The sequence below is a fragment of the Carica papaya genome, chromosome 2 (assembly GCF_054855325.1).
Source record: "Carica papaya isolate Zhongbai chromosome 2, ASM5485532v1, whole genome shotgun sequence".
Taxonomy (NCBI): domain Eukaryota; kingdom Viridiplantae; phylum Streptophyta; class Magnoliopsida; order Brassicales; family Caricaceae; genus Carica; species Carica papaya.
Genome location: NC_142310.1, coordinates 12,054,548 through 12,126,636, shown reverse-complemented (window position 1 = coordinate 12,126,636; position 72,089 = coordinate 12,054,548). Strand labels below are relative to the sequence as shown.

The 72,089-nt window shown below is 36.3% G+C and overlaps 3 protein-coding genes across 5 annotated transcripts in view; 2 read left to right on the top strand and 1 right to left on the bottom strand.

Moving 5' to 3' along the window:
- LOC110815596 (phosphoglycerate/bisphosphoglycerate mutase family protein) overlaps nt 1–8,184 on the bottom strand; it is a 10,276-nt gene extending 2,092 nt beyond the window's left edge. Inside the window, exons 1-5 of one of the 2 annotated variants that reach the window (XM_088213346.1) lie at nt 7,696–8,184; nt 7,233–7,338; nt 6,871–7,087; nt 6,655–6,773; nt 1,323–1,421 (exon numbers count right to left, since the gene is read on the bottom strand). In XM_088213346.1, the coding sequence (XP_088069472.1) occupies nt 1,323–1,421; nt 6,655–6,773; nt 6,871–7,087; nt 7,233–7,338; nt 7,696–8,063 (909 nt within the window). In that variant the 5' untranslated portion in view covers nt 8,064–8,184. The remainder of the gene's footprint in view (nt 1–1,322; nt 1,422–6,654; nt 6,774–6,870; nt 7,088–7,232; nt 7,339–7,695) is intronic. The other variant, XM_088213345.1, reaches the window with a different exon arrangement.
- A 6,965-nt stretch (nt 8,185–15,149) lies between these two features.
- NAT12 (nucleobase-ascorbate transporter 12) lies at nt 15,150–32,639 on the top strand. Of its 2 annotated transcripts, XM_088213344.1 has the most exons (11): nt 15,150–15,987; nt 16,435–16,532; nt 16,651–16,821; nt 18,643–18,743; nt 23,202–23,337; nt 23,538–23,588; nt 23,710–23,997; nt 24,911–25,145; nt 31,136–31,422; nt 31,590–31,849; nt 32,335–32,639. In XM_088213344.1, exons 1-10 carry the CDS (start codon nt 15,489–15,491, stop codon nt 31,809–31,811), a joined length of 2,088 nt encoding a protein of 695 aa, XP_088069470.1. In that variant the 5' UTR covers nt 15,150–15,488; the 3' UTR covers nt 31,812–31,849; nt 32,335–32,639. The 2 variants fall into 2 exon arrangements, with proteins under 2 accessions (XP_088069470.1, XP_088069469.1); XM_088213343.1 differs by lacking the exon at nt 32,335–32,639 and having other exon boundaries at nt 31,590–32,333.
- Nucleotides 32,640–47,598: 14,959 nt separating this feature from the next.
- On the top strand, nt 47,599–49,389 carry LOC110815588 (arogenate dehydratase 3-like). The gene has a single exon (XM_022043426.2). The coding sequence runs from the start codon at nt 47,811–47,813 to the stop codon at nt 49,095–49,097; it is 1,287 nt and encodes a 428-aa protein (XP_021899118.1). The 5' UTR covers nt 47,599–47,810; the 3' UTR covers nt 49,098–49,389.
- Nucleotides 49,390–72,089: the final 22,700 nt, after the last annotated feature.

Genomic DNA, 72,089 nt, shown 5'->3' with positions numbered 1-72,089 from the left:
TCAGATTACATTCAAGTATTTACAAAACTTGATAATTGTCGTTTCCCAAAGTTGTCAGAAGACTTAAGAGTGGAATGTTAAAGCGACCAACATGTCTAGAAAAGGTGTGCAAATTGGTTGGCAACGCAAACTAGTTGCTATAATCAATGTATTTGCGATCGTCCAGTGGTATCTGGCAGCTCCTGGACAATTATAGTCTGGATATCTAGGACATAATGAGTTTGGGATGGTACAGTGTTTTTCCCTATTCTTCTTAACCATATTTGTTCATTGGAACAAATAGTTTCTTCCATCTGATATCAATATTTTTCCTTTTAATGAGAAAATTTACGAGGGGGAGCAACCAATGGTGAAAGGACATATAACCAGAAGAACTGTCTGAAAAGAAAAGAACCAAAAAAACATAGGACAAATTACAGTTTTCACCCTTTCTGGTTAGACCATTTTGAAAATAAAGCTTTATAGTTTGTTTTGTACTAGTTAACTACCATTAAGTTCCACCGTTGGACAAAAATGTTAACTATGTTACTTTAATGGGTAACTTGAATCTCACTGCTTCTACTGAAAGCTTCTATTACAATTAATTATATTACGTACATAAACATGGGCATTTTAGTAACTTTCCTTATTTATCAACAGGGTATAAATTATATGTTAATAATATATATTGTATTCATAGATATTATCTAGCAATAGGATAATTTGAATAGAGTTTAAAATTACCTTGTTCACTATCAAATAAGAGTTTAACTTACATTACAGTTTATCTTCGTTTGTCTATCCTTACTGTGCCTACTTATATAACAACACAACTGCAGAAAATCTATTCAATTTTGTTACTGAAATCAGTCTCTTTAGGATACTGTCATAGTCTCAAAGATTTAAAAACAAGTATATGGTAGAAGACTCTAGTAGCCTTTCATAAAACAAACAAGATTTTTTTACTCAAAAGGATTAAATTATCGGGTAGAAGATCTTTGGCAATTGGATAACAAATCAGATAAGATCCAATAACTTCATTCATTTTAATCCATTACAAAGATTTCCTACAACATTCTTCGACAAAGTAAATGCAATTTTGGTATAACTTGTGGAGTTGTAACATCTGACTAATCAGTATTGTATATGTGATTTTTGTTAGAAAAAATAAGAAATTTTTGTACTTTCTTTTGCAATGGATGTCTAGAAGCCATTGTGAAGTATCAAGATAGTTAACTGCACTAAAGTAAATCACATGGTTTTGGTTTTGAAATTTGCCAAAACACAAGAAACGAAGCTGTATACCCAGAACAATTGCATAGGCAAAGTCAGTGCTTCTATACCTCTATATCTCCCTGTGTGGATCCATGGCAAACAAGTATGATGCGCTTGCTGGTTTTTCGCCCACCAGAACTTCCAGTAGCAACAGGAGAATTTGGTGTCTGCAAGAAGACTGCAATAGAATCACTAAAATTGTAGGAAAGACTAGCCCATTAGAGAGTCTATATATTTGTGAAAAGTCAGGAAACAACATGCACAAAATGCATTCAAATGTGAACTGATATTGGAGAAAGTAAGCTACTTTCTAGAAATTTAATCTTTTAACTTCTAGTTAACCTGGATGTTAATCACTCAGAATAAGATTAACAAAAAGAGTTCGGAATTAGTCATTCTGCATGCACCAAATTACCTATTGAGTAGTTTATTTGAGGTGCAACAGCATTTTATTTTCCTTTTTGTTTTTTAGACAACTGCTAAAGTAGATTCATTGATTTGGTATAACATTAATTACTCTAGTCCTGAAAAATATGTTCCATTCAGGCATTGATATATTAAACTATACTTAAAAGAGAATAAAAGATTTTATGCATCTGAAACATGGCAATGCCATGCAGATATCCACGCAGATATATTCTTGCACGCAAAGAACAATAAATTTTATTTATTCACATATCAATTTTATATATAACCCTGGATATCTTACAAGTATTAATCATATAATTTACTATCCTATAAATGCTATAACTTAAAAGATAGTTTCACAACATATGGTAATTTATTATTATTAATTCATTATCTTATACTAATTGTAATTAGGTAGCTTTGTGATAGACAGCTAGGTCTGATACATTATTATTTTTGTGTGGATAATTTATTAGTATGAATAATCTAATATTTTTGTTAAAAATTAAGAATAAAAAATAAAATAATAATTTTTGTGTGAAATAATTTGCTAATATTAGTATTTTAACATTTTTGTTAGGAATTCATTATCAACATTTAAATAATATTAATTTCTTAAAAAAGCAATCTAAATCTAATAAATTGATGTAATTATGAATAATATTTTTCTATTCATGAAAAATTAAAAATTAAACATAAAACAGTATAAATGGCATTTTAGTAATCGTAGTCGTGTCCAGTATTATTTATTGATTATCAAACATTTAACATAAAGATTTGTTCAATCCAACCCTATATCTACCAAACATACCATTATTTCTTTTTTTTTTTTTAAATAAAAGAAAAATATTATTATGCACAAAGGTACTAATGGGATATTGTCTCAATAATGCAAAATTAACAATCGATCAGATGGTCCATAACAACCTCTATATCATTCCAATCAACTATGTCATGACCAATCAAAAAAGATCCAAAAATATGAAACCATCTATCCCTAATATTTACAATATCTGTTTCAAAACCCTCAAAAGCCCTAACATTCATCTCCCTCCAAACCATCCACATAATGGAAAATGAGATAAGAAATAAATCTTTTTTCATTTTACATAATCCAACCCACGCCCACAACTCCTTGCTAACACTACCCGCCAAGGCCCACTTTAAACCCAAAATTCCATACACATGCTCCCAAATTCTGTAGACCATAGGACAATGAAGTAACAGGTGATTGCAAGATTCTTCATCAGATTTGCACATATAGCACCTATTGGTTATTATCATTCCTCTTCTTCTCAATGCATCATTGGTCAAGATTTTTTCTTTGACAACTTCCCAAATGAAAAAAGCCAGTCTGGGCGGAGCTTTTGACCTCCAAATATGCTTAAACGGAGCTGTTCTCACATTCTCCTCATCATTTTTGGCAATGAGGTTATACTAGGACTTCACAGAAAAACCATTTTTCATGTCTGGTTTCCAGATTCTTTTGTCATTCTCATTATTCACCTTATAATTAACAAGCCACCGCAGCAGATTACAGAATTCAACCTCCTCACCCTCCTTTAAACTTCTTCTAACTTGAATATCCCACCCCCTTCTCCCTTCTCAAACACCTCCTCGACAAGAATATCCCTCTCCTTAGCAATCGCATCCTTGGGAATTTACCTTTCAGTTTGAAGTCACCAACCCACTCATCCTTCCAGAATTTTATTTCAGCACCATTACCAAGCTGCCAACGTAAGCAATCATAAAAATTCATGCATTCGGAGCTGATTTTCTTCCATAAGCTAGACCCATGGCATTTATATTTCCCTCTCCTACCCCCATTCCTCTCCCAATCACCCCATCTTGTCTCCACCACCCTCCTCCACAATTTCCTTTTCTCATTCACAAATCTCCAGAGCCACTTACCATGTAGAGCAGAATTTAATATTGAAATAGACCTCAATGCCAACCCACCTTTATTGATCGGCATCTTCACCTCCTCCCATTTGACTAAGTGAAATTTCCTATGCCCCTCTTCATCGCCCCAAAGAAATCTGCACTGAATCCTTTCAAGTTTGGTGGCAATACTCACCGGAATAGTTAAAATGGATAGGTAATAGATTGGTAGATTTGTTAAGGTACTTTTGATCAATGTGAGTCTCCCCCCTTTAGAGAGAAAATTTCGTTTCCACTCCACAAGTCTCTTTTCAAACATATTCACAATGGGATCTTTAGTTTTAGTATCTTTAAATTTCGCCCTTAGAGGAAGACCAAGATATTTAATGGGATCCCAAGTTTTAGTATCTTTAAATTTCGCCCTTAGAGGAAGACCAAGATATATAATGGGCAGCTTGACAATCTTGCAGCCCAAAACACTAGCCAATTCTCTTTCATCCTGCCTATCTCCAATTCTAACCATCTCCATTTTGCTCAAATTAATTCTCAAGCCCAACACCATTTGGAAACAAGCAAGCAAGCGTCTTACACGAAGTAAAGAATAGAGGTCCGGATTGCAAAATATTAAGGCATCATCGGCGAAGAATAAATGGGACACTTTTACAGTGGAATCACCCATCCCAACTGACAAACTCTTAATCATATTCAAATCACAAGCCCTCTCCATGAGTCTACTAAATGCTTCCATCACCGTAAGGAAAAGTAATGGAGACAAGGGGTCCCTTTGCCTAAGACCTCTAGAAGCTTTAAAAAATGAAGAGGGACCTCCATTGACCATTACGGCAAAAGAAGTGGTAGAAATACATGTCTTCATCCATCTCCTCCATCTATTCCCGAAACCCATCCGCTCCAACATGTAGAGAACAAAATCCCAACACACTCTATCATATGCCTTTTCTATATCAATTTTGCAAATAATACCCTCCTTTTCTGCCCCACCAAATCATCAACAACCTCATTAGCAACCATAGCCGCAGCAAGAATTTGCCTCCCCTCGACCAAAGCATTCTGATTCTCACCTATAACCTCCCCCATAACCTTAGACATTCTTTTAGCCAAAACCTTAGAAATCAGTTTGTACAAGCTGCCCATAAGGCTTATAGGCCTAAACCCTTTAATATTCTTGGGCCCAACAACTTTAGGTATGATAACAAAGAAAGTAAAATTTATGGAATTCAAAAAAGCACCGGTTCGGTGAAATTCCCTAAAAACAGCCATGATATCATCCTTAATAATATTCCAAAAATCTTGGTAAAACTTCATGTTGAAACCATTGGGACCCGGTGCCTTGTCTCCATTGCACTCACCCAAACAGTCCCACACCTCCTCTTCCGAAAAGGGATCCTCGAGAGATGCCCTACTGACAACCATTATTTCTTATATTATCCTGTACTATCCTATCTACTTCTATCCTGTTCAATTCCATCAATATCAGAAATGCTATCCAATACTATCGAGAAGGATTTGCAAATAGTCCCTCTTCTTTGTCTCTACATAAACCAAAAGACCGTTATGGAAATGAGAGGGGCACGCCTTTTCTGCAGTCTACTCACCCAAAGTCCACAACTGATCAAAAATTGAACCACCAAGCAACCAATTGATGCCAAGAAGATCGGACCTTCTAGCTTCCAAATACCAAAGGAGAAAATTGCTAGAGTAAAATGATAAATATACTCTAAAGATTTTTTATAATCTTCCCAGATGATTTATTCTCCTTCACACAAAGGATAAGCCTATTTGACAAAATCCCACCTCTTCTCATCAAGGTGAATAGTAAAGATCCTTCTCCAAGAGGCTTCCCCCTTGAAAAAGCCATGTTGGAAGATGCTTTCCTCTTCCAAATCTGCATGCACATAAAACTGTACACAATGTGATTTTGATCCAAGATATTGAGGTAGAAGGATTTCACTGATAAGATACCATCCTTAGCAAACTTCTGGACAAATCTCACAAATGGCTGGAGGAGCCACCAAGGAAGCACAATCCACCAACCTCCCAATTTTTGAGATTCTAAATCAGTGGAATGTTGCAAGTAAACCTCTCCGTTGCAGTCAGAGAAGCTACTACGCACCAGAGCTTCCTTGTCCCTAGTGGTTCTAATGACCCTAGGATTGGACCTTCAAGGGACCATTCCAACACTGATACTCCTCATGGAAGCTGATAAACTGGAGTCAAGAAACTATAGATCCAGCCTATTAAATATAGCTGTCTAATATTTACTAATCCATTTATCAAGTTTACAGCATTACAACCCACTTCAACGACAGTCCTCCAACCCCTACCATAAAGGCCAAAATGGACCCAAATGACACTCTAGGGTCTACCTATGACTTCCCCTGTAATCTGAATCTCCATTACCATTGGGCTAGAAGGGACATATTGAATGAAACAAAGGATCAAATCTCTAAGCTTCAACAAAAATTGCCTTGTAAAAAATTCCTAAGTCACCAAATTATCTTCTTCACTCCACTAAATCACCTGCAAAAATCTTAGATGAATAGGTTCTATTTTAGAGTTTTACTTGTTCAAAATAGGACCAAATAGTTAATTATTAATCTGTGCCAACCTCAAGGTTTTAATATATTTTTCCATTTGTTACACGAAATCTGAAAAAGAAACAGATATCAATCTGGCAAACAAGAATTCAAGAATTAAGAGTTAAAATAGCGTGGAACAGAGGATTTGAGCGTCTCCGGAAGGCCTTGCTCTCTAAAAAAACTGATTAATGAGTAGCAAAATGTCATGTCAGCAAGTTACCGTGATAAAAAGAATTGCATGTGGCGACCTCATGCAGAGTTCCCTGGACATCAGTATACTACTATGGGACAGAAAACTTATAATTAAGTCAAACTGAGATAAATTGATACACATCATCCAGATTTCATGAAAAGGAACAAAAGAAAAGAACAAATAACCTATAGGTGCTTAAGGGAAGAGACTGTAATGAGAAGTAGCAACAAGAATTAAACCAAAGAAAATGATAAATCTTCCTACCTCTTGTTAACTTTAGAAAGTAATGTCTAAGAAGATTCAACATACGTGTTTATTTACCTGATTCAGACGATTAAGACAAATGTATGGAGACCCACCCTCAGCTCGTGGGTTGAAATCTAGGACGCTTACGCCACAATTGCTCTGAAGTAAAATCCTGAAATATTCTGTTCCTAATCCTGATTGTCGGGGAGGAAAAAAATAAATATAGAAATAACCTTTAAAGAAAAACCTCTATGTTCATAAAATTAGATGGAAAAGAGAAAGGAATAGTACCAATAGCTGTTGCTACAAGTGCCTGATTCACAGCATTGTGCGCGACCACAAGAACAGACCTGCCTTCATGAGCAAGTATTCTAGACCAGCAGTTTCTAGCACGTTCCCACAATTCTCTCACCGGATAATGACCATCAATGTTGAAATTCACAGCATCTACCTGCCATTGACGGTAGGTTGCACCAAACTTTGCTTTTCCCTCATGCTTTAGGAGGCCCTAAAATCCCCCCAAGTAAATTCCAATTAACCTCACAATAAATACAAACAGCATAAATTTTTCATCACGCTGTAGAAAAGTACATATGTAGACTCCAGCACAATTTGAACATTCAATAAAGAATTGTAAAATCAAACTTACTAACTTGAAATGAGTAAAGGTCAATTTCTCGCAGATCAGAATCTGTGATCATCTCATTCTCGCGATTACTCCATATGATTTCAGCTGTTCTTCTTGATCGAATCAAGGGGCTAACATAAGCAGGAAACTCAATTTAACATCAGAGAAGCGATACTCAAAATTAAAAAAAAAAAAAAAAAAAAAAAAGGTACTCCATGAGCAACAAAACAGACTAGAGTTATCTTATAATTTACAATAAAAGACTCAGCCAAAGTGGAGATCTAAACTACTTTTTACCTAAAAGCCTTTAAAGGACAACCAGGTAATGCAAAATTACTCATCATTTCTTCCTTAACAAAATTCTAATCAAAAGCTACTTCCAGGAAACTAACCAAACACATGCATTGAACCTTCTTGGATAATTTACTACCAGAGAAATTCGTTTTCTACAAGCAACAAAATCACTTCTAAAGAAAGTCAGACTACACCTCGTGAAGCAGACATCGAAGGAGTCATCGATGAGCATCTGTCGCGAAGTCTCAGCCTGAGCCTCACCTTTCTTAGTCAATACCGAGAAATTGGAGCTCCCTTGAATCCTTCCCTCCGCGTTCCAAGTGCTCTGTCCATGCCTGACCAGAACCACTCTCTTCGACGCTCTAATTGGAGGAAACGGAGCCGAAGCGTAAAGTTCCGAGCTCAAATCATTCCCCTCTGGTGATTCCACCGACTTCGCGGTCTCTTGCTGTAAGCTCGATGGTAATCGATTCGTGACGCGAGGACAAGGATTCCAATTCCAACTGGCTGCGTGGAGGAGAAAACGGTTGTGGAAAACCAGGGGCTGCGTGAGTGAAACCATTTAGAAGTGCTTTCTGGTTTCCTTTTCGCGCTAAATCTCTAGAATTCCTCTGATTTTATTCATCTTCTCTCTCCTTTTTTTTTGCTTCCTGAAATTATTATTATTTTTTTATGGTGACCGTTGTTTGGTTTCTTCCATATCTGTTTATCATATCATTGGTGATTTCATAATTAGCCATTTTTAAATTGCATATTATAATGTAATTTTTTTACAGATTATATTAATCTATGATGTAAATGACTTTTTTATTAAAAACAATTTATTATTAAATTAGAATTTATCTCTTAATTATACAATTTATTCATAAATAAATAATTTAATCTGTAATAATAATAATAATAAGATTAAGATATTACAGGTTAAATAATAATTTAACATATTTATAAAATCATTATAATATGCCTAGATGGTAAATTTCACAAACTTTGTAAATTTCTTTAAAATTTGGGGGATTAATCATTTTACTACTTCTCACACCCATGAACAAAATAAAACAGTTGAGTATAATATTTCAGGAGCAACAATAAATCCTCGAAAAAAAATTGAATTCAATTCCAATTCTTTAAATTTCTTTCTTATCAATATTAACATAGTATTTCTTGATCGAATAATTCAATCACGATGAATCTAATTATTGAGACATCCCTTTTACACCCAACAATAGTCAGTATGGAAAAGTTTGTGTGCATGAAAATCAATTATAGGCGTAATTAACCACTTTTTTATTGTTCGAAATGCCACAAATCATGCACCATGCATCCTCCGTTTTGACATCTACCACCTAAACATGTAGAATTCTCGGTATGTAAACATTATCCTAATAATTCACATGACCAACAATCCTAGTCCCCGACTCACTTTAATCAATATGTCTCTTATTCTTATAAATTCAAGCACAATCTTCCCTCTAATGCATTAAAATGTTTCTTAGTTGTTTTAAATGCCACAATTTCTACTTATAACAATCTTGTACCTCTAACTTTTAAAAATCATGACCTTTTTATATTTCTCAACACATTTAACTGATGGAAAATTTGACATTCCCTTTCAACCTGCTATAAAAAATGTAACACTTATTGGGACTACTATAAATCACCTATTTAATAGTAGACCAAAGCAATAAATTTTTTTCTTTTTCTTGTTATTGCATGAAATTATAATTATAAATATTCTAAGTCAATTTCTTATTCTTTATCACTTCCCACGAGAAAGCCTTCCTCTCTTTTAACTCCTAAAATCCACCATTTTACCCTCAAAGTCTTATCTCATTTTTCAACTAATATTAATGAACTTATTCCACTTATCATCCATATATATCTCTATATACCTAAAATCTTTTTTTAAACGTTAATTCATATATGAACTTACTCTTATACCAATCACCACGACATTTATCTTAACTTCTATCCACCACTAATTTTTCCCTCAACCTAAGCTTATCCCAGAGTATATTTTATAGATTTATTGGGTATAAAAAATTTCTTACCAGCAAAATTAGGGCTTTACATTTTTAAGCTGGGTTGCCTATTTGTTTTTGGGGTAAATGTGTTCTAACAACTGTATATCTTATCAATTACACACCTACATCACTCTTATACGATAAAAGGCCTTATGAACTGTTGTTTTCCACCAAACCATATTATTCTTATCTTTGCATGTTTAAATGTTTATGTTATGCATTTGTCTTACCTAAATCACCTAATAAATTCGATGAACATGATGTACTTTGTATCTTATTGGGCTATCATTATGGTCAAAAATGGTGCAAACTATATAATCTTAAAACTCAGTCACTCTTTGTATCATGTGATGTCACCTTTTATGAATCAATTTTTTCCTTCAAAATCCAACCCCTTCCTCCGTCGCCACAATTTATTACACTCATTCCCCTACCTATTAGTGAAATTGATTCCTCAGAACCCCACTTAATAGATTTAACACCCACCTCCACTACATAACCTATTGTTCATTGACCAACTCGTATCAAGAATTTACCTCACCATTTTCGAGATTATCATGTTGATTTTCCAGGTTGTAATAAAGTTTCTCCTAATGCTACTACTAACACAACTTCATCAGGTACTCTTTATCCTCTCTTTTACTTTGTTACTTATGATAAATTCTCTCCTTCACACATTTATTTTTTTGCAACCATCACATCCCATGATGAGCCTAAGACTTATAAACAGGCTGCTATTAACCCAAAATGAAAAGATGTTATGAAATTTAAATTAGAAGTCGTTGAAAAGAATTAAGCATGGACTCTTAAACAATTACCGCTAGAAAAGAAAGTCATCGATTATAACTGAGTATATAGAATTATATACAACTCTGATGGTTCCATTGGCATATTTAAAACAAGGCTCGTCGCAAAAGGGTATACTCAAATTGAGGGATTGGATTATAATGAGACTTTTACCGTGGTTACAAAAATCACCATTGTTCGCACTCTTTTAGCTGTTGTTGCTACCAAATAGTGGGTTGTTCATCAACTTAACGTTCAAAATGCTTTTATTCATGGTGATCTTTATGAAGAAATTTATATGTAACGCCCACAAAGTTATTTGCCATCTATTGATAAATGGGTTTGTCGACTTTAATGCTCCTTCTATGATTTTAAAAAGGCTTTATGATAATGGTTTTCTAAATTCTTTAACGTTCTTCTCAAATTTGGCTTCACTCAATTTAAAGCTGATACATCACTATTCTCATACAAAAAAGATAATATTTTTGCAGCTATTCTTGTTTATATGGATGATGTATTTTTTACATCCAATTATCTATCTATTCTTTCATGTATTAAATAATTTTTGGCAACATGATTTCTTATCAAAGATCTTTGCACACTTAAATACTTCTTAGGCTTGGAGGTTTCTCGCAATTCATAAGGTATTGTCTTATCTCAATGCAAGCGTACCTTATACATCTTGGCTGAAACTGGTATGTCTGGTTCGAAACTATCTTCTTTTCCTACTGAGTAAAATTATCGTTTGGCCTTAGATGATAGCTCATTTCTTGAAGACCCTACTTTATTAAGAGAATTGATAGGTAGACTTTTTTCCCTAACCATTACTCATCTTGATATTTGTTATTCAGTGTACATTCTCTCTCAATTTATGCACAAGCCACGCCAAAATCATTGACACGCTTCAATTTGTATGCTTCACTATCTCAAACAGTCTCATGGCCAAGGAATTTTACTACCCTCACATACGAATCTCCAATTAATTTTTTATTGTGACTTGGATTAGGCTAGTTGCTCGCTAACAAGGAGGTCCCTTACTAACTATCACATTTTTCTTGGTTCTTCCCCTATATCTTGGAAATACAAGAAATAAGTCATTGTTTCTCGCTCATTCGCCAAAGCTTTGTACAGGTCTATGGCCTCCGCTGCTTGTGAGATTACATGGTTAAAGCAACCGCTACTCTGTCATGGATCATACTCCGTCTTATAGTGTAATGACTGGAGCATACTTACTTAAATCATATAAACTCAACTCAAGTAAAATAATTTAACTTTATTAATTATAACAGAGTCGTAGAAATATTACATCCTTTAAATGTAAAACATAAACATATATACGAGACTTTAAATTTTCTTTTTACATTATAAAATAAAAGTATAAAATAATAACTTTAATATCAAAGTCTAGCTTAAAAATTTTTTCTCCATATCGTCACTCACTCTACAACGGTATCTTCAATATTTGGAGAGTAATTGAGGGTGAGATAAAATATCCCAATAAGTAATGTTATGAAATTACAGTATAGTATATACAATATATAGTTTTTTTTTACATACAACAAAAACATATATCATTTACTTTTTTAAAAAAATATAAATATAAATTAGAAGACGAATGTACAAATCAAAAAATAGATTTACAATTGTTTCGTTGTATATGAACATTATTATAGAGGATCAATTAATTATCATACATTATGTGTAAGCATACATATTTATCACTAGTTCTCCATATACCCGAACACATAACGACATACATGAGTACCTTAAAATACTACTACCCTCCGAACACGGAACAGTTAGGATACGCAGATCAGACTACTTTTTTATATACCCGAACATAGAATGATTATATATGAGTACATACTTATCACTTCGCCAATACATCTAAACTCGGAACAGTATGTATGGTCACATTGAAACCTAGTATAATGCAGGTGCTTTCGGAATAATTTCTTTCCATAATGAGTGATGCATATATATTAAAATCATATTTCGAAAACAAAAAATAAAATAACACTTATATCAAAGTAAAACTTTAACACATACTTACTTAGTAAATATGAAAGACAAATCGAACACTTATATATTTTTATACTAAAAATACGTAAAATACTTTAAAACTATATAAGTTATGAATTCATAATATATACTTACTTTAGATTCTTAGCAATCGTAATCTTAATTCCAGCAGAGTTTTAACTTTATTGATGACATTTTCTTCTCATAAATTTGACAGAGTTTCGAGATAATATTTGGTCACTTTCTTGATTAAAAAATATCCAATACAATACTCAAAATTAATCCTAAAAATTAAAGAGAAACAAAACTTTAAAATTTAAGAAAAGACTTCATTTTCTAACAGTTTATAACATTTTTTTGACCATGAACTTTCTTCCTTTTTTTTTTCATCTTTCTTTATTCTTACAAATTTAACAAAATTTTTTCAAAATTTTTATCTAAAACTTCACAATACTCTCAAAAATTATCTATTTCGTACTCATTATTCTTCTCTCACCTCTGTGCTTCTCACTATTTTTTTCTCATCTGGAATATTTCTTCATCTATTTTCTCATATGCTATTTATAGGAGTGGAGAACCACGAGAGAAAGGTTGTCATCATTCTGTCATGTCACTTTATCTAAAAGTTGTTAAATTTTTTCATGTCAATTTATCTAAAAAGTTACCATTTTTCACATGGAAGTTGAGTACAGATCTATGGCCTCCGTTACTTGTGAGATTACATAGTTAAAGCAACTGCTACTCAACTTGACCATTTTTATTATTGAACTTGTTGTTCTTTATTATGATAATTAGATGGCTAAACACATTGTTACAAACTTTGGTTTTCATAAACATATAAAATATATTGAAATCAACTGTTACTTTGTCTGTGATTGTATTTAATGCAAGTTGATCGATTGTTATTTCATTTTTTCTTACAATCAATTGGCTGATGTGTTTACCAAAGTAGTAGAAACATGACAATTTCAATTCTTAATCAATAAGTTGGACATTCGCAATTCCATGCTCCAATTTGAGGGAGCATATTGTGACATACCAATATTCATGAAGTTAATTTAAGAAATTGTTATAGTGACAAAATATTATCTTAACGTTATTATGATATACCGACATTCATGGAGCTAATTCAGGAAATTGTTATAGTAATAAAATATTGTCTTTACCTCTACATTATTTATTTCTATTTTTATTTTTTTTCCTATTGTACCCTTTATGTAAATCTGTATAAGAATATATCATCCATTTCAATAAAATCATTCATTTGTGAAATATTAACACTTTCCTTCCTTTATGGTTAATTATTTTCAACTAAGCCTACCACCTAAAAGTCAAGCCAATAAGGTTAAACTATAGAGGAAAGCCATGAATAAAAAGTTCTCATTAGCAACCATACTTAGTCTTTAGTGGTAAAACCTCTAAATTGCAACTCAGTCGGAAACAAATTGGTTTCTTTATTAAATGACAATACTAAAGGTTATAAAACTCATCTTATAATAGAACGATTTAATTAAAAAGATAAGCTAATTATAAGGAGGCTTATAGCTCATTTATTAAGTACATGACTATTCAACTAATTTCATATATTGTAGTATTTTCTCACTAGGATATTTAACAATTATATGTCTCAAATCTTTTCCTATGTGACCATATAAAAGAAGTATACAATGCACAACTTATTAGATTTATTAATACAATGTTTTTCAATCACATATTTCGTCTTCACAAAGCTTTTATAGTCTCAAACAAACCTAAGAGCTCGATTTACTCGCTTAAGTAAGTTTTTATAGAAACCTGATTTTATTACATCTAATATTGATTTTTTTTTTAATTTTAAAAAGGGTTTTTATTAAACTCTTTATTTTCATTAATGTTGATAATATTTTTATGGCAAGAAATTCGACATATACTATCAATACCTCTATCACCACTCTACGACATAAATTTTTTATCATCCATTTGGGCAAATTATACTATTTTCTTAAAATGAGGGTATTGTATGACAAATATGTGTTATATTCTCTTAGCACAAATATCTCTCTAAACTGAAAAAATAAAAACGACATATTCCCAAGATTATCTTACCTTCATGGTCATTATGCCCATTTTATTCAAAAAAGTTGGATATCAATCTTCAAATCCATAGTAATATGATAGGTGTTATGAGCTTTGCGATATGCCACTGTCACCAAATATGATATTGTATTTTTTGCCTATAAAATATGTCAATTCATTCATATTATAATAATAAATTGTAAAATGACTTATTCAATGTGTCAAACAAACATTATATTTTGGTATTCTGTTTGTACCCTTATTATTATCTCCACAATCATACTCTAACACGAGCTATGGTGGTTAATAATTGTTGCTATCTATTTATGGTTTAATCTTATTATTAATGTTTTTGTATTGAGATATTTGGTTACAATTCCTATTTCATGAAATTGGACTTTCTTTATCATCTCCTCATATAATATAGTGTGATAGTGTTAACATTATTTGTTTAAATTTTAATTCAATTTTTTATATAACAATACAATATTGAAACTAACTACTACTTTATTTATAAATAAGTTGCGCGTCACTATTGTAAGTTCATGTCATTTTTTCTGAAGTTCAGGTTGTTAACATTTTCATCACTCCATAAACTCACACTAAAAATAAGTGGAGATTTTATTTATTCCGCCATTAACTTGATAAGAATTTCAAAACCATTATTCATAATACAATTAAATATATATTTATAATATAAATATTCAATTATAACATATACCTGTAAATAATGGCACGAGAAGAAATAGAAAACACTTTGATAAGACCTTTAAATCCCAGCCTAAATTGAAGGAAGAACTGAAAAAACGCGGTTAGAGCTCCTCCACTAGGTGATCTCTTTTGTCATCTCTCTCGTTCACTGTCACTCACAGTATTCACCTCCCCACTCTCTCTCTTCACTCGTTTTCACGCTTCCCTTTCTCTCACTACCCATTTTGCTGCTTTCTCTCTCTGTAAAACCAGTAACCTCGGCTTGTTCGACAAACCCTAACACTCCAAATCCTTCATTTTTCGATTTACTCAAACGAAACCTCAATTTCAGAGCTCAGATCTACTCACCCATGCTCCGTTTCCAGCTATGAACCACTAAAACCCACACAACAATGTCAAGTTCAGATACTAAAAACCGGCCTAAACCGGGTCCATGGCCGCCGGCGCCAGAATCCGCAGCAATGCCGCCGTCTTCTTGGGCGAAGCGCACCGGCTTCCGACCTAAGTTCTCTGGGGAGACCAATGTCAGCAGTTCGGGTCAGATAAATACACCTGTCAGAACCAAAGAGCCCGATTCTCAACCGGATCTTGAGGTGGGTCAGGTCCGCCCAGCACCCGTGGCAAACGGCGAACCCGAAAGAGAGAAGGTTCAGCCACCGCCCGCTGATAAGGATCAGGCAGTGAAGCGGAGAAGAGACTCTGATGGAGGCCCGAAGGGCGCAAATCCGGCTGCTAATGGCCCTACTGGGCCTAATGGGTCGTCTGAACCAGTAAGAAGGACTGTGAGAAATGATGAAGTGGTGGATGTGTTGCCACAGAACGTGGAGGATGATGGGTTTGTGGGAAGACACTCTCATATGAAGTATGAGCTTAGAGATACCCCTGGTCTTGGTGGGTTTTTTCTTATCTTTTTTCCTCTGCTTGTTTATCAACGGTTGCTTAATTGTAGTGAGAATGAAAAGTTGAAAGTTTTCCCTTTTGGGTTGTTAACTCGAAATAAGCCTTCTGTCATATTTGTTCGCTATGAACTTGTTAGGTTCGCTGCTGTCAATAAGTGCTTTGATAGCGAAAGATGTTTATAGTATCAGTTTTTTAATTGATGAATCTCAGCTGGGTTAAGTTAGCTTCTTTTATGTGATTGTAGGATTTAGGAATGTTTAATTCTCGTGGTTTTTTGATTTTTTTTATGACACGTAGTCTTAGTTTAATAGAGCGAGTTTCTTTATTGGCTATGTGGATAACTTTCTAAAGCATGGTTTTTGGACATTTAGAAGGGATTTATGAAGCATGTTTACTTGTTGATATTCTAACTGGCTGTTTGTTTGTTTAACATTACAGTTCCTATTGGTCTCTACGGATTCCAGCATTATATTTCGATGTTGGGTTCCTTGGTTCTGATTCCCCTTGTCATTGTTCCGGCAATGGGAGGTTCTTATGTGAGTTATTTATTATTATTGTTATTATTATAATTTCTATTTCTTAACTGCTATTATTTATATTTTAATTAAAGATATTCAGTGGGTAGCTTGGTGTAATTGGATTTAGTGGATGTAGGAGGATGCTTCAAACGTGGTATCGACTGTGCTCTTTGTGTCGGGAATCACCACATTATTGCATACATCTTTTGGATCAAGGTTGCCTTTGATACAAGGTCCTTCATTTGTTTACCTGGCTCCAGCATTGGCAATAATTAACTCTCAAGAGTTTCAAGGACTGAATGGAAATGTATGTTCGTGCTCTTTAAATTCTTCAGTTATAGATAAAATTCATTCTTCGCACAGAATTTGTTATCACTGCATCACTTTAAATTGTTAACTTAGGTCCTTCAAAATGTTCTTAAAAAGTGTCCTCTTTTATATTTTTTATATATTGGGATAGAAAAGCTCTATATTAAGTAAATGAGTACGAATCAATTTTTTTTTTTTGGAAGTCATGAGGCCATATTAACTACAATAGCTAAATGATGGCTGGCAGTAATCAGTCTACTAATATTTCCTAAGAGATAATTTAGTTAGATGATTTCTTTTTCTTTAGAGGTAGTTAAAAAGCGCTATCCAAAGGTAGTTGTTGCTACTTTCTTTTGGTTTATTATGAGATAAAAATAGTTCGAATAGAAACTGTTACTAGAAAAATGGTGAAATGTCCGACATGTAGCTGTTATTGGTTGCAACCTAAGGAGCTCTTTTATATCTTGTTAAATGCACGATATGTTTTTCCATGCTAAAATTTCCCTTTTCTGAGATCAAGTTTCTTTTAGACTTGCTTGACGCTAGATCCACGTGTATGCAAAATTTGATGGGACAATGATCTTCTTCTGCCATAATGCATCTAATCTCTATGTATTACTGTGTGCAATCATCTTTTACTTCATTTGGTAATTTCTTTTATCCCAATGAGACCTGAGATACTTGCAATGAATTACTCTAACAAGAATGTCTTGAGTGTTCTCCTTGAGTCCCTTGAAATAGTCCTTTGGCACAAACTATCATACACAAAAGGCTAATAGCTTCTATAGTGGAGTCTAAGAAGTTTTGTTTGGATACACAGTTAATATAGTAGCCACCTTCTAGAAACATGTCTGATAAGCTGGAACAAGGATAAAGATAATGAGGGTACCTGCCTTTGGCTTATTGTCCAGGGTCCTCAGCCAGCCTGCAGGTTGTTTTTTCAAAAGAAAAGAAGAAAACTAAGTATATTCATGAAGCACCAAAGAGTGGTGCCCACAGGTTGTATTCTGGTAGGAATTTATATGTAACAGTAAGGGAAAGGATAAAGTTCATGAATTCTCAGATGTATTTGACATAGCTCCGTCTATACAACAAGAACTGATGAAGGGCTAGGAACTCATCCATTTTTTGAAGATAGGAACCCATCCATTTTAGTAGTGCTTAGTTTTGACTGTATTTTGGTTTGTTAGTTGGTGTACTTCTCTTTCACCCTGTTCTGGTTCTCTTTTTCTTTGGTCGTTAACTTTTACAGAATCAATTTTTTGGTTTCTGTTTTTGCCCGCTGCTAACTGAATATCTATTCTACTCAGTTATAAACATCATAAAATAATTGATCATATTTTAATGTCTCTGAAAATCCAAGGTGTAACCTTCTACCTCTTGGTTGTATCCATTGTCTTAGTGCTTCTTTTAGCACTTTCAACCTATGTTCTGTGAATTAGTAAGTGAAATGACTGCCCATTTCTTAGCATGAGATAAGAATTTATAAGATTTTTTCAAGTGCTTTGTGAGTGTTGTTGCTTCTAAGCTGCTTGTTTTACTTGGGACTATTTTTCTCACTAGTCTTCCTATATATGCTCTTTCTGTAGATATTCAAATGTTCTGTGCATTGTAAGGCTATCAGACTGTGATGGATTCAGCACTTATAATAGTAATTAAAATATTCTTTTTATTCCTTTGTTCTTTTGGAGGAAAAAATTAGCCACAATCAGGTTATTCTGATCTTTAGTTCTTTTTTCCCCCATTTAATATCTTGGCAATTTGACTAGAATATTAGGTTACAAATTTAACAACTTATGCGGGAAATTTAATGTGGCAGAATTTCAAGCATATTATGAAGGAGTTGCAGGGGGCTATTATTATAGCTTCAGCTTTTCAGGCAATACTTGGATATAGTGGACTGATGTCTGTGCTTCTGAGGTATGATTTTTACTTTCATTCATCTCCAAGTTGGAATTTCAGTATTTACTTTTACATGTTTGTCATTATGTTTCCTACCTACAAATCAATGAATTCTGGAAGCTTGAGGAGGTGAAGCTGCATCTGTTTTTGTCTTCCAGATTGAAAATCAGAATGGTAACAGGATCAATTTGGGTGGTACCCTTTTCCTGCCTCCTTTGGAGGCATTCCACGTATAATTCCCATAATTTTATCATTTATGATTATTTCATCAATCTTAGTCAAAGTTGTGGTTTGGGTATGTGTACTTGGTAGATACCTGTATTTGCTTTACTTGAAGAATAGAAAATAAAATAAGTCATTTCATAAATCCTACTCCAGGTTCAAGTATCACAACTTTTTTAATCTACTTTTACTAAATTTAGATACCTTTTCAACCAAGCACCATGCTTTCCTAACTCAACTCAAATTAAACTAAAATGAAAATTACCAATTTATTCCTTTGGACTATTGGATATCTTACAATTAAATCATATTTTTTTCCATTTCAATATGGTCCCCAAACGTGCAAAATTGTTTTCAGATGTGATTTCTTAATGAATTTTCTTTTTAATTACAAAAAAGATAGAAAAATTTTCTACCTTACCTAATGACACAAAAATAACTTTAAAAAAATATAATGCTTCTATTTAATGTGAATTATGACTAGATATTGTTAAAACATTCCAAAAGATGGTTTTCTTCTTTTATAATATCTGTTATTTTTATCTGCCTTAGTTCAAGTAGTTATTTTCATTAAATTTATTAAGGTTAATCCTTTTGTTGGTATAACTTTTAAGATCTAACGAACATATGGACTAAATAATAAGAATTTTTGTTATTTTCTGTTAAAATCTTCAGAGTTGGATAAAAAAATCATGGACTGAAATAATTTTATACATTTAGGAACGAAATCCTAATGAAAAAAACTGTTAGACCTAATTGTATCATGATTAATGATTCAGTGAATTAAATAGTAATTTGTCCTAAGCTAAATTATTAATTTACTATGATATGGATGATTATTATATTATTTAAAATAAGGATAAATATTATATTTTACTTTTTTATTTAAAATACTAATTTTGTTTTATAATGCTAATAGAACAAAAATAACCTGAAGTCATGTCTGTGGTAAAAAGCTATAAATTTTTAAGAACTGTTTTAGTTCATCCGGATGAACAATACTTTTAAACTCTATCCCCTCCAAAATAACAAAAAATGGATATAGAGATATTATTAGAAGCAACTGGTATTTGTTAAGTTGGATATCTCTCCACCTATCTCATTAGACAGGTAAGTGATATTTATACATGTACTTGTTCCGTCAAGTTTTATCTTATGTTGAAACCTCTCTCAATCTGACCTCCTAGTCACTTGATGAGATGATGTAGGACAAATTAGGGCTGATTTGCCTGCTTAGAGATCTAACAGTTAAATTTATTGGGGCATCCACTAGTTGGTGAGTGGGTCTATCTCAGCCGAGTTATTTTATGGGGATGGCATCTGTTGACAAGAGCAAGAAGAAGCCTATCACTCTTCTCTCACATTCCATTTTCTGGACCATCTGAAGAGAGGAATGGAAGAGTCTTGAGGGGTTTGAATTTATTTTTTAGGCTTAGAGATGTTCAGACCTTATGTATTTTGTTTAAATATCATTTTGTCCTAAATGGAGAAGATCTTGAGGATCTCAATTGATCTTTTGGTTGATTCTCTTTTGTAGCTTCTTGCTTTCTTTATGCTAATGGGTGGCACCTCTTTGGTGCCAATACCATTTTTTCCTTCTAAAAAATATATGTAATGATAGAAAATGACTTGCATTGTAGGATCAAACAGGTATGAGTAACTTATGCCTTGCTTGCTAAGTTGAGCAGACTGATTGTAAGTTTCTGAGCTGCTCAATTTAGTTTTCCTTTACATTGGTTTATCTGGGGTGATTTAACCTTGAGGTTTATGGCAGAACCAGAATGAGTACCAAATCAACAGGATTGAAGAAGCATATAGTTAGTGGGTGGTATAATAGAAATATTTTGTCCATAAATTAGTAATTTCTTTTTGGGTCATTAAAATTCTTTGATTAATGATTTTATCTTTTCTAGGATGTATTTTTTTTAGATGTAGATCAACTTTCTGGTAAATTATATTGATAGTTTTTTTTTTCCAATTGGATTATAATAATAAATATCTGGTCAATTATATATATTAACTTTTTTAGAATAACCTGAAAGGGGTCAATTGATCCGACTCATAATCGGGAAACCCTGCCCCTATTTCTAACTATTTGATGAATATGGACCACTTCAAGCAGCTTTTTCTTTTTTTTTGGGTTTTAAGAGAATAATTCAGGCTCGATCTAAAATGTTTTTTCTAAGTACCTTTAGAAAATCAGAATTTGGTGATCATTTCTTAATTGATTTTTCTCAAAATTTTCAATTTAAAAAACAAATCTGGCTTCTTTGGGAACCAATAACTTAGTTGCTTTCTCAAAAGAACAAAGTTTGCTTTCAAGGGAAGCAAATAAAAATTATTGGTGAATTTTACTCATTTGCTAACTATACTCGGGATCTCCCCAAAGATTGATATCTAATGTGTGTGTATACATATATATATATGTGTGTGTGTGTGTGTGTGTTTCAACTTCTTAAGAAATGGATCCTTAAATGCATCCAATTGCCCTAATTGTGTTCTCATAATATTTTTAAATGTATTTTTATCAGAAGCAGATATTTTCTACAACATGTCAATAATATTTTATCAAAAATAATTTATTCAAACAATATAGTTATTTTTTATGATGGTAAGCTTTTAGCTAAAAGTAAGTTTTTTTAAAAAGAAAGTTTTTCCCTCAGTACTACCGGCAAAAAGGCTGATTTTGGAATGCGTAGTGGTTGCGATATTCAAATGATATTTCATTGCCTTTGTACCTATATCCTAATTTGCGATATTCAGGTTACTATCATGATCAATCTAGAATTAAAAATAGCACATTTGGTTCGAGCCTTTGGAAGAACATCTGGAAACTAAACAATATCATTTTACAACACTCTAGTTGGGTTATTGGGAATGGCAACAAAATAAGATTTTGGTTTGACATATGGCATGACAAGTCTAGTCTTCAAACAAGATTCCCTCTTATTTATGCTATTGCCTGGGATAAAAATATTTTGGTTAAAAACGCTGCAGTTCTTGACAACTGGGGCTTTTGACAGGTGTCAGCATTCATAAACTTACAAGATTGGGAGTTAGAGGAATATTTATCCTTGCTACAGACTCTGTCTTCAATTCAAGTCTATGACAGGGAGGATAATCTAAAATGACTAATTTCTAAAAATAGTATTTTTACTGTCAGATCTCTCTACAATAACTTGGCGGGCAATCTTAATCAGAACAACATTAGCTTCCCTTCCAACATAATATGGAAATTGGGTGCAACTCTAAGAATTTCATTTTTTACTTGGGAAGCTACAAAAGACCGCATTGTTACCCTTGACAACCTAATGAAAAGAGGTTTTATGATCGTCAATAGATGTTTCCTATGTAAAAACAATTTTGAAACCTGTAACCACTTGCTTTTAGGCTGTTCGGTTTCACAACAGTTATGGAACACCATTATTAGTCTTATGGGGCTGTCTTGGGTCATGAACAACAACATTCATACTGAACTCCTAGCATGGGAAGGCTTCAGTAGCAAGAGAAAAATGTTAAGATTAATTCTACTCACCATAATACGGGTCTTTTGGAAAGAGAGAAACAATCGCGTTTTTGAAGGAATAGAAGTTGATTTTAATAAACTCATTGATTGTTGGTTTCACTATTTTGGTTCTACTATTTTGGGTCATAACATCAATTGTCTTGATGATCTTGGTTTTGTTGTTGATAATTTAATCGACTTGTAAATACATTATAAATGGGTTGTGCCTCCTTGGCACTCTAACATCAATATATCTCCTCACGTTTATTTCAAAAAAATATCCTAATATGCTTTTAATTTTAAGGTCTGCTCTCTTCCTTTTGTTTCATATTGTACCCTCCATAGCCTATATTCAAGAACTTGAAATTTACATTTTCATTATTCACTCTCCAATTGATATCATCCTTCCTATTAGATGATAACATCTATTCTATTTTTCTTGTGCGGCTCTGATGCTGCCAAGTTGTTGAGGTAACTGAGAAGTATATTTGGTTGTTCCATTGTTGCATTGTGAAGCATGAATTTCTTGGTGGTATAGACTATTCTGTAGTAGTTTCAAGAACTTGGGATTTTCTCAAAACCAGATTACACTTTACACTTGAACTGTCTCATTACATCATATTTCTGATGAATGATTGTATCATATTTCTGATGAATGATTACATCAAAACTATCCTTCTGCTTTTGCATTTTGAACGTGTTTGAGATTATATTTAATAGTGCAAGTCCAATTAATTTTTCCTTTTCAGGTTGATTAATCCAGTAGTTGTTGCTCCAACTATTGCTGCTGTTGGACTTTCTTTCTACAGCTATGGCTTCACACTTGTTGGAACCTGTCTTGAGATTGGTGTAGTGCAGATACTACTGGTTATTCTTTTCTCTCTTGTAAGTTTTTGCAGAGCTATTCTAAATTTTTTCACTTGTGTTTGTGTTTGTGAAGGCTTTATATCTTGCTATCTTCTGAAATTCTACCGCCAGTTGCAGTATAAAGAAAATGTTTTACTCCCTGAAAATTTTATGCTCTAGCATTGGTTTGAAAATATTTGCAGCTAAGAAGAATATAACATTTTCTATGCTTTCTACAGTATCTCCGCAAAGTATCTGTTCTGGGTCATCGCATATTTCTAATTTATGCGGTAAGTTTATAGGTACGAATTCGTATTTATACACCTTGTTCTTTTCTTTCCATTCCAGTGCATATTATGGAGATGTCACATACTGTTAGTGATCATTGTGTGGTCTTCATTTTGCTTCCAGGTTCCATTGGGTCTGGCAATAACTTGGGCAACTGCATTCCTTCTAACTGAAGCAGGAGCTTATAGCTACAGAGGTTGTGATGCAAATATACCTGCCTCAAACATACTATCTGAGCACTGCAGAAAACATGTTTCGAGGATGAAGCACTGTCGAGTTGATACTTCTCACGCATTGCGATCATCTCCATGGTTTAGATTTCCATATCCACTACAATGGGGAATTCCTGTCTTCAACTGGAAAATGGCTCTTGTTATGTGTGTGGCATCCATAATATCTTCAGTGGATTCGGTTAGTGTTCTTTAATGTATTTTGATTGAATATTTCTTGGATCTCCATATGTTTCTTTCAATTTAGATTGAGATGCTACTTTATGGAGGGGTACCCTTTTTGTTGAGTGCTGGTTTTTTTATGTCTTGGGTGTAATATTAAGATCTTCAATCACTGTGTCAATTCTGAAGATTTTATTGAGGATATAATGATTTGCATACATGGCCTCTTGATAGGCTAAGAGGCGTGGTGACTTAAGGGTTTTGCCTTTGTCTATTTTGCATATTCTTTACTGATGTCTGCCTCATATTGTTTTATTTTTTGTTTTCTTTCATTTGCTTCCTTATCCTCCTCTCTGCCCTATTTTTTCTCTTATTATTATATTGTTTTTCTATATTCTCAGGATTGAGTGCCTTATCAGCCTTGTGATTTTGGTTGTGACAATCCTGTAATTGTTATTACGTTTCAATCTATTGGATTAACAATTTTTCGTTGTGATTAGGTTTTCCTTTTTTTAAAAAATCTTTTCTAATTCCACATTTGTTCTGCTAAAATATGAATGGATATTATGGTCTTGCTCATAATGATTCCATCTAGAATTACTTGATTAATCAATCTGCAATCAATAGATTTTATCATTATTCCAGGTTTCCATTGACACTTTCGTCCTGCTCAAAGCATCCTTGGATATTACAATTAGCTTAATATTCAAGGAGACTTTTCTACTATTTTTCTAATTCTTGAAGTTATGTAGGAGCAACATCTATTTCTGAACAATTATAACAAAAATTCTTTTGTAATATCAGGAAATAACATATTTACCTTTCAGTAAATATCATGCTTTTATTGTGTCAACTGCTTATTACTCTATCTTTGCAAAAACAGTCTAGTCATTAGTAAACTTCAATATCCTTTTGGCTTTTGGATTTCTTAGGTTGGCTCCTACCATGCGTCGTCATTGCTGGTGGCTTCCAGACCTCCAACGCCAGGTGTTGTTAGTCGAGCAATTGGTCTTGAAGGTCTGTGCAGTGTCTTGGCTGGTCTCTGGGGTACAGGGACTGGGTCCACAAGTCTGACAGAAAATGTACATACTATTGCTGTGACTAAAATGGGAAGCCGCAGAGCCATTGAATTGGGTGGAATTATCTTGGTAGTATTATCTCTTGTAGGTAAGTGCTAATCTTATGAACTTGATTGATATCTGGCATATTGGTGATGGCTTAATTTGGAAGCACTTTTTTCCTTCAATTGGCGAATTATCTGACTTGCCATATTAGTAAAAAGTTGTCTGTTCATCTTGGCATATCTCTACTCTGTTAGGTACATAAGTTGAAAAATAACACCTTTCATAAGATGTGTTAAAGAAGGACATCATACTTTTATTTTTTTTAAAAAAAGATGTGTTAAAGAAGGAAGAAGAAATTATGTAAATAGTAGATAGTTGTTTGTGTGGTATTATGTGTGTTGCTTATGGCTTTATTAGATAGGTGTATGTGCTGCACAATAGTGCTATTTCGTAGGTCTATTTGTTGTATTTTTATGAAGTATTATTGTGAGTGTTAGTAGGAGAAAGTTAGGGAGAAACAAATGGGTAGTTAATGCTGTTCTGGAAAATAACCCCCAAAATAACTGCTTCTCTTTTTTTTTTTTGTGCTGTATTGGGGAGCAGTAGGGTGTGTGGTAGAAAGGAAGAAGGGATATGGCTGGGATAAGGAACATGGGCAGTTATGTGTAGTTATGAAAATAACTTCCAGCATAACTGCCTCTCTTTGTATTAAAAGACCAAGCTGTCTTTCTTTGCAGAATTTGAAGGAAGAATTAATTTACAAGTTTTGAATAATTATCTTACTCAAGATATCGTTGGATTCTCTCTTAATAATTCCATGTATTTAGATTAAGGTAAGGTAAAGAACACAAAAGCAACCTTTGTTACCTACTGATTCGGATTAATCGTCCTATAACGAGATATGTAAATCGGAACTGTAACATATTCTGTGGTAACTGGTGGTCTAGTTGTTGTGCTGTTCCATTGTAAAACTGAACTTCTCTGGTTTCAAATGTTATTTATCATCTTTAATGCCAATGCCGTTTGCATGTATTCTGGGGTTTGCATCTTCCGTATTATGTTCCTCATATTTACAATAAGTTTCGATTGTTTAATTTGACCATTGCTCATAAGAGAAAAATCATTTTCTTCTCTGGTCACTGTAATTGACAAATGATTTTTTCCTCAAAATCATCTGCCATAAATTGCCGTTGAGTGGCAGGGAGCAAAATTTGATGGTCCATGTTTCAGCCTCTAAAGGCTTTTGGAAACAAAAATGCATTTTAACAATGTGTCTAGTCTTGATCCAGGTGTTAAAGAGTTTGTGTGGCAACATTATATTGGTTCTATTCATGTAATATTCATCAAATGAAAAGTAAGAAAGTAATTGGAAGTTTTTAATTAAATTTTTATTTACTGAATTTCTATTCATGATATTTAATTTACAATAGCTGGATATGTATAAGAGATGATTAAAGAGAACTTTAGTAGGAAACTAAATATAAATCAGTCCTATAAAGGGAAAATAATTTCTAGTTATGAAAGTTGATTATGATTTTGCTTCTAGTTCCTGCTACAAGACGTTGGATACCTACACTCCTCCTCAAGCTGATTTGAAGATGTTGAGCAAACCAAACGTAAAACTCAATTCTTTGAAAGTCTTCCTAGATAATGCCTTGGTGAAAATATTTGCGGTTTGATGGTAACTCCACATGTGCCACAAAGATAGTTCTCGTGGTTCTATCTTCTCTTCAATAAAGTGTTTATCAATCTCTACATACGTAGTTCGATCATGATGAACTGAGTTCTTTGTTATGTTTATTGTGGATTGATTGTCACATAACATTTTTATAGACTCTAAAGAGGGACATCCAATACCCTTTGTGGCCGCATTTCTTCACAAATACCATGTGCTAAAGCTCTAACTCAGCTTTAGAACTACTCTTTGATACCACGGACTGCTCCTTGCTTCTCCAAGTAATTAAGTTTTCCCAGATATATGTAGAATATCTAGAGTTGGATTTTCTATTAGTCATAGAATCAACTCATTCTGCATTACTATATATTTCAATTTCTTGGCTTCTGTTTTTTTTGAAAAATATTATTGGTCAATCTGTCATTTTTAGATACTTGAGAATTCAAAGCATCCTACGTAAGTTCTTCAGTTGAGTTATTCATGAATTGACTTACCATATTGATGACAAATTTGATATCTGGTTTGGTATGTGAGAGGTAAATCAATTTATCCATTTGATGTTGGTATCGTTCTTTATCAACTGGAACATTGTTAGTTTTACTTCCCAGTTTAATGTTGGGATCAATAGGTGTGCCTGCAGGCTTGCATCCAAGTATTTCATTCTCTTTTAGAAAATCCAACACATTTTCGCTGAAAAATTGAGGTTCTTTTATTTGACCTAGCAATTTCCATTCTCAAGAATTATTTAAGATTTCTTGGGTCTTTAATCTCAAATTCTTCAGGCAAGATACTTTTTTAATCTGAGTGTCTCTTTTGTGTCATCCTCTGTAATTATTGTATAATCTGCATATCCGATGAGGATTATCCTTTTTCTTGAAAGATCATGCTTGACAAACGTAGTATAATTTGTTTAGCATTAATTAATTCAAGCCTCTCGATTACCTTAGTGAATTTGTCAAACCATGCTCTTTGAGATTGTTTGAATCCATAAATGGGCTCTTTGAGTGTGTAGACTTTCTGTTAATGGGTTGACTTTCAAGGCTAGGTAGTATTTCCATATAGACTTCTTTCTCTAGTTCTCCATTAAGAAAATTATTCTCACATCTAGTTAGAATAGTGATCAATCCATATTGATAATTTTGGACATTAGTATCCAAACTGTATTAAGCTTTTCTACTGGTGCAAACGTTTCTAGATAATTGATTTCATAGGATTGAGTAAAGTTTTTGGCTATTAATCGAGCTTTAAACCTACTGATCCTACTATCAACGTTGTGCTTGATTATGAACACCTATTTACAGTCTACTGGGTGCTTCTTAGGTGGTAATTCTCCTATATCCGTAGTTCTATTCTTTTTTAAGGTTTGGATTTCCACCGTGATTGCAATTTTCCATTCGGGTACTTTTAGTGCTTTATTTTTCATCCTTGGTACTTGTATAAATATTATTAAGAAATGCTTGATGAATTGAAAATAGACTTTTCTGTGAAACAAAATTATGAATTGAATGATCAATGCATGCTCTTTTTTTGTTTTCTTAGAGCAATAGGTCTATTATAAGAGAGAGGTATGAACTTGGAATATTTGAAGTATCCAGTGATACTAGATCTTGATCCGGATTGGATTTCATGACTCTCATAAGGTGGTTGTGTCTCTTTCTTTTCTTAGTTATTGCTCTTCTGCTGTAGACCCAAACTTTAGCTTTTTCAATATGGTGAGTAGGTACAGGTCTAGGTGTCTTATCTTGATCTATGTTCTGGAGACTGAATATGTTTAGTTGGAGGATGAAGAAGATATTCGGTGGTAGAGTCTCAAAGTTGAGATTTTTCTATTCTTCTCTCTCTGAATATCAATTTTGTAGTATGGTTGTTTTTCACGAAACGCGACATCTATGGAGTTATAAAACTTTTGGGTGACTGGTGAATAACAATTATGTTTCTTTTGATTTGATGAATACCCGACAAAAATACATTTTATTAATTTAGATTCTAGTTTGCTCCTGTGATGATTGTGTATGTGAACAAAAACTGAATAACCAAATATTTCTTAGGTAGTGTAGATAGAAGTCGAGTGGCAGGAAAGTATTGGAGTATAACTTGATAGGATGATTGAAACTCAAGTACCCGGAAAAACATTTTATTGATAAAGTAAATTGCAGGTAGAACAACTTTCCCCTAGAAAACTTTTTGAACTTGAGTTGTGCACACGAGGGACAGAGCAACTTCTAAAAGATGTCTATTCTTCCTTTTAGCTATACCATTTTGTTGAGGGGTATTAACATATAAACTTTGATCAGCAATCTCCTCTTTTTTAAGATATTACCGATTTCTTTTTCAAAGTATTCTTTTGCATTATTTGTTTTGAAAACTTTTATTTTTCGTTTCAAATTGAGTTTGGACCATGTTGTTGAGTATTTATGAATATATGTCCAACTTTTGATTTTTTTTTATGAGAAATAACTATGTAATTCTTGTATGATCGTCTATAAAGGATATAGCCTATCTAGTATCAGTAATATTGTTCTTGGTGTCCCTCTAGGGGCTAAGTACAAGGACCCGAAAACATGGGAGCCAGTTGTGGAATTATTTGGGAGAAGATTAGCTAGTTGGAAGAGGAATTTCTTGTCCAAAGGTGGTAGGCACACATTAATAAAAAAACACACTTACCAATCTCCCCATTTATTATCTATCAACCTTGACAATTCCCGTAAAAGTTGCTAGGAGATTGGAAGCTATTCAGTGTTGATTCCTTTGGGGTGATGAGGAGGGTAGAAGGAGGTATCATTTGTCAATTGGAATGATGTCAAAAAACCCTTTAACCAAGGTGGGTTGGGTGTCAGATCCTAGTGGAGTTGAATGTTGCTTTTCAAGGGAAGTGGTTGTGGAGATTTATGAAGGAGGGAGGGATGTGGAGGAGGATTATTGAAGTTAGGTGGGGAGGCATGGAGGAGAGTGGGAGTCGCGGGAGGGCTCGAAGACCGCATGGTTTGGGTTTGTGGAGGAAGATTATGGAGTGGCCTAGGTTCAAGTAGTGCATTCGGTGGACACTTGGTAGAGGTGATAAAATTAGGTTTTGGCGGGATGACTGGTTAGATGGTGAGTGTCTCATGAGGAGGTATCCAAGGATCTATACTATTGCACAATCAAAAGACGTGGTGATTGAGGGGGCTTACAGGAGTATCAACAAAAGCACTGAATGGATGGTATGTAATTAGGAACCTAAATGATTGGGAAGTCAGTGAGTATGAAGACTTATTGCCGCTACTTTCATCACAACGGGTTAATTCCATTCTGGATAAGGTAATATAGAAATTGAGCAAAACTGAAGACTTTTCTGTGAAAACCTCTTATAAGCATATTTTCTCGAACGGACAAATCAGGGGCCATTGTTTCCCGGCTCAGCAAATTTGGAAATCAAAGGCGCTTCCTAGAATTGCTTTTTTTGCCTGGGAGGTTTGCCGGGGTTGCATTTTAACTATCGACAAGCTGATGGGTAGACAGCAGACCATGGTTAACAGATGTTATCTATGCAGGAGCGCTGCGGAATCGCATAATCATGTCCTTTTGTGGTGTCCTTTAGCGTATGAGTTGTGATGCATGATTTATGGTTTATTGGATATTAATTGGGTCATGGCGGGTTTGGTTAAAGAGGAAATTTAGGCATGGGATGAGTTATGTAAAAAGAGAGTTTGTAAAGTTGATTCCATTGACCATTTTTGGGGTTCTTTGGAAGGAAATGAATTATAAAGATTTTGAGAGTAAAGAAGTAGAGAACTATAGATTGAGAGATAGATGGTTTCATTATTTTGGATTTATCTTGTTAAGGTATGGCATTATTAGGGATGAGAATTTTGGGAATGTCATTAACACGCTAATTCACTTGTAAATTTTTTATATACGGATGGTACCCCCCTTGATACCTTGTTTATAACACATTTCACAATTTTTATTTCAAAAGAAAGTGTCAGTAATATTGTTGATATTCAATTATGGAAGTTGACTACCATTATACTATAGGAAATTTCCCCATAAGATACCAATCTGTATAGAAATTAGATTTCCACAAGAAGTCAGTTTTCCACATAACTATGCTAATATGCCAATAGCAAGATTAAGTGTGATTAGCACTTTTTATACTCAGGTGGAACATGAACCAGGTGGAACATGAACCTTCCAGTGTCAACTAAATTCCTTTTCTTTTCCAAGTTCAATTTTATATAAATATTTGTTGAGGTGGAAACTTACTATCAGCATTTCACTGTTATCTAATGTCTCAAGCATCTGTTTTCAGTCTTAGCATAATGTTTCCTAATAGAAAAGGAAGATTTCTTTTTTATATGAAAGTTCAAAAAGAAAAGCAATATGGATATCTCGTGTATTAGACTTACTTTTGTCAATATGTGATGAAAAAACTGCCACAGGTAAAGTTGGAGGGTTTATTGCGTCCGTACCTGAGGTCATGATTGCGGCTCTTCTTTGCTTCATGTGGGCAATGCTTACAGCACTGGGTTTATCAAATCTACGTTACAGCGAGGCTGGGAGCTCCCGAAATATCATTATTGTTGGGTTGTCTTTGTTTTTCTCCCTTTCAGTGCCAGCTTACTTCCAGCAATATGGCATATCTCCAAATTCCAATTTGTCTGTGCCAAGTTATTTTCAGCCCTATATTGTGGCCTCTCACGGTCCTTTCCAAACTAAATATAAAGGGGTATACAATTCATTTCTATTCATGTAATTACTTATAGATCACTTGCTTTACATTCTTAGAGGACAATATCTTAACAATTCAGCAAAACTGCATGTTTTGTTTTCTCTATTTCCATTTCACTCCATTGATAACAATAACAATATTTGGTAAACATGTTGGCCATGCAGGTGAACTATGTCATGAATACATTGCTTTCATTGCACATGGTGATTGCATTCCTTGTTGCTGTGATCTTGGATAATACTGTACCGGGCAGCCAACAAGAACGTGGAGTGTATGTATGGTCTGAGCGAGAGGCTGCAAGGAGGGAGCCTGGTATTGCCAAAGATTATGAATTGCCGTTCAGGGCTGGTCGCATTTTCAGATGGGTTAAATGGGTTGGTCTTTGAGGAATATTTGGTATTCCATTGATGTCGTCTCTTGGATGGTATGTATTGGAATGGGATGATATGTATTGCTGTGTGATTGAAAATGCAGGTCCTCTAAGCTCAGCTTGGTAAATAGATGTTAGAAAATTGTTTTTTTTTTTTTTTCATTTTTCTTCTTATGCAGTGGAACTTGTTGGGGTTATAGAGATGAGTTGATTATAGTTTACGCTCAGGAGTCGTAGGAGTTCTGTTCTGTGCTGTGCTGTTGTAATCGTATCATGAAAAGATGTATCTACTTTTGGTCCATTGAAATTTCTGCAGAGGGCATTTTCATTATAGCTGCCCTCGTGTCATGTATATTTTTTCTCCCCAAAATCAGCCTTGTTTCTTTTTGGTGTCTGATTTATTGTATTTTACGGTGAAAACAAATTCTGCGTGGCTGATTCTGTATTTACTCGAGTAGTTTTGTTCTTAGGGTTTGTATTAGGGAAAGGATTTCATCTTTTCGTTTGAATTGTGACACTTTTGAGTTTTATGCTTGCAGTTACGGAACATTCTGCAATCTCTGGAGTGAACATCTTGCAATTATCTTATCTTACAGTGTGTATAATCATTAGGGTCTGTAACATGTAAAGCTGGAACTGAATTTGAACTTCACCAGACGGAGGATGCATATAATTATTCTTTTTTTTTTTTCTTTTTTCTGGGATGCATATAAGTTGAACCGGATCAAATCAAATCAGATCAAATATGTTCCTTGTTAGTTCTGAAAGATTGTTTTTGGTTTTTGTCGGAACCAAAAAAGATTAATTTTATTTAAAAATTAATGAAAAGTGTTTCTTCTCTTTAGTTTTCATAAATGAGTTTTTATTAAGTTAGAATCGGATGAATGATTGGAAATGAATTATAAATTAGAATTTGAAGTGTTAAAACTATTTGTGTATGATTTATTTATTTAAATGAGATGATTTTCAAGGTTGGTCTTACTTAATAAGCTACTACCTCCTTAACCCTTCAAAAATCAAGCTGCAAGTACACGTCTCTTACTTTCTTACGTCTGTCTTCTTTTCTTGTTCCTTTTTCCTTTCTTCCTCCCACCCAATATGTTTATGTACATACACCTACACCTACGTATACATAATAAAAAAAAGGATTTTGAACTGAACTGAAAAAGAAAGAGAAGCAATTAAAAACTAGTCAAATATATATATATATATATATATTTTATATACATATTTATAGACTTTTTAATGTAATAACTTGTATATACAAATTATTTTTTATAAGCTATTTTGGTTAAACACCCATACAATATTTTTATAGTACAAGTAAAAAGTTACAAGTGTCATTATATGATTATTTTTAGTTCCTTCCCTTCAAACCTTACTCATGACACTAAATCAAGCATCAAAGCAGTCATATATTATTAGTACAGCCTTAATCCTGCGTCTAAGTTTATTTTTATTTTAAATTACCCTAAACTATGTCTAAAAAGTTTTTATTCATTCATTTTTTTTTTCTTCTTTTTTAAGATTCAAATTGAACGGAAGATTCCCTGTTCTATGAAATATTATTACTAGTGTTAAATTTGACATAAATAAAAAAAAATTGTTTTAATATTCTTTATTTAAAATAAAATTATCATGACAGCATTAATGATTTATATAAATAATAAAAATATTGAATAGATTAATTCCTAATATTAATACGACTAACGAAAAAGCAACTTCTTTAATGTTTCAAAATTATTTATTTAAAATTTTTGAAGTAATTGTTTTCTAAATTTTTTTTAGTAGTTCGTGGGTGAAGATGCAAAGAATATTAAGTTACAAATATTTTTAAAAAAATTCTTATATGTCTTTATTCCTTGAATAAATTTATTTTTTATATTTTGAAGTAATTTTAAATAATATAAGTTATTTACAAAACATATTTTTTACTATTTAAATATAGATTAATTCATATAGAGAAGGAGCTTGGAATTTCTTTGAGGAGTTGATGAATGAAATGATGATTAAATGTCATGACATGTTAGAATCTAAAATCCAAGATAAGGAATCAGAAAAAAAAAAAAAAGAGAAGTTACAAAGATAGAAAAAGCCAAATAGATGGTAGAATAGAGAACTATAAATACCGATGTCAAATGTATTACTTATAGATGCAGTTAAAACAAAAGGCGATAGGATGGAGGAGATGATTTATGAGCTTGAAGCAATGAATAAATCACTTAGAGGAAGAGTAGAGCATATAGATGAAAAAAAATTGGAATTAAAGTTTGATCTAATCATGCTAGAGCATAAGCATCAGAGCTCTCCAATTTGAACAAAAGATTCAAACAAGAAAAACAAGAACACGTGAACTTGAACTTATAATGAAAGAAAAAAAATTATTGTGTATTTTCTTTATTTTATTTTATTTGATTGTCATTTGAGATTAAATTTCCGTGACGAAGAGAGGATTTTAGCTAAAAATTATAAAACCAATAGTTGATTAAGACACCTACTAAAGGCCCTATCTAATTAACTCAAATATTAGATTTTTCATAAATATATTAAAAAGAAAAGGTACATCAACGAAAAAAAAGAAATTATTATTTTTTTTTTCAAAATCTCATATCTAACTCGTTCAAGAACTAAAAACATGAAAAATAAGCAATAGATAATCTCATTGATAAAAAATTGGGTGAAACGAACCAAAGAATTAATTTCATAGAAAACATGTTATAATTGATCTAAGCAAGGATATCCCCCGAGCTATTAATCTTTTATTGACAACCACAAATGACGAAGTTCCTGTGGCACCATAACTAGTATAACCACCTATTTCATTGGTCCATGAATAACACTCACCTTACACTCTAATACTAATCAAATATATGATAAGGTTAGTAAGAAGACAAAGAATGAAAATAAAGAAAAGAAAAATGTTGAAACATATATTGTGTATCAAGGAGAAGATCAAGCTATTACAAGAGCTTAAGTTAGAGGGTTGACTGATCTATCTTCAGTGAGCTAAATTTCAGGAGTTTTTGTTTTTGAAAAATTTAGAACATCAAGATTTTCCAAGTATAATGAAACAAGTTATCTAATAGTAAAGATGAAGAGATATCATTTGAGGATGATTAAATATCTTTCCAGTCAACAACATATGGTTTATGAGAGTTTGATAGAAAATTGTTGAAAATAGTTTTTAACTCTAGAGCTGACTTAGGTTAAAACTGGAGAGGATTTAATGGTGGCATTTTTGTGACAATATGGTTATCATGCTCAATTGGCCCCCACTAAAGAAAAATTGCAAAAGATAAAAAAGAAGGGTTCGAATTTTCAAAACTGATGTTCTAAACTATTATGGTACCTTAACTGTTCTTTTATTAAGATCGCGTGTAGTAAAAAATTAGAAGATGTTGTTAAAAGTAAGAGACTGACTGATTATGATGCTTTTCAAAGCATGTTAAAACAACACCAAATAATAATGGAGATTTGTATAACGATTATTGAAAGGGAAGTTATGCACTATGCAAGAAACCTCTTTGATAGAGTATAAGACATAAAGTATAATAGAGCACATGCGCAAAGAGATGGACATAGTGTAAACACAACTCAAGAAGCATATAGACCACATAGGCCAAACACCATTATGCCAAGTGGGCCACTCACTAGATCACGAACTAAGAGACTCAAGTAAGCCTTTCAAATTTACGTTCAATAATAGACCAACAAAGAAGGAATACTTGAGCTAAATCTAGAGAGACATAAAATATGGAGGCCAAATTCATTGAGTCACATGGAGAAACATCTCATTGATCTCCCATAAGTCATTGGGCTGAATTTTCAAGGTTAAATTCATGACAAATTAAGTTCAAGATTTTAATTAAATAGTAATGTCTAATGGGTAATATGGATTAATTAGGATTCCTTACGCCATATGGATTAGTTATTTATTTTTTTAACATGATTGATAATTAGTTTTTATATAGGACTTGTTAAACTATATTTGATTAATTATTCGTTTTTCTATTATGATTGAGAATTGGTTTCCATTTAGAATTCATTAATCCACATGTATAAATTATTCATTTTCCTATTACGATTAGATTTTAGCTTTAGATTAGATCTTAGCTTTAGGATTAAGCTAGATATAAGAGTTAAGATTATTTTCTACTCCTTTAAGGATCGTGATTAGTATGACATTTCCTATAACACTCTTTTATGTGTATTTTTTTCTTATTATGCTATGGAAATAAAAGAATTTTGGTCAAGACTATGTTTTGTAGCTTGTAAGGTTCTTCAATTTTATTGCATTAAGAATTGATTTTAACTTATGAAGATTTTTTGTGATCTTTTAATTTTTTTGCTTTCATCCTAATCACCTTAATTTCAATTACAAGTTATTTGTGGGTTAAATAGGAAGAGTTTATTTAGGTTTAAGTTTTAATGCTAATTGTGTATATTTTAGTTCAGATTGTATGTTAATATTGCGTGCACATCACTTGTAAAACACAACATAAAAAAGATTAGGAGTTTGGCAAATTTTTAACAAGTTACATATGGTGCTTTTAAGCCTTAACTGAGAGGAAAAATTTAGTCGTAACAGATATATAGAATTTCACATATCTAGGGTGAACTAATAAGAGAATAGGCTTAAAAATATGAATATTTAATTGTTAATCTCAAATTGAATATATAATCAATACTTTAACTAAGATGGTTATAGATTAAAGATTTTTTCATCACATGTAGCATAAGAAAAACCATGACTATAAATATGAATATATGCAATTGAAGTTGTAACACTCAATTTATTATTTTTATCTTTTTCTTATTATTTTGATATATATTAGAATTTTAGTTTAATTTTTTTAATATTTAATTTATAAGGTTTTAATTTAATTTAATTTAAATTAATAAAAATAAAAATAATAATAATGATAAAATAGGGTAAAATTATTTTTGGGATTTAATAGAAATTGATTTTAGGAAAAAAAGGGTGAAAATTTGGATTCTGGGGGTATTTTTGAAAAGAAAATCGGAAATCGGGGCTCAAAATGTAATTTAGAAAAGTTATGCCACGTCAGCAGCCACGTTAGCGGTCCCAGCCAACCAGAACACGCCATGTGGCAAGGAAGCGGACGCGGGAGACCACGCGGAACGGAGCCACGTAAGTGATCCGCGTGCACGCGATCGAACGATCCAGATCTCATGCGTGCGGACGGCCCAGATCTCACACGCAACGACGGCCCAGATCTCACGCGTGCGGACAGCCCAGATTGAATCGCGCACGGACGACCCAGATCGCATCGCGATGGACGACCTAAATTTAATCCCATTTTAATCGCGATCGGACGGTCCAGATTAAATTGTGATGGACGGCTGAGATTAAAAGAGGAAGGTTATAAATAACATCACCCACACCCGACCCCAAACCATAGCCGCCAGTGCTCTCGCCGGAGGAGCCGACCGCCGTCACCCGCCACCGCACCGGAGAGTTTTTTGACCGCCAAACGACGTAAATTTTCTCCTCTTGGCTCGTTTTTCTATACTGAATCCGCTTATGGCCAAATCGGAGCCAAACCATCGGCCAATCGGCCGAAAAATACCGCCGAAGTCCAGCGGTACCGCCGCGGTTTCCCTCAGTTTTTGCCTCCGATGAGGCCCTTTCCGATTCCCGTTCGATGCAATTTTTACACCACTGTGATCACCGTCCTTTTCTCTACAGGTTGACCGGAGAAAAACATCAAACCGCGACTCACATCGGAGAAGCCGCTGCACCCGAGAGCACCAGCGCTGGTAAGTCTCGGTTTTTCATGATTTTTTGACCCATCGAGGGCCCTAGGGTTGTTTTATCGCAGGAACCAATGCAAGTTTGATCGAATTCGGCCAAAAACGGCCAACCCGTGGCGGCTCGCCGCCGTGGGCGGCGATGCCGTCGCCGGAGCACGGCGGAGCCGCCGTGCTGGAATTCTGATATTGGCCGAAAAAGTGCCCTGGGTCTGATTTGAGATTTTTTTTGGGACACGTGCAGGTACCGGTAGTGCGTTTCAGTTTCCCGAAAAAAATTCAGAAAATTTAGGAACAGCCCGTAGGCGCATTATAGAGCCGATTTCAGACCCCGAAACAAGTAAGGATCTCTCACTCTATTTTCTATCACGGTATTAAAGCTCAATAAATGATAAAACGGCATTTCATAAATTAATAGATGTGTATAATTGCTTAAAGTTGCTAATGGAGCCCGAATCTGGTGTATTTGTTGGTTAGTTATTGTTTGATCTATTTTTCAGCTTTAAATGCAGTATGGTATGTGATGTATTTATTTTATGGTTACGTATGCATGAATCATGGTTTCTTTTATTATAGTTTGAATTATGGTGAACCCGATGTTGTGTTGTCTTGTTTGGTATCAATTACTGGTTTACGTGTTTGTGTATGATTGGATAATTGAGACCAAGAAAAATGGGAAAAAAATTATGTGAATTGATAAATGGATGATGTGGACAGCCTGACTAGATATCATGGGAGATGGTGGACGGACCAGGTCCGTAGGGAACCCTACCGGGAACGTGGTCTCTCATACCGGACGGGGTATGGGGACGACCCTGGAATCAGGTTATTAATGTTAATAGTTCACGTGTAGCGGAGACCCCCTATGGATCCCCATAGATACTAGTAGGCTGGTAAAATAGAAAATCTGTTGTTTGATTATTGAAGTGCAAAAGTATGACATATGCTATGTTACAAAGTGTATATGATTTTATGATGGTTATAATGCTATTGTTTTCATATGTTATTTTCACAAATCTCACCGAAGTAGGTGGACAATAAATGTTTTTATTATTAATAAATGAGTTTGTTATAAATTATGCTCCATTGGTAGTTTTTGTTTTCTACAAACCTTTACTTCTATGACAGTGAGATAGTGTGATGTCTTTACTGGGCTAGTGTAGTTCATTCCTTACTTAACCATTTTAGATCAGGAAGACGTGGTTCCCGAGCCTGTTCCGTAGGAAGACGGCAAGTTAGACGCCTAAAGACTTTATAGTTCTATTTATAGTTTTTATTTCGAGTATTTCTTTTAATTAGCTCATTCTTTCATATGTTGAATACGTTTTTGGTTATTGTGTAAGGGAGCCGTTACAGCTGGTATCAGAGCCGCGTTCATCGGACTCATCCCTTAAACAATAATGCTTAGAGAAATACCCACCGATAAATAGTTATTCAACTCTTTCGTGTGAAATGCAGGTGCAATGAAATGAAGAGAGGAAGACCTCCACTAAACCTAGCAGCCTGGGATGATTCACTTTGGGAAGATGTAGACAGAATATTTGAGATGCTGGAAAGGATCATGGCCGCCCAGCAAGGTCGAGAGGAGAGAAGGGAGTTACCCGAACCTCCCCCACTACCACGGGTTGAGCCACCGCTACAGCAAGCGGATCCCGAGCCACTCCGGCATGAGCCTGCTCCACCACAGTTTCACCCGGCACCACCGCCGCAGTACGAACCAGTGCCCCAGCCACCGTACTGCCCGACACCACCACAGTACAATTAGGTGCCCCCACCATATCAGCAGGTGCCACCACAGGGCCCCCCAGTCTATCCCCAGCCGGGCCCAATCCCTCTTCCACGGGACCTAGCTCATTCCTTGATCGACCCAAGCTACATAGAGAGGTACAGGAGACTGAACCCTTCCACTTTTACAAGGGGATCCTCTTTCGAAGATGCCCAGTACTGGCTGACAAAGACTAAGAGAGCTTTCAAGACCTTGGGAGTGGTTCCTGAGCAGAGAACTGCCCTTGCTTCTTACATGCTGGTAGGGGAAGCAGGTCGTTGGTGGGAGCTCAAGTAGACCACCCTGCCTACACCAGCCACTTGGGAGCAGTTCTTAGCAGCCTTCCATGCGGAGTATCTCCCTGAGCACATCTTCAGATGGAGTGTTCAGCTGGTTCAGGAAAACATGACGGTATCAGAATATGCTAGTAAGTTCCTAGAGCTGGGCCGATACTCCCCGAAGACATTGATGGATGAAGGCAGGAAGATCAGGAGATTCCAGTGGGGCCTCCACCCAGAAATCAAGCAACACTTATTGGTACTGGAGCTCAAGACATACTCAGTCGTTCTAGCAAAGGCACAGATTGTGGAGAGGAGTTTCAACACCCGTCCTCAGTTAGCAGGGAGTCACCGACCCTCAGCTCCACCCTGCAGACCAGCACCTACTGCGCCGGTCCAACCAAATAAAAGGCCCAGACCAGTGATCCAGGCCCCTCCTTAGACTCCAGGGGCAGCACGTGGAAAGATCTGCCAGCACTGTGGCAGGGATCACGGGGACCGACCATGCTACCGCCTCAACAACACATGTCGCATATGTGGCAGTGCCCAACACTATGTGAGAGAGTGCCCGAGGAACCAGAACCAAGGAAGACCTCATTTTCAGGGCAAGGTTTACAACCTTACCCAGCAGGATGCCGATGCCGACCCGTGGTACAGGGTATGTAGACTATCTGTAACCATATTGCTCATATTTTATTTGACACTAGTGCATCGCATTCTTTTGTTTCACATGTTTTTGCTTCCAAACTTAATGTATCACCTGATAAACTTGATTCATTATTGTTTGTGCCATGGAGATAGCAAACAGAAAACTGAGTGTAGACCTGATAGGGTTAGACACGGGGGATTTTGATGTAATCTTAGGAATAGATTGGTTAACGGCGCATCACGCCACCATAGATTGCTTTAACAAGAAGGTTGTATTTAATCATCCCAATGAGGAGCCATTTATAAATTAATAAAATCATTTAGTACTTATTCCTTGATAGTAAGTTTTCTTAATTTTTTTTTGTACCTTAATCTTGCTATTTTCTCTAACTAGGCAAGCCCAAGAAGGAAATTTGTATCCAAGAGATTCCGATAGTCCGAGACATTCCAGATGTGTTTTCAGATGAACTACTCGGACTGCTAGTGGACAGAAAAGTCAAGTTCACTATAGACTTACAGCCAGGTACCCAACCCATTTCGGTTGCTCCTTACCGCATGAGCCGCATTGAGATGGAAGAGCTAAGGAAACAGATCACTGAATTGCAAGACAGTGATTTTATTAGACACAGTGTGTCCCCTTGGGGTACCGGAGTCACTTTTGCAAGGAAGGGAGATGGAACATTGAGACTGTGTATTGATTACAGAGGATTGAACAAGGTTACAATCAAGAACAAATATCCCCTTCCCAGAATTGATGACCTCTTCGATCAGCTGCACGGTGCGCAGGTCTTCTCCAAAATAGACATGCGATCAGGTTACCATCAGGTGAAGATAAGAACAGAAGACATCCCCAAGACAGCCTTTCGAACCAGGTACGGACACTATGAGTTCCTGGTCATGCAATTTGGGCTAACCAATGCCCCGGCAATCTTTATGGATTTGATGAACAGGGTCTTCAGAGAGTTCTTGGATCAATTTGTTATCGTGTTCATCGATGACATCTTAGTCTACTCAAAAAGCAGAGAAGAACATGCTCACCATCTTGCCCAAGTTTTGCAAGTCCTCAGAAACAAGAAGTTATATGCAAAGTTGAGTAAGTGTGGATTCTGGCTTGAGCAGATCGCCTTCCTAGGACACATTATATCGAAGGAAGGAGTATCAGTGAATCCTGAAAAGGTTGAAGTGGTACTTGGCTGGGAGAAGTTGACATCAGTTAAGGAAATCCGGAGTTTTTTGGGGATGACAAGTTATTACCACGGGTTTGTTGAAGGATTCTCCAGCCTAGCAGCTCCTCTAACCCGACTCACGAAGAAGAATGCCAAATTTGAGTGGAATGAGGACTACGAAAGAAGTTTTTTAGAATTAAAGAAGCGGCTGACTACTGCACCCGTACTAGCTTTACTGAGTGGATCGGGGGGATATACAGTTTATAGTGATACCTCCTATCTAGGCCTGAGTTGTGTCCTGATGTAGCATGGAAATGTCATAGCATATGGGTCTAGGCAGTTAAAGAATCATGAGAAGAATTATCCCACCAATGACTTGGAGCTTGCCGCAATCATACATGCCTTGAAGACCTGGCGCCACTACTTATACGGAGAGACCTTTCAGATCTATACCGATTATAAGAGTTTGAAACATATATTTACCCAGAATGATCTCAACATGCATCAGAAAAGGTGGATGGAACTCCGTAAAGACTATGATTGTGATATCTTATACCATCCAGGTAAGAGCAACGTGGTAGCAGATGCTCTCAGCAGGAAAAATGCAGGTATCTTATCCCATTTGATGGTTTCAGAATACAGGTAAATTGGGGCCACACAACAGGTTCGACTTCAGGATCTAAAGAGAGTCACATGTTTGGGCTACCTGACAGTCCAATCCGAGTTAATCCAGAGAATAAGAGAAGCCCAGTCAGTCGACCCCCCCTAGTAGCCCGCACAATTGATACAGAACAGGGAGCGAGCTCAGAATTTCGAGTATTTGCCGATACGTTACTCCGGTTCCAAGACGGAGTGTGTGTTTCAAATGACAGTGAGTTAAAGAGAGACATCATGACAGAGTCCCACAGCTCGAAGTTTGTCATGCATCCTAGAAGCACCAAAATGTATCAAAGCATGCAACCCCGATTTTGGTGGAATGGAATGAAGAGAGACATAGCCGACTTTGTATCCAAATGTTTGGTATGTCAGCAGGTCAAGGCAGAGCATCAGCGCCCGGGTAGGCTACTTCAGCCTTTACCGATCCTAGAGTGGAAGTGGGAACACATCACCATGGACTTCGTATCGGGACTACCCAAGGCACGTTCAGGACATGACGCCATCTGGGTAATTGTTGACCGACTTACCAAGTCTTCCCACTTCTTGGCCATCAGGATGACCGACCCCTTAGACAAGTTGGCAAGAATGTATATCCAGAAAATAGTCAGATTGCACGGAGTTCCAGTAACAGTGGTATCCGACCAGGACCCCAGGTTCACTTTTCGATTTTGGAGTAGCTTTCAGCAAGCCATGGGAATAAAGCTGTCTCTTAGTACTGCCTTCCATCCTCAAACTGATGGACAATCAGAAAGGATAATTCGTACACTTGAGAATATGCTCCGAGCATGTGTCATTGACTCCGAGGGCCATTGGGACGACCATCTACCCCTGACAGAGTTTGCCTACAACAACAGCTACCAAGTAAGCATTGGCATGGCTCCATATGAGGCGTTATATGGGCGCCCGTGTAGATCATCGATTTGTTGGGAAGAAGTGGGCGATAGAAGATTGTTCGGCCCGGAGTTGATAGAGGAGACCACGTCTAAAATAGTTAAAATCAGAAAGAACATTCAGACGGCTCAGAGCAGACAAAAGAGTTATGCGGACACCCGAAGGAGAGATCTAGTGTTTGAGAAAAGCGATCGGGTGTTCCTTAAGGTCATTCCTTTCAAGGGAATTAGTAGGTTCGGTAGGAGGAAAAAATTGAACCCCCGATTTATTGGACCTTTTGAAATCTTAGACAGGATTGGTATTGCCGCCTACAGACTAGCACTGCCTCCAGAGCTCTCCAAGGTCCACAATATGTTCCACGCTATGTAAGTACAACCTGGACCCCTCTCATGTCTTGGCTCATGAACCATTTCCACTTCAAGAGGACTTATCTTATGAAGAAGTACCAGTCGGTATCACGGACCGAAAGAGCAAGATACTCTGCAACTGAGAAATATTATTTGTAAAGGTCGTGTGGCAGAACCACACGCCCAGGGAGGCTACCTGGCAGCTAGAATCAGATTTTAGAGCCCAATATCCCCATTTGTTCGACTAAGAGTAAGAGGCAAATTTGGGGGATCAAATTTCTTTAAGGGGGAGAGAGTTGTAACACCCAATTTATTATTTTTATTTTTTCTTATTATTTTGATATATATTAGAATTTTAGTTTAATTTTTTCAATATTTAATTTATAAGGTTTTAATTTAATTTAATTCAAATTAATGAAAATAAAAATAATAATAATGATAAAATAGGATAAAATTATTTTTGGAATTTAATTGAAATTGATTTTGGGAAAAAGAGGTGAAAATTTAGATTCTGGGGGTGTTTTTGAAAAGAAAATAAAAAATCGGGAGTTAAAATACAATTTAGAAAAGTTGTGCCACGTTAGTAGCCATGTCAGCGGCCCCGGCTAACCAGAACACGTCGCGTGGCAAGGAAGCTGACACGGGAGACCACGCGGGACGGAGCCACGTGAGCGATCCGCGTGCACGCGATCGAATGGTCCAGATCTCATGCGTGCAGACGGCCCAGATCTCACGCGCATGGATGGCCCAGATCTCATGCGTGCGGATGGCCCAGATTGAATTGCGCACGGATGGCCCAGATCGCTCGCGATGGACGTCCCAAATTTAATCCCATTTTAATCTCGATCGGACGGTTTAGATTAAATCGTGATGGACGGCTGAGATTAAAAGAGGAAGGTTATAAATAACCTCACCCACACCCGACCCCAAACCCTAGCCGCCAATGCCCTCGCCGGAGAAGAAGAACCAGTCGCCGGAGAAGCTGGCCGCCGCCACCCGCCACCGCACCGGAGGGGTTTTTTTACATCCAAACGAGGTAAATTTTCTCCCATTGGCTCGTTTTTCAATACTGAATCCGCCTATGGCCAAGTCGGAGTCAAACCACCAGCCAATCGACCGAAAAATACCGCCAAAGTCCAGCGGCGCCGCCGCGGCTTCCCTAAGTTTTTGCCTCCGATGAAGCCCTTTCCAGTTCCTGTTTGATGCAATTTTTATACCACTGTGATCACCGTCATTTTTTCTACAGGTTGACTGGAGCAAAACATCAAACCGCGACTCGCACCGGAGAAGTCGCCGCACCCGAGAGCACCACTGCTGGTAAGTCTCAGTTTTTCGTAATTTTTTGGCCCACCGAGGGCCCTAGGGTTGTTTTATCGCAGGAACCAATGCAAGTTTGGCCGAATTCGGCCAAAAACGGCCAATCCGAGGTGGATCGCCGCTACAGGCGGCGGTGCTGTCGCCGGAGCACGGCGGAACTGCCATGCCAGAATTCTGATATTGGCCGGGAAGGGGCCCTGGGTCTGATTTGGGATTTTTTGGGACACGTGCAGGTATCGGTAGTGCGTTTCAGTTTCTCAGAGAAAATTAAGGGAATTTAGGGACAGTCCGTATGCGCATTGTAGAGCCGATTTCAGATCCCGAAACAAGTAAGGATCTCTCACTCTATTTCCTATCACGGTATTAAAGCTCAATAAATGATAAAACAGCATTTCATAAATTAATAGATGTGTATAATTCCTTAAGGTTGCTAATGGAGCCCGAATATGGTGTATTTGTTAGTCAGTTGTTGTTTGATCTATTTTTCAGCTTTAATGCAGTATGGTATGTGATGTATTTATTTTATGGTTACGTATGCATGAATCATGATTTCTTTTATTATGGTTTGAATTATGGTGAACCCGATGTTGTGTTGTCTTGTTTGGTGTCAATTACTGGTTTACGTGTTTGTGTATGATTGGATAATTGAGACCAAGGAAAATGGAAAAAAAAGGTTATGTGAATTGATAAATGGATAATGTAGATAGTCTGACTAGATATCATGGGAGATGGTGGACGGATCGGGTCTGTAGAGAACCCTACCGGGAACGTGGTATCTCATATCGGACGGGGTATGGAGACCTTATGTGTTTTGGCACCCATACCGGACGGGATATGGGAACGACCTGTTTCACCCTCATACCGGACGGAGTATTGAGGTTTATGATTTTGGCACCCATACCGGTCGAGGTATGGGGATGACCCTGGAATCAGGTTATTAATGTTAATAGTTCACGTGTAGCGGGGACCCCCTATGGATCCCCATGGATACTAGTAGGTTGGTAAAATAGAAAATTATTTATTTGATTATTGAAGTGCGAAAGTATGACATGTACTATGTTACAAAGTATATATGATTTTATGATGGTTATAATGCTTTTGTTTTCATATGTTATTTTCATAAATCTCACCGAGGTAGGTGGGCAGTAAAGGTTTTTAGTATTAATAAATGAGTTTGTTATAAATTATGCTCCATTGATTATTTTTGTTTTCTACTAACCTTTACTTCTATGGCAGTGAGATAGTGTGATGTCTTTACTGGGCTAGTGTAGCTCATTCCTTACTTAACCATTTCAAATCAGGAAGACGTGGTTCCCAAGCCCGTTCCGCAGGAAGACGACGAGTTAAACGCCTAAAGACTTTATAGTTCTATTTATAGTTTTTATTTCGAGTATTTATTTTAATTAGCTCATTCTTTCATATGTTGAATACGTTTTTAGTTATTGTGTAAGAGATGTTAATCAGAATTTTTATTACGTTTCCATATTTAAGATTTTAATACATACATCTTCATTTAAATTTCCGGGGCCGTTACAGAAGCATGTGAAATTAATTCGTTGATGTCTTTAGCTCTTGGAAAACATTTGCTAAGGCTATAGATAATTTTTAAAAATTAATTTACTTATTTTTAGATTAATTAATCAAGTAATTTCACTATTTTAATATTTTAAATAATATAAAAAGTATAGTTAATTATAAGTTACATCAAAACAATTTTCGTTGGGAGTGATACTCACGCATCACTTTATTATTTGCTTGGCCACTAGTGTAAGAATCTCATGTTAACTCATAATGCATATAAAACAAGTGTGGATTAAATGATCTATTCGTCTCATATCCACCCTAACCTAAGCATAACGTTTTGCTATTTAAAATTGCACATAAATTTTTACATATTTAACATTTTATTTTATTTTTCTTGAAATAAAAAAAAAATCATTCCAAAAGTACCAAGGGGATACTGCCCAATTTTTAATACTTTATCATCACATAAAACTAAAAAAACTAGAGCTTCTTTTGTTTATCCAGTCTAATTTCGCTCTTTTACTCAAAACAACCTCCAATCTCACTCTTTTATAACTACTTAGTGACCCTAACTCTTCATTTACGCATCGATCTGGTGTTCTTCTTCCACCATCATATGTAGCAGTTGCTCACTTATTGCTGAAGCTCTTTTACTTATATCTTATTAGCATTCATTTATCTTGTCTTATAGTTTAAGGTATGTACTCTTAGTATAATTTTTTTTTAAAAAAATTATTTGTAACTACATGATTTTATCATTTTAGTTTTAATTGATTATGTAGAGAAAATATAAGAGAATGAATTACAATAAAGATATTGTTTAACAATAAAGATACAACCCTAATTTTGTGTTTTGTTTTGTTTGTTTGAAAAGGGTAAGATGTGTAGACACCTAAAGGAATAATTTTTGTTGCTTGTTCTTCTCAATAATTGATTCACTTCTCCAAGATAAAAATATTGAGTGAACTTTTGATTTTTTTTTTTTAAACAGAAAAATTATGTTCATTGTTTCAATAAATATATGCAATTCCTTAAAATATAAAGTTCATAAATAAATAAAATTAAAATTAAATTAAAAAAAAAAGGGTAACCATTTTTGAATTATGACTTTGGTTGTGGAGGTGGGTGGAAAGACTATTCCTTACTACGAGGGGTGAAAGTTCTTGTCTCTTTCTTAAACGTGAATAATAATATTAAATCTAAAATGAGTTTCCTAAAAAAGCATGTCAGAAAAATTAACTCAATAATATTAATTAATTAGAGTGAAAACCATGTTATTATTCTTAAAAACAATGGAGAATCTTAATTTCCAGAAATTATTGGAAGTAGTATGTATATATATATATATATATTAAAAAAAATATAGGAAAGTAAAGTGGAATTCAAAAAAGGTAAATAATAATAAATTTTATATGAATGAAGAAACATGTGAAATAGGAGAGTAAGGGGGAGGGGGTAGGTGTGAGATTGACCAAACCATCTCCGCCCACACACCATCTTCTCCTTCCTTCCTATCCCAATATAAAATCCCCTGCAACCCTCTTCATCTCCTCAGCTTGACGTTCCCTTCCCAGAGAACACCAAGCTAAATTTCTTCTTCTTTCTTTCTTTCTTTCTTTCTTTCTTTCTTTCTTCTCAATTTTTAACCAGATGCAGGCCTTATCCCCACCCATTTCCCAGAATCCTCTGGTAAAAACCCACCGCCGTCATCTCCTCCGTCTCAACCAATCTCGCCGAATGTCTCTCCACTGTATGTACAGATCCGACCATGTACAGTTCCCCAATGGCGTCGGTTCTAGCCGTGCAGACTGGCAGAGCTCCTGTGCTATTCTTGCCAGTAAGGTCGCTTCTCAGGAGCAACCCACCGACAAGTCTGGCTCCTCCTCTGAACCTTCTACTGGCGCCGGTCACGTCGCTGCTGTTAACGGCCACAAGACCTCTATCGAACTCAATCTGGTTCCGATCAATAAAGCCAACACCAGTTCGCCGCCACAGAAGCCGCTCTCCATAACAGACCTATCTCCGGCTCCCATGCACGGTTCTCAGTTACGCGTCGCCTACCAGGGTGTTCCCGGCGCGTACTCTGAAGCCGCCGCCGGTAAAGCTTATCCTAACTGCGAGGCCATTCCTTGTGATCAGTTTGAGGTCGCGTTTCAGGCGGTGGAGCTCTGGATCGCTGACCGAGCGGTTCTCCCTGTTGAAAACTCTCTCGGAGGTTCGATCCATAGAAATTACGATCTCCTTCTCCGGCACCGGCTTCACATCGTGGGTGAGGTCCAGCTCCCGGTCCACCACTGTCTTCTCGCCTTGCCGGGGGTCCGAAAGGAGTATCTGAACCGGGTCATCTCTCACCCGCAGGCTCTAGCCCAATGTGAGCACACGCTTACCAAACTGGGTCTCAACGTGGCTCGCGAGGCTGTCGATGATACGGCCGGCGCCGCCGAGTACATAGCGGCGAACAACCTTCGTGACACGGCGGCGATCGCCAGCGCCCGTGCAGCGGAACTTTACGGACTGCAGATTCTCGCCGACGGCATCCAGGACGACTCCGGGAACGTGACCCGTTTCGTGATGCTTGCACGGGAGCCCATCATCCCGCGCACAGACCGGCCATTCAAGACCAGCATCGTGTTTGCCCACGACAAGGGCACGAGCGTTCTGTTCAAAGTTCTGTCTGCATTCGCCTTCCGCAACATCAGCCTGACAAAGATCGAGTCCCGACCCCACCGGAATCGGCCGATCCGGTTGGTTGACGACGCCAACGTGGGCACTGCAAAACACTTCGAGTACATGTTCTATGTGGATTTTGAGGCGTCCATGGCGGAAGTGAGAGCGCAGAACGCACTGGCTGAGGTACAGGAGTTCACCTCTTTCTTGCGCGTTCTGGGTAGCTATCCCATGGATATGACTCCATGGTCCCCTTCCAGAGGCGATTAATTTAGACCCCTCCATCATTTTCATATCAATCCTCTCTGTTATTATTACCATTATTATTATTTGAGAAAAGGGAAATTAATTTTATATTCTTTCCTTTTGAATTTGGATTTGTTTAATTTGATGGGGGTCAAACATTTTCAAAGACAACTTATTGTTGGATGTGAATACCATTTTCATAGCCAATATGGATTTGTTTATCTGGAATTTTCTTTTATGTTTTTTTGTAAATGAGTAATGGTTGGTGAGCCTCGAAGAGAAGGCCATGGAAATGGAGATTTAAGTTATTTTATTCGATCATGGTGGTCAGTCAGCCTTTTTAACCAAGTCAACCAAGAAATTAAATATACTCATTCATCCTTACTTGCACCTTTTATATAATATGTATGTATGTATATATATGTATTTTCTGTCATCTATCTATCTTGGTTTATTATACTCTATACACCATGTGTGGATCAAGTGTTTGTTAAAAAAAATTTTTAGATGGAGAATTTATATGTTGATCTAAATTGAGGGTTTGCATGTTTCATTTATTGTTCAAGTAAATCATGAATGAGACAACTGCATACTCTGGTGCAGATTATTTATTGGTTAGATAAGATCAATCAAATATTTAATATTTTTATTAAAAAAGTTTAAAAGAGTGAAAATGTAAGAAAGTTACGTATTTCATAACTTCTTTTAATCTTACACCTCAACGATAAAGATTAAAAGAAAAATTAGGTTTTTTTTTTTTTACATTTTACACAAAACTAGTTTTCATAGTTATAATTTATATGTGCTTTGTTATTTATCTATTTACAAATCTCATTCATGGGCAAGTCTAATTACATATAGATTTTAAGTAGATATTTTATTTTATATTAATAACTTGAAGTACAAAAAGTGTAGATTTATGTACCTACCCAGAAATTTACTGAGGTAAATTGGGTTAAAACTTTGAGCAGCCATTAGTATTTTGTTTGGTTTTGTTGAGAAAGTTAAAATTAAAGTGGGTTTTTAACATATTGACGGCTTATGGTGGTTCCATCTCACCAACCACAGGAGACAGATTCAACGTGTAATCTCCATTTGGGTTGCACATAAAGTCAAGCTTCAAATAATATTATAATAATAAATTTAGCTTTCTCAACAACCACAAATATGGAGTTTTATAATTCATATCAATTTATAATAATTGAGTTTTTAGTTTAAGAATTCGTAAAATAAAAAATATTTGTAAGTTTTATGGTTAACGTTTACCTAAAAGTGGGATAAGATTGTAGTTTTCAAATCTAAAGAATTTCAATTTCACAATATCTAATATTAGAGTGTAATGTATTGATATCGTAGTTATCAAATAAGATCAAGATATTCAATTGTGAATCTAATAATGGCAAGACGTTTCAACAATTAATTTGATAAAAAAAATTTGTTTTTTTTTTTTAATATTCAAATTAGATGTAATGATAAAAATAAAATTAGGTATCGAAGAAAAATGTCTACTTGATTTATCAAAGTATGACCATTAATCTTGCGCTTACTCAAATAATCTATTTGAGATCTTCTATGCTATTTTTAAATAATGTACAAAAAATAATTTTATCTGATATTTATTTATTAATACACATATGATCTGTTTGAATTAGATTAGAATGATTCATATTTTACAGTTCGATCATTAGTTTAGGAACTTTAAAAACAATAAAGACCAATCTTTTTCTATCTAATTTCTGTCTAAACCAACCAACACAATTAAAACTTTAAAAAATAATATATATTTGAAAGAGAAAACCTACCTCACTATAGTTTACAAAACTAACCAACTTCTCATTTTCTATTTCCTCTCATGGCTATTGCCTTTCATGAGTCCTCTTCTATTTCCTTATGCATTTGTCACATTTTTCACTAAACGATGGGAGCGAGCCACAACTATATTTACTCACTCGTCTTTATTGTTGATTGTGTATAGCTCTTATCTCCTGCCTTCATTTTCTCCTCTCATCTCCTACTGCTCTAGTGGTTTGCATTTGCAAGACTCATTGCCTCTCATCTCCTTAACAACTTTTATATGTTGTTCATCATCTCTTCTCTAGTACTCTACATGTACGTGACTTAATGTCATTTTATACACTTTTAGTAATAATTTTTCTAGTTTATTATATAGTAACTAATATTTTTTTTCCTTGATATTCTTAAATTTTTTCATTATTTATTGCAAACATTAGTTTGATAATTTTGATTTTGTGTATGTTTATATACATGTATATACACATAAAGGGGAAAATAGAAATATTTTTTTTAGAAAAAATTAGAGAATAGTCTATTTCAATCTAAAGTGGATTGAATTGAAATTTTTTTCACTTCAGATTATACTATACCAAAAGAGAAATCGTACTAATCTTTAATCCAAAAATTTTCCCTTTCAATTTTGGTTTAATATGAAGTAGTTCGGTTCATAATTGTTACACGCTAATTTCTTAAATGTTTTAACATGTCAACATTTACAACTACACCTACTCATTGTAACACTCATTTTTTTTTAAGCTTCAAAGCATTTTTAAATTTTTTTTTTAAAAAAACTTTCAAATATAATTTAAATTTCTAAAAAGGTATCAAAATATAAATTTGATTCTTTGGCTCTCATAATTTTTGTTGAAAGTCTCGGGGTTGTATATTTTGCTTAATGAAATCTTCATTCCTTAAAAACATTTGAAGCTTCATATTTTCACCAAATATTTTCTTTCAATATTTTCTTTTGTATTGTTAATGACTTAATACACATTTCATATCTAACACTAGCTTAATATATATAATTAGTAATACGTCAAATTTTTGTTAATAATAAAAACCAATGCATTAAGTTCATATCATATACTTTTTAACTGAATAATTCTAATTTCAGAAGAAATTTAATTACACAGTTAATAAAGTTTTAGTTATAATTTAATTTTAGAAAAAGGTAGTTATCATACAAGCTACCTTATTGTTATGTTTAACTTTTATAGTAGTTTTTATCAATGTATAGGTTAGTCCTAGTATTTTATTTTTAAATCTTTTTCTTTATTATTATAAATCAGAAAATTATGTCTTTTTTTATTAAAATATGTACGGGAACTTGCTCTCTGTTTTTTCGAATTATATCAAGATTTTTCTCCTATAATTATTTAGTTGTTGGAACCATATTCCATGAGAAGAACTAATTTTGTGATGACCTGGGACTTAAAAGGAAATAGAATCATAAATTGAATGCGGAAGCAAAATAATAGAGTTAAGGTTTATATTCCTTACACAATAATTTAGAATACCCAATAGGGTTATAAGAATAACCCTTCTAAAAGAACAACGAAAAATAAAAAAATAAATAGAAAGTAAACGACTGGGCATCTTATTCACAACCCTTTTGTGGATTGGAATCTGGATCTTGGTCCTCTTGATCTGAAATATTTAATGAAAGAGTGAGCTATACTAGCCCAGTAAGAATGTCACAATACTCACCGATATAGAAATGAAGGTTAGTAAAAATTATAAAAATAACTAATGGAGCTCTTAATTTAAGTAAATTCATTTATTATAAATAAAATTATTTACTACATACTTACCGTGACGAGATTTTTAAAAAACGACTTATAGAGGTAATAACACAAAAACATCATAATTTCATATTCAATTAACTAGAACAACAACTTTTCCTTTTTATCTACCTACTGGTATCCATGGGGGTCCATAGGAATATCCTCACTATATAACGACCTCGAAATTTTAAAGGGAAATGTATATATATAAGAAAAATTCTAAGTGCGGAAGCGAAATAAAAATTTTGATTAATATCCCTTAACAATAATCCAAACGTACTAAACGTATGAAAGAATAAACTAAATAAAGTAAATACTAGAGATGAATGTTATAAATAAAACTATGAAATCTTTAGACATCTACTCGCCGTCAACCTGTGGGACGGGCTTGGGAACCAAGTCTTCCTGATAAGAAATAGTTAAGTGAGGAATGAGCTACACTAGCCCAGTAAAGACATCACACTATCTCACTGTCATAAAAATAAAGGTTGGTAGAAAACAAAAACGACCAATGGAGCATAATTTATAACAAATTCATTTATCAATAATAAAAACCTTTACTGTCCACTTACCTCGGTGAGATTCATGAAAATATCTTATGAGAAACAATAACATTATAAACATCATAAGATCATGCACACTCTGTAACATAACACATATCATACTTTTGTATTTCAATCATCAGGCAACAAATTTCCTCTTTTATCAGCCTACTAGTATCCATGGGGATTCATAGGGGGTCCCTACTACACATGAACCATTCACATTAATAACTTAATTCCAGAGCCGTCCCCATACCCCGTCCGGTATGGGCGCCAAAACCATAAACCTCAATACCCCGTCTAGTATGAGCGTGAAACGGGCCGTCCCCATACCCCATCCGGTATAGGGGCCAAAACACATAAAGTCTCCATATCCCATCCGATATGAGAGACCACGTTCCCGGTAGGGTTCCCTATGGACCCGGTCCGTCCACTATCTCACAGGATATCTAGTTAGGCTGTCGACATTATCCATTTATCAATTCACATACCTTTTTTCATTTTTCTTAGTCTCAATTATCCAATCAAACATAAACACGTAAACTAGTAATGGACACCAAACAAGACAACATAACATCGGGTTCACAATAATTCAAACTATAATAAATGAATCCGTGATTCATGCATACGAAACTATAGAACAAACACATCAGACACCATACTGCATTTAAAACTGTAAAATAAATCAAACAACAACTGACCAAAAAAATACATCAGATTCGGGCTCCATTAGCAACCTTAATTAATTATACATATCTATTAATTCATAACATAGCATTTTATCATTTATTAAGCTTTAATGCCGTAATAGGAAATAGGATGAGTGATCCTTACTTGTTTTGGCGTCTGAAATCGGATTCTCACTGCGCCTACGGGCGACTTAGATTCCCTGAATTTTTTTTCTGGGAATTGAAACCCACTTTCAGTACCTGCACATGTCCCAAAAAAATTCAAAATCAGACCTAGGGCCTACTCGGCCAATTTAGGAATTCCAGCACAGCGACGGCGCCGCCGCCCACGGCGGCGATCTGCCTCGGGTTGGCCGTTTCCAGCCATTTTCGGCCGTATTCAGCTAAACTTATATTGGTTCCTGTGATAAAACACCCCTAGGGCTCTTGGTGGGCCAAAAAATTCTAGAAAATTGAGATTTACCAGCGGCGAAGCTCTCGGGTGTGGTAGCTCCTCCGGCACGAGTTGCGATTTGGTGTTTTGCTCCGGTCAACCTCGTTTGGCGGCCGAAAAATCCTCTGGTGCGGCGCTGGCTGGCGGCGGCGGGTTCCTCTGGTGGCTGGGTCGTCTTCTCTGGTGAGGGTTCTGGCGGCTAGGGTTTGGGGTTGGGTGTGGATGCGATTATTTATAACCTTCCCCTTTTAATCTGAGCCGTCCATCACGATTTAATTTGGGCCATCCGATCGGGATTAAATTAGAAATAAATCTGGACCGTTCATCGCGATGCGATCTGGACCGTCTGCACGTGTGAGATCTGGACCGTCCATGCGCGTTTTTGATCTGAACTGTCCATGCGCGCGGGAATGGATCTAGGCCGTTCAATCATGTGCACGCGGATCGCTCACGTGTCTCTGTCCCGCATGGCTTCCCCCGTCAGTGTCCCTGCCACATGGCGTGTCCTAGTTGGCCGTGGCTGCTGACGTAGCTGTTGACGTGGTGTAATTTTTTTAAATTGCGTTTTGACTCCCGGTTTTCGATTTTTTTTAAAAAAACTCTCACAGAATCCAAATTTTCACCTTTTTTTCCCAAAATCGATTTCAATTAAATTCCAAAAATAATTTTACCCCATTTTATCATTATTATTATTTTTATTTCTATTAAATTAAATTAAATTAAATTTAAACATATAATTATTACAAAATAAATTAATTATTAAAATGAAATAAAACCAAAATAATTCCAATAATAATAATAATAATAATAATAATAAAAGGTTTGGTCCCCCAAATTTGCCTCTTACTCTTGGTCAAACAAATGGGGATACTGGGCTCAAAAGTCTTATTCTAGCTCGCAGGTAGCCTCCCTTGGCGAGTGGTTCTGCCACACTACCTTTACAAATGATATTTTTCGGTTGCGGAGTATCCTGCTATTTCGGTCCGTGATACTGACTGGTACTTCCTCATAAGATAAGTCTTTTTGAAGTGAAAGCGGTTCATGAGCCAAGACATGAGAGGGGTCCGGGTTGTACTTACGTAGCATGGATACAAGGAACATATTGTGGACCTTGGAGAGCTCTGGAGGTAGTGCTAGTCTGTAGGCGGCAGTACCAATCCTGTCTAAGACTTCAAATGGTCCAATAAATCAGGGGTTCAGTTTTTTCCTCCTGCCGAATCTACTAATTCCCTTGAAAGGAGTGACCTTAAGGAACACCTGGTCGCCTTGCTCAAACGCTAAATCTCTCCTCCGGGTGTCCGCATAACTCTTCTGCCTGCTCTGAGTCGTCTGAATGTTTTTTCTGATTTTAACTATTTTAGACGTGGTCTCCTCCACCAACTCTGGGCCGAACAATTTTCTGTCACCCACTTCTTCCCAACAAATTGGCGATCTGCATGGACGCCCATATAACGCCTCATACGGAGCCATACCAATGCTCGTTTGGTAGCTGTTGTTGTAAGAAAAATCTATCAGGGATAGATGGTCGTCCCAATGGCCCTCAGAGTCAAGGACACAAGCTCGGAGCATATCCTCAAGTATACAGATTATCCTTTCTAATTGTCCATCAGTCTGAGGATGAAAGGCAGTACTGAGAGACAGCTTTGTTCCCATGGCCTGCTGAAAGCTACTCCAAAACCGAGAAGTAAACCTGGGGTCCCTGTCGGATACCACTGTCACTGGAACTCTATGCATCTAACTATTTCCCGGATATACATTCTTGCCAACTTGTCCAAGGGATCAGTTATCCTGATGGCTAGGAAGTGGGAAGACTTGGTAAGCCGGTCGATAATTACCCAGATGGCGTCATGTCCTGAACGTGCCTTGGGTAATCCCGTTACAAAGTCCATGGCGATATGTTCTCACTTTTACTTTGGGATCGGTAAGGGTTGAAGTAACCCGCCTGGGCGTTGATGCTCTGCCTTGACCTGCTGACATACCAAGCATTTAGATACAAAGTCAGCTATGTCCCTCTTCATCCCATTCTACCAAAATCGGGGTCGCATGCTTTGGTACATTTTTGTGCTTCCGGGATGCATGGCAAACTTCGAGCTGTGGGATTCTATCATGATGTCTCTCTTTAACTCATTGTCGTCTGGGACACACACCCTGTCCTTGAACCGAAGTAACTCATCGATAGAGATTCATAATTCTGAGCTCACTCCCTATTCTGCATCATTCTTGCGGGCTACTAGGGCAGGGTCGACTGACTGGGCTTCCCTTGTTCTCATTATTAACTCGGGTTGGACGGTCAGACAGCCCAAATATGCGACTCTCTTCAGGTCTTGAAGCCGAACCTGTTGTGTGGCCCCAATTTGCCTGCGTTCTGAAACCATTAAATGGTTTAAGATACCTGCACTTTTCCTACTGAGGGCATCTGTCACTACGTTGCCCTTACTCGGATGATACAAGATATCACAATCATAGTTTTTAAGGAGTTCCATCCATCTTCTTTGACGTATGTTGAGATCTTTTTGGGTGAATATGTGTTTAAAACTCTTATGATCGGTATAGATCTGAAATGTCTCTCCGTATAAATAATAGCGCCAGGTTTTCAAGGCGTGTATGATTGCGACTAGTTTCAAGTCATGGGTGGGGTAATTCTTCTAATGATTCTTTAACTATCTGGACCCATAGGCTATGACCTTCTCATGCTGTATTAGGACACAACCCAGGCCTAGATAGGAGGCATCACTATAAACTGTATATCTCCTTGATCCACTCGATAAAGTCAGTACGGGTGCAGTGGTCAGCCGCTCCTTTAATTCTGAAAAGCTCCTCTCACAGTCCTCATTCCACTCAAACTTGGCATTCTTCTTTGTGAGCCGGGTTAGGGGAGCCGCTAGACTAAAGAATCCTTTGACGAACCTGTGGTAATAACTTGCCATTCCCAGGAAGCTATGGATCTCCTTAACTGATGTCAACTTCTCCCAGCCAAGTACCACTTCAACCTTTTCGGGATTCACTGATACTCATTCCTTCGATATGATGTGTCCTAGGAAGGCGGTCTGCTCAAGCCAGAATCCACACTTACTTAACTTTGCATATAGCTTCTTTTTTCTGAGGACCTGCAAAACTTGGGCTAGATGGTGAGCATGCTCTTCTCTACTTTTTGAGTAGACCAAGATGTCATCGATGAACACAATAACAAATTGATCCAAGAATTCTCTGAAGACCCTATTCATCAGATCCATAAAGATGGCCGGGGTGTTGGTTAGCTCAAATGGCATGACTAGGAATTCATAGTGTCCGTACCTGGTTCGAAAGGTCGTTTTGGTGATGTTTTCTGTTCTTATTCTCACCTGATGGTAACCTGATCGCAGGTCTATTTTGGAGAAGATCTGCGCACCCTGTAGCTGATCGAAGAAGTCGTCAATTCTGGGAAGGAGATATTTGTTCTTGATTGTGACATTGTTCAATCCTCTGTAATTAATACACAGTCTCAACATTCCATCTCCCTTTCTGGCAAACGTGACTCCGGCACCCCAAGGAGACACACTGTGTCTAATAAAACCACTGTATTGCAATTCAGTGATCTGTTTTCTCAGCTCTTCGATCTCAACGCGGCTCATGCGATAAAGAGCAACCGAAATGGGCTGGGTGTCTAGTTGTAGGTTTATAGTGAACTCAACTTCCCTGCCCACTAGTAGTTGGGGCAGTTCGTCCAGAAACATATTTGGAAAGTCTCGAACTACCAGAATCTCTTGGATACAATTTCCTTTTTGGTATTGCCTAGTTAGAGAAAATAGCAAGGTTAAAGTACTTAAAAATTAAGAAAACTTGCCATCAAAGAATAAATATAAAATAATTTTATTAATTTGTAAATGACTCCTTATTAGCAGGATTAAATACAACCTTCTTGTTAAAGCAATCTATGGTGGCGTGATACGCCGCTAGCCAATCCATCCCTAAAATTACATCAAAATCTCCCGTGTCTAACCCTATTAGGTCTACACTCAGTTTCTTATTTACTATCTCCACAGCACAAGCCATGTAGACAACTTCCCCTAATAGTGTTTCACCCCCAGTAGTAGACACAAACAACATTGAATTAAGTTTATCAGGTGATACATTAAGTTTGGACGCAAAAACATGTGAAACAAATGAATGCGATGCATCAGTGTCAAATAAAACATGAGCAATATGGTCACAGATAGTGTACATACCCTGTACCACGTCCGGGTCGGCATCGGCATCCTGCTGTGTGAGGTTGTAAACCCTGCCCTGAAAGAAGGTCTTTCTTGATTCTGGTTCCTCGGACACTCTCTCGCATAGTGCTGGGCACTACCACATATGTGACAGGTGTTGTTGAGGGAATAGCATGGTCGGTCCCCGTGATTCCTGCCGCAGTGCTGACAGATCTTGCCACGTGCTGCCCCTGGAGCCTAAGGGGGGACCTGGATCACCAGTCTGAGCCTTTTATTTTGTTGGACAGGCGCAGTAGGTGCTGGTCTGCGGGGTGGAGCCAAGGGTCTGTGACTCCCTGTTGACTGAGAAAGGGTGTTGAAACTCCTCTCCACGATCTGTGCCTTTGCTAGAACGGCTGAATATGTCTTGAGATCTAGTACCAATAAGTACTGCTTGATCTCTGGGCGGAAGCCCCACTAGAATCTCCTGACCTTTCTGCTCTCATCCATCAATGTCTTAGGGGAATATTGGCCCAGCTCTAGGAACTTACGAGCATATTCTGATACCGTTATGTTTCCCTGGACCAGCTGAACAAACTCTGTCTCCTTTAAATGTCGGATGTGCTCGGGGAGGCACTCCGTATGAAAGGCTGCTAAGAACTGCTCCCAAGTGACTGGCGTAGGCAGGGTGATTTGTTTGAGCTCCCACCAATGATCTGCTTCCCCCACCAGTATGTAGGAAACAAGAGTAACCATCTGCTCAAGAACCACTCCTAAGGTCTTGAAAGTCTTCTCTATCTCTGCCAACAAGTACTGGGTATCTTCGAAAGAGGACTCCCCTGCAAAAGTGGAAGGGTTTAGTCTTCTGTGCCTCTCTACGTAGCTCGGGTCAATCAGGGATGGAGCTGGGTCCCGTGGAAGAGGGACTGGGCCGGGCTGAGGATAGACTGGGGGGCCCTGTGGTGGCACCTGCTGATATAGTGGGGGCACCGGATTATACTGTGGCGGTGTCAGGCAATACTGTGGCTGCTCGGTTTAGTGGGGGTCTCCCTCTCATCAGCTCTCTGCACCTACATTTCACAAGGAAGAGTTGAGTAATGATTCTCAGTTTGCTATTCCTCTAAGTATTATTGTGTAAGGGATAGGTTCGAGGAACACGACTCTGATACCAACTGTAACAGCTCCGGAATTTTAAAGAAAAATATATATATAAGAAAAATTTTAAGTGCAGAAGCGAAATAAAATTTTTGATTAATATCCCTTACACAATAATCCAAACATACTAAACGTATGAAAGAATAAAATAAATAAAGTAAATACTAGAGATGAATGTTATAAATAAAACTATGAAATCTTTCGACATCTACTCGCTGTCTTCCTGCGGGACGGGTTCGGGAACCAAGTCTTCTTAATATGAAATGGTTAAGTAAGGAATGAGCTACACTAGCCCAGTAAAGACATCATACTATTTCACTGTCACAGAAGTAAATGTTAATAGAAAACAAAAACGACCAATGAAGCATAATTTATAACAAACTCATTTATCAATAATAAAAATATTTACTGTCCACTTACCTCGGTGAGATTCATGAAAAAATCTTATGAGAAACAATAACATTATAAACATCATAAGATCATGCACACTCTATAACATAACACATATCATACTTTTGTATTTCAATCATCAGGCAACAAATTTCCTCTTTTATCAGCCTACTAGTATCCATGGGGATCCATAGGAGGTCCCCGTTATACGTGAACCATTCACATTAATAACTTAATTACAGGGTCGTCCCCATACCCCGTCCGGTATGGGCAGCAAAACCATAAACCTCAATACCCCGTTCGGTATGAGGGTGAAACGGGCCGTCCCCATACTCCGTCCGATATGGGCGCCAAAACATATAAAGTCTCCATACCCTGTCCGATATGAGAGACCACGTTCCTGGTAGGGTTCCCTATGGACCCGGTCTGTTCACCATCTGCCAGGATATCTAATTAGGCTGTCGACATTATCCATTTATCAATTCACATACATTTTTTCATTTTTCTTAGTCTCAATTATCCAATCAAACATAAACACGTAAACTAGTAGTGGACACCAAACAAAGCAACATAACATCGGGTTCACAATAATTCAAATCATAATAAATAAAACCGTGATTCATGCATACGAAACCATATAATAAACACATCAGGCACCATACTGCATTTAAAACTGTAAAATAAATCAAACAACAACTAACCAAAAAATACATCAGATTCGGGCTCCATTAGTTATATATATCTAATTAATTCATAACATACCATTTTATCATTTATTAAGCTTTAATGCCGTAATAAGAAATAGGGTGAGTGATCTTTACTTGTTTCGGCGTCTAAAATCGAGTTCTCACTGCGTTTACGGGCAGTCCCTAGATTCTCTGAATTTTTTTTTCGAAAATCGAAACCCACTTCCAGTATCTGCACGTGTCTTGAAAAAACTCAAAATCAGATCTAGGGCCTACTCGGCCAATTTCGGAATTCCTGCACGGCGACTTCGCCGTGTTTCGGCGGCGGCAACGCCGCCCACAACGGCGATCCGCCTCAGGTTGGCCGTTTTCGGCCATTTTTGGCCGAATTCGGCCAAACTTGCATTGGTTCCTATGATAAAACACCCCTAGGGCCCTCAGTGGGCCAAAAAATTCTAAAAAATCGAGACTTACCGGCGACTAAGCTCTCGGGTGCGGCAGCTCCTCCGGCGCGAGTTGTGATTTGGTGTTTTGCTCCGGTCAACCTCGTTTGGCAGCCGGAAAATCCTCCGGTGCGGCGGCGGGTTGCGGCGGTCGGTTCCTCCGATGGCTGGGTCATCTTCTCCGGTGAGGGTTCTGGCAGCTAGGGTTTGGGGTTGGGTGTGGATGCGATTATTTATAACCTTCCCCTTTTAATCTGAGCCGTCCATCACGATTTAATATGGGTCATCCGATTGCGATTAAATTGAAAATAAATCTGGGCCATTCGCACGTGTGAGATCTGGGCCTTCCATGTGCGCTTTTGATCTAGGTCGTCCGTACGCGCGGGAACGGATCTAGGTCATTCGATCGCGCGCACGCGGATCGCCCACGTGTCTCCATCCCGCGTGGCTTCCCGTGTCAGCATCCCTGCCACGCGGCGTGTCCTGGTTGGCCGGGGCTGCTGACCGGTCTGCTGACGTGACACAATTTTTTTAAATTCTGTTTTGACCCACGATTTTTGATTTTCTTTTCAAAAACACCACATAATCTAAATTTTCACCTCTTTTTTCCAAAATCAATTTCAATTAAATCCCAAAAATAATTTTACCCCATTTTATCATTATTATTATTTTTATTTCTATTAAATTAAATTAAATTAAAACATATAATTATTACAAAATAAATTAATTATTAGAATGAAATAAAAACAAAATAATTCCAATAATAAATAAAATAAAATAATAATAATAATAATAAAAGGTTTGGGGTGTTACACACTACGCATGAACCCTTATTCAACATTCTCAACTAACCGACCATCCTCATACCTCATCCTCATACCATCGCTTAATATCATGTCCGGTATGAGGGTGAAAGGGGTCGTCACCATACCCCGTATGGTATGAGCGCCAAAATACCAATCTTCGATACCTCGTCTGGTATGAGACAATGTTCACGGTAAGGTTCTCTATGTACCCGTTCTGTCCACCATCTTACAAGATATTCAGTAAGGCTACCATTCATTAATTCATTCAATAAAGTAATTTTGTATTTAAATTTAATTTACAGTTCCATAATTTAACTGTAAATCATACAAAACAAGCAATACATGCATCAAGAAAATACAACTGAATCATCTTACTAACTCCAGCGTATTATTATGCATTTAAAACTGTAAAATCAATCAATCAATTAAAACAGGATAAACAATGATAAATAATCGGTTCCAACTTCATTAGTAACCTGTAATTAATTATCGAAATTTTTTAAATTACGCAAAATATCATATTATTTATAATTAGACTTCAATTCTATACAGGGAATAAGGCGAGGGATTCTTACCCGAATCAGTGTCTGAAATACTAAGCTTTCAACTATGCCTACTGGTTATCTCCGGGTTTTCTAAATTTTTTTGCGGAGATTGAAACACGCTTCACATACCAAAAAATACCTCAAAAATCTAAAATTAGTGTTGAAACTATTTTTCGGCCAATTTCAGAATTTTGATACGACGGCACCGCCGTGCTCTAGCAATGGCACCGCCACTCGTGGCGTCAGTTTGCCTCGAACTAGCCATTTTGACTAGTTTTAGCCTATTTCGACCAGGTTTATTCTCATGTCTATGAGAAAACATGTTAAGGGGCCTCGATTGGCCAAAAAAGTCGAAAAACAGAAACTTACCAACAACAGAGTTTTTCGGTACGGCGGCTCTGTCAGCTTACTTTCGCTATTGGGTGTTTTTCTTTAGTCAACCTATGGGAAACAGAATGTTGAATACAATGATGGAAAAATCGCACGAAACAGAAATCGGAAAAAGGCTCATCAGAAGCGATTTTTGGTTTTTCCTGCGGCGGTGGCAGCGGGCTTTACCCGCAATTTTCGACTCATCTGCTGGTCATTTTGCTTTGATTTAACCATGGGGATGTTCAAAATTTAATTTTGAGCGAATATAATTTTTTTTTTTTTACCTTTTTTGGCTGTCGGAGGTGGCTCCGACACGGCGGGGGGTGGCGATTGGCTCCCTTCTCTAGCGACTGGTTATTCTTCTTCAGCGGGGGGTTGGCAGCTAGGGTTAGGGTTCGGTATAAAGTGATATATTTATACATGTCTCCCTTTAATCTAGGCCGTCCATCGCATTTGATTTCGACCGTACGATTGCATTTAAAGAGGGAACGAATCTGGACCATTCATCCGTTTATTTGTGACCGTCCGATCGCACCTGAGGAGGGAACGGATCTGGACTGTCCACGCGCGTGAGAATAAATCCGGACCGTCCAATCGCAGGCATACAAATTGCCAGCATGGCCTCCCGCGTTGGACCAAGTCAACATGCCTTGCCACGCAGCGCGCTCCGATTTGTTGGGGTTGCTGACTGGGCGGTCTTATATGGCACATTTTTTAAAATTATGTTTTGACCCTCAGTTTTTGATTTTTCTTTCAAAAATACCACCAACTCCAAATTTTCACCCATTTTTTTTCAAAATTATTTTTAATTTCATCATCCACCTATTTTTTTCTAATTTTTACATTAAATAAAAATTTATAAGTTTAAAAATTATATTCATATATATTTATATTTATTTTTATTTTTTAAAAAAATAATCTCGGGCCAAATTTTGGGCCCGGATATTACAACTCTCCCCCTTTAAAAGAATTTTGGTCCCTCATATTTGTCTCTTTCTCACTCAATCAAACAGTTGGAGATATTAGGCTTTGAAATCTGATTCTAGCTCCCATGTGGCTTCTCTCTATGTGTGATTCTTCCATAGCACTTTAATAAAAAAAAATTTCTGGTGCTAGAGTACTTTGCTCTTTCAGTCCACAATACCTACCTCTTCGTAGGACAGATCCTCCTAGAGTAAAGGGGCTCGTGGGCCAAAACGTAAGAGGGATCCGGGTTGTACTTGTGTAGTGTGGACAGATGAAACACATTATAGACCTTGAATAGTTCTGGAGGCAGTGCCAGTCTGTAGGCGGCGGTGTCAATTCTGTCTAAGATTTCAAATGACCCAATAAACCGATGATTTAATTTTTTTCTCTTACCAAACCTACTGATTCCCTTGAAAGGAGTGACCTTAAGAAACACTCGATCACCTTTCTCAAACTCCAAATCCCTGCTTTAGGTATCCGCATAACTCTTCGACCTACTCTGAGCCATCTGGATGTTCTTCTTGATCTTAACTATTTTGATTGTAGTCTCCTCCACAAGATCTGAATCAAACAATTTTCTATCACACACCTCTTCCCAACAAATCAAAGATCTGCATGGACAGCTATATAACGCCTCGTACGGAGCCATGCCAATACTTACTTGGTAGTTGTTATTATAGGCGAACTCTATTAAGGGTAAATGATCATCCCAATAGCCCCCGAAGTCAATAACACAAGCTCGGAGCATATTTTTTAGTGTGCGAATTGTCATTTCTGATTGTCCGTCGGTTTGAGGGTGGAATGCAGTACTAAGGGACAAATTTGTTTCTATAGCTTGCTGAAAACTAGACCAAAACCGAGAAGTAAACCTAAGGTCCTTGTCAGATACTACTGTCACTGACACTCCATGTAACCTAACTATCTCTTGGATATACATTCTTGCTGCCTTATCCAAAGGGTTGGTCATCTTGATGGCCAAGAAGTGGTAAGACTTGGTGAGCCGGTCAATAATTACCCAAATAGCATCATGTCCCGAGCATGCCCTAGATAATTATGTCACGAAATTTATTGTGATGTGTTCCCACTTCCGCTCTGGAATTGGTAATGGCTGAAGTAGCTCGTCTGGGCATTGATGCTCTGCCTTGATTTGCTGACATACCAAACACTTGAAAACAAAGTCGGCCACATCTCATTTCATCCTGTCCCACCAAAATCAGAATCACATACTTTGATACATCTTAGTGCTTCCGGGATGCATGATAAATTTTGAGTTATGGGCCTCAGTCATGATGTTCCTTTTCAGCTCACTATCATATAGAACACACACCCTGTCTTGAAATCTAAACAACCCATCGGCAGAGACTCAAAATTCTGGATTCACTTCTTATTCTGTATCTTTCTTTAGGGCTGCTAGGGTGGAATCGACAGATTAGACTTCCTTTATTCTCTAGATCAACTCAGGTTGAACAATTAGGTGGGCCAAACATGTAACCTTTTTTAGGTCCTAAAGTCGTACCTATTGTGCGATCCCTATTGCCCTGTATTCTGAAACCATTAGGTGAGCTAATATACCTGCACTTTCTCTGCTAAGTGCATCGGCCACCACGTTGCCCTTGCCCGGGTGATACAAGATGTTGCAATCGTAGTCCTTGAGGAGTTCTATCCATCTTTTCTTACGCATGTTGAGATCATTTTTAGTGGATATGTGTTTCAAGCTATTATGGTCAGTATAGATCTGAAAGGTCTCCCCATACAAGTAATGATGCTAAGTCTTCAAAAAGTGGATAATCGCAACGAGTTCTAAGTCATGGGTAGGGTAGTTTTTCTCATGACTCTTCAACTACCTAAACCCATAGGATATGACATTTCCATGCTACATCAGAACATAATTCAACCCTAGGTAAGAGGCATCACTATAAACTGTATATCCACCTGTCCCACTCAATAAAGCCAACACAGGTGCAGTAGTTAACCTCTTCTTTAGTTCTAAAAAATTCTTTTCACAATTCTCGTTCCACTCAAACTTGACATTCTTCTTTGTATGCTGAGTCAAAGGAGCAGATAGACTAGAAAATCCTTCCACAAACATGCAATAATAACCTACTATCCGTAGAAAGCTACGAATCTCCTTGACTGAAGTTAATTTTTCCTAGACGAGCACTGCCTCAACTTTTTTAGGTTCACTGAGACTCCATCCCTTGATATGATGTGCCCTAGGAAGATAGACTGCTCGAGCTAGAACCCACACTTACTCAACTTTACATACAATTTCTTTTCTCTAAGAACCTGTAAAACCTTAGTCAGATAGTGAGCGTGTTCCTCTCTATTTTTTGAATAGACCAGGATATTGACAATAAATACAATGACGAAATGATCCAGGAATTGTCTAAAAATTCTGTTCATCAAATCCATAAATATGGTTGGTGCATTGGTTAGTCCAAATGACATGAACAGAAACTCATAGTATCCGTATCTGGTTCGAAAAACTTTTTTAGGAATGTCTTCTATCTTGATCTTAACCTGATGGTAACCTGAATGCAAGTCTATTTTTTAAAAGACTTAGGCACCCTACAACTGATAAAAAAGGTCATCGATCCTGGGGATTTGGTATTTATTCTTGATCGTGACCCTATTCAGTCATTTATAGTTAATACATAATCTTAACATTCCATCATTCTTTCTTGTAAATGTGACTCCGGCACCCTAAGGGGATACACTATGTCGGATGAATCTACTATTCTACAATTTATTGATATGTTTTCTCAACTTCTCCATCTCAATATGATTCATGCGGTAAGGGGCAACCGAAATAAGCTGGTTGCCTGGTTGAAGATCTATGGTGAATTTAACTTCTCTGTCCATTGACAGTCCGGGTAGTTTATCTTGGAACACATTCAAAAAGTCTCGGACTACCGGAATCTCTTGAATACAAATTTCTTTCTTAAGTTTGCCTAGTTAAAAAAAATAACCGAGTTAAAGCACTTGATAATAAGAAAAATTGCCATGAGAGAATAATGTTTAAAGAATTTTATTAATTTATAAATAACTCATCATTAGGAGGGTTGAATACAAGTTTCTTATGAAAATAATATACGGTGGCGTGATACACTGCTAGCTAGTTTATTCATAAGATTATATCAAAGTCCCACGTGTCAATCTCTATTAGGTCCATACTCAATTTCCTATCTGCTATATCTATGATACAGGCTCTGTATATAACCTCCTTCAGTAGTGTCCTACTCCCAGAAGTAGACACAAATAACATAGATTCAAGTCTTTCAGGTAATACATTCAAGTTTGGTGTAAAAGTATGTGAAACAAATGAATGTGAGGCACCAGTATCAATCAAAACATGTGCAAGTTGATTGCAGATAGTGTACATACCCTGTATCAATCTAGATTGGCTTCTGCATCTTGCTGAGTGAGGTTGTAAGCCCTACCCTAAATAGGAGGTTTGGCCTGGTTCTGATTTATCTGGCACTCTTTCATGTAATGCTGGGCACTCCCACATATACGACAAGTATTGTTGACGATAATAGGGTCGGTCTCCATGATCCTTGCCACAGTGTTAACAAGTTCTACCACGTCCTGTTGTTGAAATCTGAGGAGGAGCCTGAGTCATTGACCTAGGTCTCTTGTTCTGCTGAACAGGTGCGGTAGGTGCTGGTCTGCGGTGTAAAATCGAGGGCCTGAGGTTCCCTACTATTTGAGAAAAAATAGGAAGGTGCCTCTCTACTAGTTGTACTTTGGCCAGAACGACCGAGTAAGTATTGAGCTCGAACACATACAGCTGCTGTCTAATTTTATGATGGAGACCCCGCTCGAACTTTCTTGCCTTTCTGCCTTCATCCATCATGCTCTCAGGGGAATACCAGTCTAACTCTAGGAACTTTCAGACATATTCTGATACAGTCATATCACCTTAGAGCAGGTGTGCAAACTCCATTATCTTCAGATGTCAGAAATGCTCTAGGAGGTACTCTACATTGAAGGCCATCAAGAATTATTTTCAAGTGACTGGAACGGGCAGGGTGGCCTGCTTGAGTTACCACCAGCGGCCTGCCTCTTCTACCAACATGTAGGTGGCAAGTATGACTTTCTATTGGGGAATCACCCCAAGAGTTGTGAAGGTCTTCTCTGTCTCAGCTAACCAGTATTCAGCCTCTTTAAAGGAGAATATCTTTACAAAATTAGATGGATTTAGTCTTTTATACATCTCAATGTAGCCTGGGTCCATTATTGGAGGAACTGAGTCTCGTAGTAGAGGGACTGGATTGTGTTGGGGAAGGATCAGATGGCCCTGTGGTGGTACTGGATGATACGGTGGGGGCACCAGATTCTATTGTGGTTGTGCTAGGTGATGCAGTTGGGGCACTAAGCTATACTGTAATAGTGTCGGGTGAGGCAGTTGGGGCATCAGACCATACTGTGGTGGTGCCGAATTCTACTGTGAAGGAGCAGGGTCATACTGGGGTGGCTCCCGCTGCAGAGGTAGCTCAACTAGTGGTAGCGGGGGAGCATCAGGTAGCTCCCTCCTCTTCTCCCGGGCCTGCTGGGCAGCAATGAGTCTCTCCAATATTTTAAATAGTCGGTCAACATTCTCTCGAAGTGAACTTTTCTGGACTGCTCAGTTTAGTGGGGGTCTTCCTCTCCTCATCTATTTGTACCTGCATTTCATAAGAAATGGTTGAGTAATAATTTATTTTTTTGGTGTTTCCTAAGATTTTTGTGTAAGGAATGGTTCCGAGGAACGCGACTCTAATACCAATTGTAATGACTCGGGCCTTAAAAAGAAATAGATCATAAATTAAATGCGAAAACGAAATAATAGAGTTAGGGTTTATATTCCTTACACAGTAATTTAGAATACTTAATAGGGATACGAGAATAACCATTCTAAAAGAACAATAAAAAATCAAAGAAATAAATGAAAAGTAAACAACTGTGCATCCTATTTGCAATTCTTTTGTGGATCAGGATTTTCATCTTGGTCCTCTTCATCCGAAATATTTAATGAAATAGTGAAGTACACTGGTCCAGTAAGAATGTCACACTAGTCACCGATACAGAATTGAAGGTTGGTAAAAATAATAAAAATAACTAATGGACCTCTTAATTTAAGTAAATTCATTTATCATAAATAAAATCATTTACTGCATACTTACTGTAGCAAAATTTCTAAAAAATGACCTATAGAGGCAATAACACAAAAACATCATAATCCCATATTCAATTAATAAGAACAACATCTTTTCTTTTTTATTTGTCTATTGGTATCTATGGGAGTCCATAGGGATGTCCCCGCTACGCGTGAACTCTTATTCAGTGAGATTTCTAAAAAACAACCTATAGAAGTAATAATACAAAAACATTATAATCTCACATTCAATTAACAAGAACAACAACTTTTCCTTTTTATCTGCCTACTAGTATCCATGGGGATCCATAGAGATGTCCCCACTATGCATGAACTCTTACTCAATATTGTCAACTAACCGGCCTCCCTATACCTCGTCTGGTATGAGTGCAAAAATACCAATTCTTCCTACCCCGTCCAGTATGAGGCAGCATTCACGGTAAGGTTTCTTATGTATCCAGTCCATCCACCACCTCTCAAGATATCCAGTAAGGCTACCATTCATTTATTCACTTAATCAAGTAATTTTCCGTTTACATTTAATTTTTAGTTCTACAATTTAACTATAAATAACGCAAGACAAGCAATACATGCATCAAAGAAACACAATTGAATTATCTTACCAACTCCAGCATATTATTATGCATTTAAAATTGTAAAATCAATCAATCAGTTAAAATATGATAAACAATGATAAATAACTGATTCTGGTTCAATTAGTAACCTGTAATTAATTATCAAGGTTTTCTAAATCACACAAAATACCATGTTATTTATAATTAGACTTCAATTCCATAACAGGGAATAAGGTGAGAGATTCTTATCCGAATCGGTGTCCGAAATATTAAGCTTTCAGCTATGCCAACTGACGGTCCTCGTGTTTCCTAAATTTTTCTGCTGTAATTTAAAACACGCTTCACATACCTCAAAATACTCTAAAAATATAAAATTGGTGTTAAAATTCATTTTCGGCCAATTTTTAAATTCCAACACGACGGCACTACCGCTCGCGGTGGCTATTTACCTCAGACTCACCGTTTTCAGTCAGTTTTGGCCGTTTTTATACTCATCCTTGCAAGAAAATACGTTACGGGGTCTCGGTTGGACAAAAAAATCAAAAAACAAAAACATACTGGCAGTGAAGTTTTCCGTGGCTCTGCCAGCTCACCTTCACAGATAGGCGTTTTTATTTAGTCGACTTATAGGAAACAGAATGGTGAATACAATGGTTGAAAAATCGCACGAAACGGGAATAAAAAAAGGACAATCGGAGGTGGTTTTTGGTTTTTCCCGCGGTGATGCCACCGGACTTTACCCGCGGTTTTCAGCTCATTTGCCGGTCCTTTTGCTCCGATTTGGCCATGGGAGTATTCAAAATTAAATTTCGAGCGAATGAGAAAATTTTTACTTTTTTTGGCGGTTGAAAGTGGCTCTGGCGCGGCGGCGGGCAGCGGTCGACTCCCTTCTCTGATAACTGATTCTTCTTCTCCAGCGGGGCTGGCCGCTAGGGTTAGGGTTCGGTGTGAAGTGAGATATTTATATCCATCTCCCTTTAATTTAGACCGTTTATCGCATTTAATCTCGATCGTACGGTTGCGTTTAAAGACGGAACGAATCTGGACTGTTCATCGCGCGCGAGAACAAATCCGGATCGTTCGATCACTGGCACGCAGATTGCCAGCATGGCCTCCCGCCTGTCACCGAGTCAGTGTGCCTTACCATACGGCGCGCTCCGGTTCGTTTGAGCTACTAACTGGGCAATCTTACGTGGTACATATTTTTTAAATTGCATTTTGACTCTTCATTTCTGATTTTTCTTTCAAAAATACCCCATGAATCTAAATTTTCATTTTTCAAAATTATTTTCAATTTCATCATCCACCTATTTTTTCCTAATTTTTACATTAAATAAAATTTTATAAGTTTAAAAATTATATTTATATATATATATTTTTTTAATTTTTTGAATTAATCTCGAACTAAATTTTGGGTCCGGGTATTACAAATTTGAGGATGAGGAATTAGCACACCAACTCGTTTTTTTTCATTTCTTCTTATTTTTAGTCAATTGTCTTTTATTTATTTTAAGTAGTGTTGCAAAACATAAAGAAAAAATTTAAAATTGATACGACACTTTGTCCCAAATTCTATAGTTAGATAATTTAATTATTGTATATTTTAATTAAAAAATCTAATTATACTTTATTGATTATATTCTTTTTGGATGATAAACAATTATCTTTTATAAGGACTTATGCCGAAAAAAAGGTTGGTACTACAGATTAGGGATTGTTCTAATACAATGACTCAAATACTTACACACTAACATTTTTATAAAAAATATCACATAAATTTAAGTTGGACCCGTATTACATTATGATTGTCAATTATCTTTAAAAAAATTAAAAAAGCACAAATAAGACTTCGATCATAAGCCAAATTGAAGCTCTTGTATGCAGGTTTTTTTTTTTCGTTTGATATTTTTAAATTTTTTTAAAAATAATTTAAATATTAAATTTTTTCACATCAAATGTTATATCCTCATGTAATATATATATATATATATATATATATAACATGTAACATAAATATTAACCTTAACTAAAATGCGAAGACATTCAATTCTATTCCATGTAGTACCACTACTAACAACGTTAATGTGGATTAATGATCTGTGACTCAATTAAAAGATTTTAAAAATATAAATATTAATTTAAATATTTTAAACTAATACAAGATTAGTTTTATATCTTAGTCTATTTTTATTAAATATTTAGAGTAATTTTGAATTACACAATTTTAATTTCAATGAAATTTTTAATTTTTGGCATTGCAATTTTACCTTTTTTAATTATATCACTCTAACTGAAATATAATATTTAGTTAGACAATTAGTAAAGGTTAATAATAAATAATTTTAATTGTTTATTTAATCTCATTAAAACTTAGCCTCGTATATAATGTAATCATAAAAAGTCGTAAACAAAGTGGTTCCGCAACAACAAACAGAGTGAATATCTTAGGTTACAAAGGGCTTTATTAATAAGAAGATGAGCTACCAAATTACAAGATTTAAGAATTCAACACTAAACAAGAGAAAGAAAACCA

Coding starts and splice junctions, on each gene's coding strand:
- NAT12 (XM_088213344.1), top strand. CDS start 15,489: ATGTCAAGTTCAGATACTAAAAACCGGCCTAAACCGGGTCCATGGCCG. Junction 23,338..23,537: donor TGGTTATTCTTTTCTCTCTT/GTAAGTTTTTGC, acceptor TGCTTTCTACAG/TATCTCCGCAAAGTATCTGT. Junction 25,146..31,135: donor GGTAGTATTATCTCTTGTAG/GTAAGTGCTAAT, acceptor AAACTGCCACAG/GTAAAGTTGGAGGGTTTATT.
- LOC110815588 (XM_022043426.2), top strand. CDS start 47,811: ATGCAGGCCTTATCCCCACCCATTTCCCAGAATCCTCTGGTAAAAACC.